Raw genomic sequence first — 71,408 nt, forward strand, 5'->3', positions numbered from 1 at the left:
GGCTCATGCCTGTAACGCCAGCACTTTGGGAGGCCGAGGCGGGAGGATCATCTGAGGGCAGGAGTTGGAGACCAGCCGGGCCAACATGGTGAAATCCCGTCTCTACTAAAACTACAAAAATTAGCCGGGCATGGTGGTACATACCTGTAATCCCAGCTACTCGGGAGGGTGACGCAAGATAATCCCTTGAACCTGGGAGGTGGAGGTTGTAGTGAGCCGAGATTGCATCACTGCACTCCAGCCTGGGTGACAGAGCAAGACTCTGTCTCAGAAAAAACAAAAACAAAAAGCTGGGTGCAGTGACTCACGCCTGTAATCCCAACACTTTGGGAGGCTGAGGCCGGCAGATCATCTGAAGTCAGGAATTCGAGACCAGCTTGTCCAACATGGTGAAACCCCATCTATACCAAAAAAAATACAAAAATTAGCTGGGTGTGGTGGCATACGCCTGTAATCCCAGCTACTCAGGAGGCTGAGGCAGGAGAATCACTTGAACCCAGGCAGCAGAGGTTGCAGTGAGCCGAGATTGTGCCATTGCACTCCAGCCTGGGTGACAACAGTAGTGATTTGTTTTTCTAAGACCAGCCGAGCGGGCACAAAAGAACCAGAGGGTAGGCAAGTGTAGGAGCAAAACTGCAAGTTTATTTTTGGTAACCTAAGGTGTGGGGGAGAAGTCTGTCGGCCTCCGGTGAAGGAGGCCAGCAGAGTCCCCCCGTGGGGCTCTCGGACGGAGTTCCCACAGTCCCGACATCCCGACAGGAGTGGGGCTGTGAGAAGGCCGCGTGGCTCACTGGCTGAGATAGGCTTTTCTAGGAGTGGGAGGGCACTAGGCGGGGCATGGGCGTGTCGGGGGGCGTTCCGCAGGTGCAACCAGGTAAATCTTGGTCTCTTCGGATTGACGTCACCTGGCGCATGCCCGGTTGGTCTGCACCCTCCCTGGGTGCTGGCTGCATTTTCACGCGCGTGGGAAGAGTTGGTGGTGAAGAAGAACCTGGAAGTGCACCATCCTGCCTCCGTTCGTCCAAACAGTCCAACCTTTTATTGATAATAGTGATAAAGGGGTGCCGTGGTCTGTCTGGCTACTTCCTGCTGTTAAGGGGCGTCATTAAGGTCGGGGCCCATGGTTGGTATTTGGACGTATGGATGAAGAATAAAATAAGGCACAGTATTAGTATAGGAATGAGGAATGGAAGCATTTGTTGGAATATGGGCAAAACCCAGAAGGATGGTCCCGGCATGGTTGGGGAGTATGAGATAGTTAAGAAAATTTAGTAAGTTTGAGGCAAGTGGGGGAAAGCCAAACTGATTTCCACTGATTGCTTTCGGTAGGGGCCCTTTTTAGCTGGGAATGAGGAACGAGTGCGCAAAGTAGTTGTTGGCCAGGCAGCAATTAAGGAGTGGAGTTTTTCGTGGAGTGGATGGCTTTCCCCTTATTCCTACTACAGAGATATTGGATGGAAGGCTAGGTCCAGAGAAGGACGGCAAAACAGAATAGGTAGGCTCGCTGTCGATTAAAAAGTTAATTGTCTTACCCACTACCAGGAGAGTTACCCGCGGCTTGGCAAGGGTGATGGGGGTCGCTGAGTCTCAGCACCTTCAGTTGTTGTCGTCGTCCAGATGTAGGAGCTGGAAGGAGCTCCCAGGATCCTGGGAAAGGGGGTCATGTGGAGACGCAGCACCTGTTCTCAGGGTGGGGCAATCAGACTTCCAGTGTCCTCCCTGCTGGCAAGCAGGGCAGGGGGTTGCTGGTGGATGAGGGTTAGGACATTCACTGGCCCAATGTCCTGATGCCTTGCACTTATAGCAAGGCTGCGTTGGGGCTCGAGGACCTCGCGGACACCTGTTGGCATAGTGTCCTGCCTTGCCGCACTTATAGCAGGCAGGCTCCTTTTGTAGCCTTGGAGTCTGTGGAGTATGTGCTCTCTGGCCTGGGGTTACGACTGGGCTGTAAAGCCGCTGCTAGGAGCTGTGCCTCAGCCGTCTCCTCTCTGGAGTTATGGACCTTAAAGGCTAATTTAACTAGGTCTTGTATTGGTGTCTGAGGACCATCCTCTACCTTTTGAAGTTTTTTACGAATGTCAGGAGCTGATTGAGAAATGAAATAAGACGTCAAAATAGTGGCCCCTGTGGGGGAGGCCGGATCTAACTGGGTATACTGGGTTAGAACCTCAGTCAGTTTAGGGTAGAGGTTAGGATAACCTGGAGGTCATGCCAAGTTAAGTCATAGGCCTGACAAAGGTATCTAAATTCCTTTATGTATATGGTAGGATTAGCTGAGAAATCACCTAAACGCTTCTCAATTTTGGAAAGATCGGCCAATGAAAAAGGGACATGTACTCTGACTACCCCCTCCGCCCCAGCCACCTCTCGCAAAGGTGCTAACACTGTAGGAGGGTGTGGGCAGAGATAGGGGACTCAAGACAGCCAGTTGGGGGCCTCGAAGGAGGCACGGGACCGAGTGGATTACTAGTAGATAAGGAGGAGGAAGGAGGAGTCTGGGCAGGAAGGGAGGGGGTGGAGAGAAGGAGGAGTATAGGGACGAGAGCTTAAGGCCCAAAAGCCTTGTATGTAATTAATTTCGGACCACTTGCCTAGCCGCTGGCAGAAATTGCTGAGGTCGATCATGCCACAGTGGAAAGGAAAATTAACCGCTTCCTCCTGAGGTCTTGTTCAAGCTGTAAGGTTTTTAAATTGGCTAGGAGGCACCCTAAGGGGGTGCTCTTTGGAAATTTGGACTGGGGGGGGGTTTCCTGTTTGTTTCCTCTTTCCTTACACAATGGACACAATGGAAATGGAAGTGGATCTCTGCCTGGCTTCAAAGTGTCCTTTGGAACCAGCAGAGACAGACTGGAGGCTCATGGAGCCAAAGTGGAGATTACCTTCAGGTGGACGTCTCCGTTCTGAACGGGTCTCCCGAGCCACTTGGTGGCTCAAAAGTGGGCCTCGGACCTGTGCAGGATTTCTGGCCGAGGGAGGTAAAGAGGAGACAAGGGCACTTACCCCAGAGAGGCCGTGAGAGTGAGGGAAGCGGGTCTCAGGTCCTGGTCCGTCTGCGGTGTGGAAGCAGGAGGAGGTTCCTCAATCCTTAGAGGCCTGAGGAGGGGTCTCCTCCCGGGTTTCAGCACCAACTGATTTGTTTTTCTAAGACCAGCCGAGCGGGCACAAAAGAACCAGCGGGTAGGCAAGTGTAGGAGCAAAACTGCAAGTTTATTTTTGGTAACCTAAGGTGTGGGGGAGAAGTCTGTCAGCCTCCGGCGAAGGAGGCCGGCAGAGTCCCCCCGTGGGGCTCTCGGACGGAGTTCCCACAGTCCCGACATCCCGACAGGAGTGGGGCTGTGAGAAGGCCGTGTGGCTCACTGGCCGAAATAGGCTTTTCTAGGAGTGGGAGGGCACTAGGCGGGGCATGGGCGTGTCGGGGGGGGCGTTCCACAGGTGCGACCAGGTAAATCTCGGTCTCTTCGGATTGACGTCACCTGGCGCATGCCCGGTTGGTCTGCACCCTCCCTGGGTGCTGGCTGCATTTTCACGCGCGCAGGAAGAGTTGGTGGTGGAGAAGAACCCGGAAGTGCACCATCCTGCCTCCGTTCGTCCAAACAAGTAGAACTCCATCTAAACAAACAAACAAACAAACAAAGTGTCAGCGTGCGCCGGAAGGATCCGAGACCACCATTTCTCTCTTTCCCTCTCTCTTTTTTTTTGAGACAGGGTCTTGCTCTGTTGCCCAGGCTGGAGTGCAGTGGCATGATCTCGGCTCACTGCAACCTCCGCCTCTCAGGTTCAAGCGATTCTCCCACCTCAGCCTCCCATGTAGCTGGGATCACAGGTGCACACCAACTCGCCTGACTAATTCTTACATATTTTTGGTAGACACGGGGTTTCGCCATGTTGGCCAGGCTGGTCTTGAACTCCTGGCCTCAAGTGATCTGCCCGTCTTGGCCTCCCAAAGTGCTAGGATTACAGGCATGAGCCACTGCACTCGGCCTCTGATTTCTTTTCTTAAAAATAGATACAGAGACAGGTTCTATGTTGCCCAGGTTGGTCTCGAACTCCTGGCCTCAAGCCATCCTCCCTCCTTGACCTTCCCAAGTGCTGGAATTACAGGCATGAGGTGCCACGCCTGGCTCCTATTCTGATTTCAAAGCACTAAGACCACAGCTGATTGCTGAATAAGGAGTGGGAGTATCAGCTACCTCAGTGGGGACAGCGGGCGGAGGGGGGGATAAGGGGGGTGCAGGGGAGAAGACAGGCTCCTGGGTCCTGTACCTTCCCATCCCCCAAGTTCCCCCCACCATCCACCTGTAGGCACCCCCTCTCCCCTGGAGTCTCTAACACAGAGCTGGCAGGTACAGCCGGGCCTGGGCTGCCAACCTGGCTTGCCTGGTTCCTTAGGCCCTGAGGTTGGGGACCAGCTCCTCCCCACTTCCAGCCTGGCCCTCCAAACCCAAACCAAGTCAAGGTCACGGTGCTGGGACAACAGACCTCCCCCTGAGCTCAACCTTACCTTGAAAGCCCTGTCTCTTCAGGTTCTCCTCCACCAGATGGTCCCTGGAATCCCTCTCTGGGGGCAGGGCAGGGGGAGAGAAGCCAAGTGAGGAAGCAGTTCCAGGGACCCAAGATGGCATCGTTAGGGGAAACCCAGTGCGGGGGTGTGGGGAGAATGCCAGGGCCAGGATGGGAGCAGGACAGAGGCAGCAAGAGGAGGGGCTGGTGGCAGAGGCCCCTGGGGCCCTCCCTTGCCCGCCCACACCACAGCCTGCAACCCTGTGCTGGGTACCTTGACTATCCACGATGGACTCTTGGACTCCCTCAGTGAGCAGCTCGGGCCTGGAAAACACAAGTGGGGCTATCACAGAGGTCCCTCCAAGCATCTGTGGGACTGCCCAGCCCTCCCCTCTGGGCCTCGGTCTGCATATCCCTGTAATGGACCCTCCTGGGTCCGCACAGTTCAGGCTTGGAGTCTCTGCCGCCCCACATGTGGAATCTAGGGGACTGCGCTGGGCTTGAAGGATCCAGCTGGGCATGAGACCTGCCCAGTCCTGAACACCTCTGTCTGATATCTCACTCCTGCTCCCGGGACATTGCACGATTGTCACTACCTGGGATTGGAGCAGGCGGCCTCAGGGGGCCTCCTGTGGAGCTGGTTTAAAGTGTAGAAACGAGGTCTAGTGCAGTAGCTCACACCTGTAATCCCAGCACTTTGAGAGGCCAAGGAGGATGGATCACTTGAGGTCAAGAGTCTGAGACCAGCCTGGCCAACAGGGTGAAACCTGTCTCTACTAAAAGTACAAAAATTAGCTGGGCATGATGGCAGGTGCCCATAATCCCAGCTACTTGGGAGGCTGAGGGAGGGGAATCGCTTGAACCCAGGAGGCAGAGGTTGCAGTGAGCTGAGATAGTGCCACTGCACTCCAGCCTGGGTGACAGAGTAAGACTGTCTCTCAAAATGAAAGAAAATAAAGGAAAGGAAAAGAAAAGAAAAGAAAAGAAAAGAAAAAAGAAAAGAGAAAAGAAAAGAAAAGGAGTAGAAACAGTCGGGGCCCACTACATAGCAAGAACTCTGAGCTTCTGGAAAGGTCTGAGATCTATGGCTCACATCTGAGAGCTGCTGTGTCACTGCAGTCGGGAGTGCCAGTGACCAAGCCCAACTTTGTATTCTACTAATGTCTTCAGCTCCACAGACTCCAGAAAGCCCTGCCAGACATGAGTCAATCTTCTTTATCACAGACCACTGCTTCTTAAGGCCCCATCTTCAGCACAACTTGTCCCCTTAGAGCAAGCCTGTTGGGGGGCTCGGGTTTGTGGTGGGTAGAGGACACTGGGAAAATCATGCTGGCCAGAGTGGGGCTGTCGGGAGATGGCAGGGTGGGCCATGCAGTGCAGAGGTAATGAGCTCTCTGGAGAGGTAATAGGCCCGGAGAGGTAATGAGCTCTCTGTCACAGGGGTAATTAAGCAGCAGAACCGAGTAGTCTCTTCCTGGGAGTGAGCCCAAAGGCCAAACTCTCAGGGAGGGCACCCCCTGGATCCCCAGTAGAAGAGGATTTGGTCCCCGCTCTGGCAGTGGGCATCTCTTAGGCTTCTGTACAGTGCCAGGAGCACAGCTGGGGTCACAGGGCCAGGCCTGGGAGGGGGAAGCATAGCCCTTGAACCACAGTCTCAGGTGCTAGAAAAGGCTTCAGATTGGCCGGGCATGGTGGCTTACAACTGTAATCCCAGCACTTTGGGAGGCCGAGGCGGGCGGATCACGAGGTCAGGAGATCAAGACCATCCTGGCTAACACGGTGAAACGCTGTCTCTCCTAAACACACAAAAAAATTAGCCAGGTGTGGTGGCGGGCGGCTGTAATCCCAGTGATTTGGGAGGCCTAGGCAGGAGAATCGCTGGAACCCAGGAGGCAGAGGTTGCAGTGAGCCGAGATGCCCCACTGCACTCCAGCCTGGGCAACAGAGTGAGTGAGACTCCGTCTCAAGGAAAAAAACCCAACTCGGGCGCTGTCCATCGGCTGCAGAGGCTGGGATTGGCGGTGGCTGCAGCGGCAGCGAAGGAGTCTGCGGTTGGCGCTGCCCCAGCGGGGACCCGGCGGCTCGCAGGCAACGGCCGAGGCGGGGCGGGCCGGGCGGGGACCGGTGGGCGGCGGCCGGGCGGGGGGATGACTCTGGAGTCCGTGATGGCGTGTTGCCTGAGCGATGAGGTGAAGGAGCGGATCAACGCCGAGATCCAGAAGCAGCTGCCGGGGACAAGTGCCACGCCCGGCGCCAGCTCAAGCTGCTGCTGCTCCGCAAGGGCGAGAGCGGGAAGAGCATCTTCATCAACCAGACGCGCATCGTCCAGGGCCCCGGCCACTCGGAGGAGGCCAAGCGCGGCTTCACCAAGCTCGTCTACCACAACATCTTCACCGCCATCCAGGCCACGATCCGTGCCAAGGAGTCGCTGAAGATCCTCCACACGGAGGAGCAGAACAAGGCCAGTGGCTCCTGATCCGAGAGGCGGACCTGGAGAAGGCGACCACCTTGGAGCACTGGTACGTCAGCGCCATCAGGACCCTGTGGGCGACCCCGGCATCCAGGAGTGCTGCGACCGCAGGCGCCAGTGTCAGCTCTCGGACCTGGCCAAGTACCGCCTGACGGACGCTGCCCACATGGCCACCTCGGGCCACCTGCCCAACCCGCAGGACGCGCTGCGGGGCCGCGTGCCCACCACCGGCATCTTTGGATCTGGAGAGCATCATCTTCAGGATGGTGGATGTGGGGGGACAGCGGTCGGCTCCAGGAAGCGGATCCACTGCTTTGGGAACCTGACGTCCATCCTGTTTCTCGTCGCCCTCGGTGAATACGACCAAGTTCTGGTGGAGTCGGACAAGGAGAACCCGATGGAGGAGAGCAAAGCCCTGTTCCGGACCATCGTCAACTATCCCTGGTTCCAGAACTCCGTCATCCTCTTCCTCAACAAGAAGGACCTGCTGGAGGACAGTATCCTGTACCCGCACCTGGTGGGCTCTGTCCCCGAGTTCGACGGGCCCCAGTGGGACGCCCAGGCGGCGTGGGAGTTCATCCTGAAGATGTTCGTGGACACGAACCCCGACGGCGACAAGATCATCTACACGAAGAACATCCGCTTCGTGTTCGCGGCCGTGAAGGGCACCACCCTGCAGCTCAAACTCAATGAGCACAACCCGGTCTGAAAGCGCCCAGGCCCAGGGAGACCGGACGGCGACAAGGGCCGGGACAAACCTTCCTTCACACCGAGCCCGCGGCTGCCGCCGGGTGGCGCTGCTGAGCCCGGGCCGGGGCCTTTGCCTGCGGAGAAGTTTTTTTGTTGTTGTTGTTTGTTTGTTTTTTAACATTTTTAACAAATGGTTTTTATTTCACAGTTATCAGGGGATGTATATCTCTCCGAACACTTCCCGCGCCTTCTCACCTTTTGTCAACGGGCAAAGGCAGCCTTTTTCAGGCCTTGACTTATGACTCGCTTTTTTCTAAAAAAAAAAAGAAAAAGAAAAAAACCAACGAAACATAAAACACACGAGTGCCCCGTGTCCCCAACGACTCTGGGCCTCACGGAGCCCCTTGCCAGCCAGCATGGGGGTCCCCACTCCAGCAGCCTCTGGCGACTGTCCTTCCAACCCCACGTGCTTTTTCTTTCTCTTTCCCGCTTCTTTTCTTCTACATCACCAAAGGCCTGGAGACTCCGGGACTGACATTTTTCCCCTTTTTTAAGTTATTGACGCCCAGCGCGCCTGGCCTCTTCACCACTCAATGCTGTGTTTTGCTCACTGGATTCCTGAAGAGGGGTTGGGGGACTCCCTCAGTCGCCCACCCTGGGAAGTGCCTAAACTTTTTTTTTTATTTGAGTAAAAAGAACGCCTGACCTCAAAGGTTGAAGAAACGCCCAGGGTCCTCTATTATGGCCAGGTACCCCATCCCTCTGCAGAGGCTGGGAAGGGTCCCTGGGCTGGAGTCATGGGGGCTCGGGGCTCCTTTAGATTGTGCCTCCAGGGGCAACATTGTCCGCTCCAGGCTGCCCAGGGGCTCCAGAGGGCTGCATGGTCACCTTGCCCCAGCTGGAGTGCACCCCACTGGAGCCCACGTGGACTTGGAGGCTAGAAGGATGGTCCCCTGTAATATTCAGAGAAAGGCCACTTGGATGGGGGCATTTCTTTTCGTTTTGTTCTGCTTTGTGTTGTCCCCAATTTGGAAACAGTGAGGGTGGAGTGGGGACTTTTACAGAATATTCTCAGGTGTGTACCCGAGAGGTAGAGAGAGGGACTTGTCCCGCAGCTCCGGCCTTGTACTAAGCACTTGTGCCCACCCCCGAGGAGCGGGAAGCCAGCACCGGCACTTTGGCCAGGGCCGCGTGGAAGGTGGCAGCAGGCACCGGCCCTGGCAGCTTCCAGGCCTGACTGGCCACTGCCACGGTCTGAGGGCGAGCCCGCCAGGCCACGGCTGTGCACTGAGCCACAGCCCGGGGGACCGCCTCCCGGGGCCCCTTTAGGCACTGACGCACCCAGACTGGTTCTCCCCCAGAGACTCGGAAGGTGGGGAATGAGGGGACTGTTTTTGGGGAGGTGGCTCTTTCGCCTGCTGTTGACTGACCACTGCAGCACTCTGTGGGTCTGGGCTTCGCACAGCTGTCCCCAGGATGGATCGCCCGTGCTGCCCTCGCCCACTGCAATTCTGGGACCCTGGACGGCTGCTTCTGGCCTTGACAGATTATAAAAGAAACAGCCCCAGTCGGGCGCGGTGGCTCAAGCCTGTAATCCTAGCACTTTGGGAGGCCGAGGCACGAGGTCAGGAGATCGAGACCATCCTGGCTAACCCGGTGAAACCCTGTCTCTACTAAAAAATACAAAAAACTAGCCGGGCGAGGTGGCAGGTGCCTGTAGTCCCAGCTACTCAGGAGGCTGAGGCAGGAGAATGGCGTAAACCCAGGAGGTGGAATTTGCAGTGAGCTAAGATCGCACCACTGCACTCCAGCCTGGGCGACAGAGCAGACTCCCATCTCAAAAAAAAAAAGAAAGAAAGAAACAGTCCCCAAATGAGACCACCCCGACCAGCATTTCCCACCTGCCACTGTCAGGCCTGCCCAGGTCTCCTTCTGCGCAGGGCTGTCTGCTGGCTTCTGGCCGGAGAAGAGGGGGAGCCCCGTGGAGGGGGCAGGCACATTTCTGGTGATCAGTCTCACTGGGAAACCAGGCAGCGCCCCCGCTCCCCTCGCCACTTTTCTGCTTTTCTCTCTCCCAGAAGCGTCCTTTTTTTGTGCCAAGTGTCTACTTAAGAGGGTTGGCGCCAGAAGTCCCCATGGTGAGTGCTGGGGCCTGGCGGTGCCCTGGGGGAGCAGATGGTGCCACCCCTGGCGGGGCCAGTGTATCCACTGCCAGCAGCAGACCCCTCTAGGGGGCCTGGACTTGTGGCATCTCTGAGGGCCCAGATCGCACAAGGGGACCTGAACCTGGCACAAGGGTGGAATCGCCCAGCGTGCAGACTGGGGCGCTAAGTATTAGCCCTTCCAGGGGAGGGGGCTGTGCCAAGCATCCCAGAGCCAGGCTGAGGCCACCAAAACGTCTTGGCCTGGGTCCTCTGGGTCCGAGTGCCTGATCCCTTGACCCCTCAAAAAAGCAGAGGTTGGTGTTACAGGCCTCGGGTAGGGGTGCCTGCCCCAGTAGAGTCCCAGGCAGTGGTTCTCATGCCAGTGACACCCTCAGGTCAGGGAAGGGGCAGCCGACTCCCACCCATGTCATGTGTGGGGCCACGTGTGGGGTGTGCGTTTTCACCTTGGTGAATCTCACCTGCCAATGCTTTCTCGTGAGTGCCGACCACCTTCTCTGACCATGTCACGCCCAGGCGGCAGCAGCCCCTGGCCACCACAAGACCCACGCCCTGGGTCCCCGGCTCTCCTAGAGGGGCATTCCCTTGCCAATGTCCCCCAGTGGTGGCAGCAGATCCTGCAGCTGGCCTGGCAGATGGGACCCACTGATACTTGTATATTACACTGTCCTGATTTCAGACAATTTCAACCTTATTTTAAAAAGAATATTCTATACAGTGCTGTTTTCAAAGCTTTTACCGTTTGAAATGCATGTGTGGTACACGTTGGGGGATGGGAGGAGGGGCTGAGGAGCGGCTCAGTGTCACCTCCCGTGGCCACTGGCCCTGACCCTTAATCCAGACACCGATGGAAGTTGACTTTTCATGTCTTTCTCCTGAAATGAACTCTGTTTTAAATGGGAACATACTTTGTTAAAAAAAAAAAGACCCCAAAACCCAAAAACAAAAACAAAAAACAAAATACCCTCTACAGAGTCACCAAAAATCCTAAAGCTAAAAACACTAACAATGCTGAAGATTTAGAGGATGTGCTGTAAGAGGAATCCATACAGCTCTAATGGGAGTTTACACTGGGGCCCCACTTTGGAAAACTGTTTGGTAGTGTGTTGGTGCTGGTGCTAACACACTCAGATCTCCCTATTTTATCTTTTTGAGACAGAGTCTTACTCCGTCACCCAGGCTGGAGTGTGGTGGTGAGATCTCGGCTCACTGCAACCTCCGCTTCCTGGGCTCAAGTGATTCTCCTGCCTCAGCCTCCCGAGTAGCTGGGATTAAAGGTGCCCACCACCACGCCTGGCTAATTTTGTATTTTTAGCACAGATGGGATTTCACTGTGTTGTCCAGGCCGGTCTCAAACTCCTGAGCTCAGGCAATCTGCTCACCTTGGCCTCCCAAAGTGCTAGGATTATAGGCATGAGCCACTGTGCCTGGCCAGTTCACTCTTTAGTAAAATTTTTATAGCAACTTCTCATTCCATAGTGATTTCAGTCACCCTCAGCAAATTCACTTACATTTATCAATATCTGAACTTTTGCAGGCGTTGTCATAGATAAGGAATTTGGCCAAATGGACTCTTGATTATTGCAGTAAAAATTCTGCTCAAATTAGGTAACAGGCATTTGAAGTTTTAAAATGATGTAAACTGTGTTGCAAAAATTTCGCTTCCAGGGATTTAAGAAATAGTCACGATTGTACAAATAAATGTGCTATAGGGGTGTTCATTTAATAAAATGTGTAAAACAGGGAAAACCTGTAAACAACCTAAGTGTCCTATAACAGAATTCATTAAATCAGTTATGATACACACATATGATGAAATGTATGCAGCCATTAAAAAATGTTATGAGGGGTTAAGTGCAGTGGCTCATGCCTGTAATCCCAGCACTTTGGGAGGCCGAGGTGGGTGATCACTTGAGGTCAAGAGTCTGAGAGTAGCCTAGCCAACATGGTGAAACCCTGTCTCTACTAAAAATACAAAAAATTAGCTCAACGTGGTGGCACATGCTTGCAATCCCAGCTACTTGGGAGGCTGAGGCAGGAGAATTGCTTCAACCCGTGAGGCAGAAGTTGCAGTGAGCGGAGATGACACCATTGCACTCTAGCCTGGGTGACAAGAACTAAGCTCCGTCTCAATTAAAAAAAAAAAAGGAAAGAATATTTGACATGACAGGTATTTTTTTATAATACATACATTAAGTGAAAGAGCAGATTACACCACAGTATATACAATGTGTTTATATTTTGAGAAAATATATATTTTGAATATTGGAATTACATACACCCAACTAGTAATGCTATCCATTGAGTCATGAAATTACAAGTGATTTTTTTTTTTTGCTTGTCCCTATTTTCCAATTTTTCTACAGTGACTGTACTTGCAATAATTAAACATAGTATGGTCATTTAAAATACGTCCACAAATTCTCTGATACTCTGTTCAAAAGGCGGAGCCCAGTTCCTATCCCCTTGAGTGTGGGCTGGGTTACATGATTCCCTTTTGACAGATGGGAAAAAGCAAAAGTGATGGCTTGCAACTTTGCAAACTACATCATAAAAGGTTCTGTGGCTTCCTCTTGCTCACTCTTTGATTACTCACTTGGGAAAGCCAGCTGTCACACCATGACACCTAAGCAGCCTGAAGAGAGGCTCATGTGACAGGAACTGAGGCCTCCAGTCAGCAGTCACATGAGTGACCCATCTTGGAAACAGGCTTTAGGTGACTGCAGTTTCAGTGGACAACTTGACTGCAATGTCATGAGATACCCTGAGCCCAAATGACCCAGCTCTGCCACTCCTGAATTCCTGACCCACAGAAATGGAGATCCTAAGTATTTCATTTATGTATTTGTGAGACAGAGTCTCACTCTGTCACCCAGGCTAGAGTGCGGTGGTGTGATCTTGGCTCACTGCAACCTCTCCCTCCTGGGCTCAAGCGATTCTCCTGCATCAGCCTCCTGAGTAGCTGGGACTACAGGCACCTGCCACTATACCTGGCTAATTTTTTATATTTTTTAGTAGAAATGGGGTTTCACCATGTTAGCCAGGATGGTCTGAATCTCCTGACCTCGTGATCTGCCCGCCTCAGCCTCCCAAAGTGCTGGGATTACAGGCATAAGCCACTGTGCCCCGCCAAAAGTTTTCATTTTTGGAAAAAAACATTAAAATATAGCGTGAGGCCAGGCTATATTACTCATTCCTGTAATCCCAGCACTTTCGGAAGCTGAAATGGATTGCCTGAGCCCAGGAGGTTGAGGCTGCAGTGAGCCATGTTTGTGTCACCGTACACCAGCAGCCTGGGCAACAGAAGAAGACCCTGTCTCAAAACAAAGAAACATGGTTTACCACAACCAACAGGAAAATTCTGGATAAAGCTATGTATGAAATATTTACTGCTGTGCTCAACAAGGTAGTGTAGAGGTCAAGGGCAAAATCCTGGGGTCAGGTCACCTAGTCTGCTGTCTAATTAGCTGTGTCATCTTTGGAAAGGTACTTGAACTCTCTGTGACTTAGAATTCGTTTTCTAAAATGTGGGCAGGGCGTGGTGGCTCATGCTTGTAGTCCCAGCACTTTGGGAGGCCGAAGCGGGTGGATCATCTGAGGTCAAGAGTTCGAGGCCAGCCTGGTCAACAAGGTAAAACCAGGTCTCTATTAAAAACACAAAAATTAGCTGGGCGTGGTAGTGCGCAAATGTAATCCCAGCTACTGGGGAGGCTAAGGTTGCAGAATTGCTTGAACCCAGGAGGCAGAGGTTGCAGTGAGCCGAGATCACGCCACTGCACTTCAGCCTGGATGACAGAGCAAGACTCTGTCTCAAAAACAAACAAACAAACAAAAAGTGGATAGTAGCATCTACCTCAAAGAATTGTTGTGGGATCAATAGTGCAGAGAACCTAGCAACTATAAAATTAAAAAAAGTTTCAGGACCCTCTATAAATTTATCATGCCAAGAGGGAAGTTACACCCTGACAGAGTCACATAGCATGTTTCTAACTTCTGCTTCTTAAATTATAATTTATTCCTTCCTTATTTTCATTCTGTAAATGACTATGAGAGACCAGAGACTAGTCCTACTCTCCTTCCAATCACTCATCTTTGTTACAGATTAACTGCCTCCTTTATTGTTCTGTACCTAACTCACACCAGATGGTACTAAAGACTCCATGACTTACATCTTCAGTGTAGACAGTAAAATACACCCTTCCCAGAAAAAAGACCACCTCATCTGGGCACCGTCGCTCATGCCTGTAATCCCAGTACTTTCGGAGGCAGAGGTGAGCAGACTGCTTAAGCCCGGGAATTTCAGACTGGCCTGGGCAATGTGGTGAAACCCTGTCTCCACAGAAAATACAAAAATTAGTCAGGTGTGTTGGTGCATGCCTGTAGTCCCAGCTACTAGGGATGCCGAGGTGGGAGGATCGCTTGAGCCAGGGAGGCTGAGGCTGTAATGAGTGGCGACTGCACCACTGCACTCCCGCCTGGGTGACAGAGTGAAAGAAAGACCACCTGGACCAATCAGACTGTTTTAAGTATGTATTAAGCCTTACACGGAGAGATGCTGAAATTCTGCTAAGCTTCCCTAAATTTTGTCTATGCAAGTGATCCCAAACTTCTAAGCCTTGGAACACTGTCTTCCACTCTTGGGTATCTGTGCTTCCCAGGTGACCCTCCTTAAACTCTCTGCATGAATAAACTCCCTTTAGATTCTGACCCTTTTGATTATTTGAGGTTGACACACTGTGCAATATACATCAGAATACCAAACATAAACCTTCAGAGCAGTCTGTGACATTCAGGTAGAAATCTTTTTTTTTCAGATAGAGTCTTGCTCTGTCACCCAGGCTATAGTGCAGTGGCATGATCTCCACTCACCACAACCTCGGCCTCCCAGGTTCAAACGATTCTCCTGCCTTAGCCTCCCACGTAGCTGGGACTAAAGGCGCCCAGCACCGTGCCCATCTAATTTTTGTATTTTTAGTAGAGATGGGGTTTTGCCATGTTTGCCAGGCTGGTCTCGAACTCCTGACTCAGGCGATCAACCACCTTGGTCTCCCAAAGTGCTGGGATTACAGGCATAAGCTACTGTGCCCGGCCAACATTTAGGTAGAAATCTTACACATATTCCTATCTTTGGTCTCTCCGCACTTATATTTCTGACCTCTTTACAGCTAAGAACAAATCATTTGTGAACTTGAAAAGAGTTACCATAGTAACTGCAAAAAAAAAAAAAAAAAAAAAACCAGAAGAGTTAAAATGCCACTCTTGCTGCTCTCTTTTAATTAATAAACCCTAAAAAGGCTACTCACTTGGACACTACTTAATTAACAATCAATTAGTAAGGAAAAGATACTGAAGCAGTAAACTTCAGTGACAGCGAAAAGTTCTGTTGACCAAACATGGATTCTCTCCTCCTAGAACCAAGTTACAATTGGAGTTACAGAAAATACTTTGAACAGGTCCTTCGGTAACCTGTAGGAAATCAGACAAAAACACAGATCAGTTACTTTCTTTTTCTTTTTTCTTTTTTTTGACACACTCACTGTCTCACTCTGTTAACCAGGCTGGAGTGCAGTGGCGAGATCATGGCACACTGCAGCCTCCACCTCCTGGGCTCAAGCGATCCTCCCGCCTCAGCCTTGCAAGTAGCGGGGACTACAAGCGCGCGCCACCATGCCCAGATAATTTTTTGTATTTTTGTAGAGACAGAATTTCACCATGTTGCCCAAGCTAGTCTGGAACTCCTGAGCTGAAGGGATCCGCCCACCTCGGCCTCCCAAAGTGCTGGGATTACAAGGCATGAGCCACTGCGCCCGGCCCGATCGCTTATATTTTTAAAAAGATGTTTTCTTGGTTTCCTAGCCCCTTGTACCCCCCTACAAAGTTCCAAAGGCTTTGATGTTGTTGCAACGGCAATCAGAGGTCAAGGCAGCTCCCTAATGCAGGGCAGCCTCAGATGGGGCCGATCCTGCGCGGCGCCCGGCGGCGGGGGACGCTGCCGGCGTCCCCGGGACCTGGCTGGGGGGAAGTGTTGGGAGGCGCACCTACACAGGCTCAGGTGACGCGAGTGTGCGGCAAGGGCTGCAGCCGGAGCTAGCGGGCTTGCGGTGGCCACTGAGGAGCTTCTTTCTGCCCGACCTTGTGCTTGTGCCCTCCAGGCGACAGCCGCTTGGTGCGCAGCGCCTGCTCGCTCAGCGTCAGGCCCTTGCTGCGCCCTACGCCGCAGGCTGGCAAGTCGCGCAGGTAGCAGTAGTACAGTCAGTGGTAAAGCTCCTCCTTGTAGGTTATTGGTGTCGGCGGCCAGGTAGGAGCCTGCGGGCCCTAACATGCAGCCTACGAACACTGACCCGCAGCCTGTGGCCACGCGTCTGCGCATGGGCGCTCCTGGAACACCCAACCGCCGGGCCTCGACTTCCGATTGGTTCCACAGGAGGGGCGGGCCTCTGTGACGTCACAGGGCCTCTGTGACGACGTGATAGCGCCGGCCTTCGGCGACGTCACAGTGACGTTACAGTGCCGGGAGCTGGGCGGTATTCTTCTCGGAGTGGACCCCGGTAAGCGCAAGCTTCCCCGCTGTCGGAGTGGACCCCCTAACCGCGAACTTTCCCGCCATGTTCTGTGTGTTGCTCGCTGGAAAAGGGTAGTTGACAAACTCCGACCCAGCACAGTGTTTCTGTGGGTCAAAAATAGAAAACTATGTCCGGACGCGGCCGAGGCGGAAGGAACCCGTCAGGCCAGGAGTTAAAGAGCAGCCTGGGCAACATGGCGCGACCCCTTCTCTGTAGTCACACCTCAGCTTCCCAGATACTTGAACCCGAAGGTTCAAGGCTGCAATGAGCTATGATCCCATCAGAGCACTGCATCCTGCCAGACTGAGGTAAACCGTGTCTAAAAAAATAAACCATCCAAGTGTGCAACAGGGAGGGACTGCTTAAAGAAAACATAGTTGTATGTTCAAATACTTTTAAAAAGTGCAAAATGTATAGGCTTAAATAAATAGGGCTGGCCCGGCTTGTTGGCTCGCGCCTGTGATTCCAACATTTTGTGTGCCCGAGGCATTCCGATCACTTGAAGTCAGGAACTCGAGACTGGCCTGGCCAACATGGTGAAACCCCATCTCTAGTAAAAATATAAAAATTAGGCCGGGCACCTTGCATCGTTTGAGGGGCTCTCACCTCCCTAAGGACCCGGCAATTGAACCCCTCGGACCTGAGGGTAAGAAGCCTTTGCTTAGTTCTTCCCAGGGTGATCGGCCCAGGAGTAAGCGAGGAGAGGCCAATAGGCAGGACCCGTGAGAAGGGCCCCCTCCTGGAGTTTGAGGCCCATTCCTTCCTGTCCCTGCGTCTCCTCTGTCCAGGACTCCTCGCTGCTCTGCCCCACTCCTGGTGTCATGGCCATGGGGGGCTGCTTTTGGGTACAGGCACCAGCAGCAACCCTGGGTACAAACTGGGCAGCTCACCAGGAGGGGATTAGAATAACATGGCAAAAAGCGAGGGGAAAAGCCGCGCTGGCACCGCTCCTCTCGAGCCCCTGACATCACTGGGTGCACTCCTCCCTCACCTCACTCAGGCATCGGCATGAGTTCCGTGGGAGCGCTGTCCTGCTCCCTTTGCTGCCTCTTTTTAGTCTTGTGGCTGCCATAACACTTTCCCTTCCCCAGCCCTGCCAACCTGGTGGGACATTGGGCTTCTGTCTCACAGGGTTCTGGGGACAGGTGTGTCCTGTATCATACCCGCAGCAAGAGCCTTTTTTTCTCCAGGGCCTGGGGAGCAGCCAGGCTTCGTGAGTTAAATGCAGATCTGAACCATACCAAGCTGGGATTGGGGTACACACTCTCCTCCTCTGAAAACTAGCTAGGAGTTCCAAGTTGGTGAGAGGGAGAGTGGGACAGGGTCAGACCAGACAAGTACTGATCACCTGGAAAAACCTGCCATCAAAGACCTTGAGGAGTGCTGGGTGTGGTGGCTCACGCCTGTAATCCCAGCACTTTGGGAGGCTGAGACAGGTGGATCACTTGAGGCCAGGAGTTTGAGTCCAGCCTGGACAACATGGCAAAACCCTGTCTCTACTAAAAGTACAAAAATTAGCTAGGTATGCTACACTCCTGTAATCCCAGCTACTCGGGAGGTTGAGGCAGGAGAATCGTTTGAACTGGGGAGGCAGAGGTTGAAGTGAGCAGAGATCGTGCCACTGCACTCCAGTCTGGGAGACAGAGTGAAACTGTGTCACAGATATGAGCCACTGCGCCTGGCTCCTTCAGGTGAGTTTTGAGGCTTCACTACAATACTAATTCCTCGTTGCTGCTGCAACAAATTACCACACACTTAGTGGCTTAAAACAGCACAGAGGTATTCCCTTACAGTTCTGAAGGCCAGAATTCTAAAGTCAGTCCCACCGAGTCAAGGTGGGAGCAGGGTTGGTGCCTTCCCAGGCTCTGTGGGAGAATCCGTTTCCTGGCCCTGGAGGCCGCCTGCTGTCCTCAGCTTGTGCTGCCTTTCTGGAATGACGCAAGTTTCCTGCTTTCATCACTACACCTCCCTCCGCTCTCCATCACCTGCTCTACTCTTATAAGGATCCAGGTGAGTACATAAACCCTGCGGGGACAAGCTGGCCGAAGACCCTTAACTTCATTCTATTGCAAAGCCCCTTTTGCTGTGTAAGGTCATGTTCACCGATTCCCGGAATTAGGATATGGGCATCTTGTGGGCATCAGCCTGCTACAGCTAGGCTGCAAAACTATTATACCCTCCTGGTGTTTCAATGATTGGGAGAAAAAGGGTTGGGATTTTTTGCTTTAGGGTCCCTGTTAAACTTGTATCTACAAAGTCTGGGGTCCCTCTTAACCTTGTGTTTTTGTTTTTTGAGACAGAGCGTTGCTGTGTCGTCCAGGCTGGTAGTGGCGCGGTCTCGGCCCACTGTAAAATCCGCCTCCTGAGTTCAAGCAATTCTCCTGCCTCAGCCTCCCAAGTAGCTGAGACTACAGGCGCTTGCCACCAGGCCTGGCTAAGTTTTGCATTTTTGGTAGAGAAGGGGGTGGGACTGGGGGATGGGGGAGGGGAGGGGGGTTTTTGCTATGTTGCCCTTAGCTCAAAGCCATCTACCCCGCTTCTGCTCCTGAAGTGCTAGGATTACGAGCCCGCACCACTGCAACTGTAAAATCTTATTTCCACACAGCTGAGAGAGTGTTTTAGAAAGTGTTTTAGGAAGTTTGCTAAAAGACCCTTGGAGACCTCCTCATTGTGGCCTCCCTGCTGTTGTGTTTAATTTGATTGATCTTTTCTGCCCTCCTGCTTTTCAGAAATTAAAAGGCTAAAAAGAGGTTCTAAACTTTAAAACTTCTCTTATAGTCTCCCATTAAAGTAATTCTAAGAACTACCAAAAAGGGAAAAAATTGTTTTGAAAGCAGTAAAATGATATGGTCTGTTAGGATGTAAAATATAGAAAATTAGTCATTATATGTTATTGCTGCTCTGACATAGGGATGTATTATTGAGAATCAACTTTTGGTCGATTTTCAGAAAAATGGAATAATCATATTGCTGATCTACGTAAACAAAGAATTGTTTGAAAGAAAATATGATATGTCTAAACTGGAAAAGTCCTATAATAGTGTGTTCATGAGTATTTACACAATGGAGTTTTTTTTTTTTTTTTTTTTTTGAGGCTGAGTCTCGCTCTGTCGCCCGGACTGGAGTGCAGTGGCTGGATCTCAGCTCACTGCAACCTCCGCCTCCTGGGTTTATGCCATTCTCCTGCCTCAGCCTCCCGAGTAGCTGGGACTACAGGCGCCCGCCACCTCGCCCGGCTAGTTTTTGTATTTTTAGTAGAGACGGGGTTTCACTGTGTTAGCCAGGATGGTCTCGATCTCCTGACCTCGTGATCCGCCCGTCTCGGCCTCCCAAAGTGCTGGGATTACAGGCTTGAGCCACCGAGCCCAGCGAGTTATTGTTTATCATGGGGTTACTGTGGACAAGCCCAGGGCTGCTGGTGAATCCTGCCATCCTTACATGTCTCTCCTTGTAAGGTACTTTGTAGTGTCTGTCTAAATATTAGCAACATTCTTTGTTTCTAGATTATTAGAAAGCTAAGGAAAAGTTGTATTTCTCTAATTATCAATTAGCATTTCTTTTAAACTTTCAGCATAGATATTTGGGATTTATTTACATATTTATTGCAAAGCCCTGGATCTTAGGGATTTACCCTATGTGTGTGTGTGTGTGTGTGTGTGTGTGTGTGTGTATATATATATATATTTTTTGAGATGGTGTCTTGCTCTGTCGCTGAGGCAGGAGTGCAGTGGCGCGATCTCAGCTCACTGCAACCTCCGTCTGCCAGGTTCAAGCAATTCTCTGCCTCAGCCTACTGAGCAGGTAGGATTACAGGCACCCACCACCATGCCCCACTAATTTTGTATTTTTAGGTGAGATGGGGTTTCACGATCTTGGCCAGGCTAGTCTTGAACTCTGCACATTGTGATCCACCCACCTTGACCTCACAAAGTGCTGGGATTATAGATGTGAGCCACTGCGCCTGGCCAAATATTTTTTTTTTTAAAGTAATTGCTTCTCTCAGTCTGCTTTGTTAAATTCGTTATTCAGCCAGGCATGGTGGCTCACGCCTATAATCCCAGCACTTTGGGAGGCTGAGGCAGGCGGATAACCTGAGGTGGGAGTTCGAGACCAGCCTGACCAACATGGAGAAATCCTGTCCCTACTGAAAACACAAAATTATCCGGGCATGGTGGCATGTAGTCCCAGCCTGTAGTCCCAGCTACTCAGGAGACCGAGGCAGGGCCTCGTTGTCTGGGCAAAAAGAGCAAAATTTTGTCTAAAAAAAAAATTCGGTATTCACCAAGATGCCCCTATTGTCTCTACTTTTATCTTGATGCATCACTGAGTTGATGTTAGATTTCAAATTTTTCTTTGCCCTTATACCATTCTATCTTAAAGCCACCTTTATATAATGATGAAAGAAATTCGCAATTTGTTATTATCATCTATCTCTCTGATGGTATATAGCAAATGCTCACCTAAAAATAGCAACAACCAGTGAAAAACATCACGTGTTTTGTTGTTTTTATTTGAATGACTATTTACTTTGCAATCTACTAGCAAGCTGTAGAATTGTATGATATGCAGAATTTTAACTGATGTACATTAAGTGACCATTTAACCATGATAAACCATATTGATGGTGTTTATGTTAATATACTTGAAACGAACAGTTTTTCTTCATCATGAGTTATATAACCTACCCCTCAATGAAAGTCTAGAATTAGAGTAAATTTGCTAATTAATTCAATAACTTTTCCATAATATTTTGAGTTATGTACTTAAGGTTCTTTTAGTGTTTCTTCCAGTTTTTAATAGCGTACACCTTTTTTGCCTTTGTTTTTTATTGGTTCATTTTAAAGCAAAAACCTTATAACATGTGCTATTTGGAAGCACTATAAACTAGTGATGAGATCATAGGCGCTGGGGACACAGCCTGGCCACATCTCTTCTCCTTTCTGAGCCTTAGTATCCTGTTTTGTGTTCATGAGAACTGAAGATCCATCCCGAAGATTTGATAAGATAGTAAAGTGCCTGACATAATACCGGGCTTATAAATACATAGAAAATACTTCCTTCATATGTTTTTATTGATTGATTGAAGCAGAATCTTACTCTGTCACCCAGGCTGGAGTGCAGTGGCACTATCTAGGCTCACTGCAACCTCTGCCTCCCAGGTTCAAGAAATTCTGCTGCCTCAGCCTCCCAAGTAGTTGGAATTACAGGCATGCACCAACACGCCCAGCTAATTTTTGTATTTTTAGTAGAGACAGAGTTTTGCATATAGGCCAGGCTAGTCTCAAATTCCTGACCTCAAGTGAGCCACCTGCCTCCAAAAGTGCTGGGATTACAGGTGTGAGCCACCACACCTGGCCTATATTTTTATTGTTAATTTAGTACTATTCTGAGTAAAAATAATTTACTATTACAGTTTAATAAATTGACTATGACAGTTTTATAAATGTCAGTGCTTTTTTATAAGGTGAAACATTATGTTGTGGGGCTTTTGTTGTGATGGTGATTTATTAGATTACTTTGTTTACAGACAATAATGTTCAGCTGTTGTGAAATTATAAAAACAATCTTCACATTTCATAATTTTAAAGCAGTATTAATGGTAATTACCTTAGGGAAAGATAGTTTTGTTGTGATATATAAGTATGATCCTGAAGTTTAGTGTACAGCAAAGGATATTACTAAGTCAACACTATTGTGTTATATGGTACACTTGAAACTTTAGTACAGATATCAATGTTTAGCAAATAGACATTAACACATAATGATAGCAAAAAATGGAGCTGTTCTGTTGGGAGACCATTGATTATGTTTGATTTTAATACTTCCCATGCTCCTGATGTTTTTTTTCTTCTTTGAGAGAGAGTCTTGCTCTGTCACCCAGGCTGGAGTGCAGTGGCACCATCTTTGTTGTCCAGGCTGGAGTGCAGTGGCATGATTACAGCTCACTGCAACCTTCGGCTCCTGGGTTCAAGGAATTCTCCTGTCTCAGCCCCCCGATTACCTGGGATTACAGGTGCATGCCACCATGCCTGGCTAATTTTTGTATTTCTAGAAGAGACGGGGTTTTACCATGTTGGCTAGGCTGGTCTCAAACTCTAAACTTTGTGATCCACCTGCCTTAGCCTCCTGAAGTGCTGGGATTACAGGTGTGAACCACCGCAACTGGCCCACAGCATGCTTTTTATTTAGCCAAAGAATCAAAGCATTGCTGAAGAATTGAAGATTAGAAGTGACATATTTTTTGCTAAGGGAGGTAACAGAGAAAGAAAAATATTCCTGGAGGTAGATGGTAGATCTTCAGTTTGGATTAGTCTGAACATGATGAAACCTGTAGAAACCTTCATTTCTCAAGACAAAGCTCAAATTCAAGGTTGTGATGAGTACATTCACCGCTTTTGTTAGTGGCATTTGTGACAGTGATTGCAGAAACTGAGAGTGTGAAGCCTGTATTATATAAAGAATGCGCAAATGCCATAGAAGACACTGCAAGGATTGGGTGCTGGAACAGTGCCAGACCTGCCATTGTCACGAGAGTGCAGCAGCTGTCACCAAAAGGAGAATCTCCACTCTTCCCGTCACTAGCATCACTTGATTTTGTCCCACTCATAAAAGATCTTGGAAGGAGTTAAAGGTGCTTAGTGGTTCCTCATTCCAACAGAACCTCACTTGGCCTGCACATGGAACATGCATTAGTCTTTGGACAGGACAATTCAATTCACAGACCACATGACAAAAGAATTTTGTGGCCATCAGACCTGTCTGCTTAAACCCACCATGGGTGCACTGTGTTCTCAGCTTGGTAAAAGGTAAATGTCACATGCAAGAAGGGAGTAGAGCCAGGAACATGGTGGGGCCTCAAACAGTGGGAGGTGGCACCTGGCTCTGTGAGGACGGTGTGAAGTCCTCCATGAGAGGAGCAGATGCCAGAAAAGGAGGTGAGGGTGGGCAGAAGAGGAGGCTGAGCAGCAAGTGAATAAATGCGCTCGACCTCAGAGGAGGAGAGTCCTGTGTCTTTATTGGTAATATTCAAATGTGGTTCATACTGATATTATTTTCTGTGGCTGAATGGTTGAACTACTCTGAAATACACAGGAAAAAGAGGGAAAAAAAAAAACCTCATACTAAATCCTTGAGATGTTATGTTTCCTTTTTTTTTTTGAGACGGAGTCTCACTCTGTCATCCAAACTGGAGTGCAGTGGCCGGATCTCAGCTCACTGCAAGCTCCGCCTCCCGGGTTCACGCCATTCTCCTGCCTCAGCCTCCCGAGTAGTTGGGACTACAGGCGCCCGCCACCTCGCCCGGCTAGTGTTTTGTATCTTTTTTTAGTAGAGACGGGGTTTCACCGTGTTAGCCAGGATGGTCTCGATCTCCTGACCTTGTGATCCGCCCATCTCGGCCTCCCAAAGTGCTGGGATTACAGGCTTGAGCCACCGCGCCCGGCTGCTATGTTTCCTTTTAAAGTAAAAGAAATGTTACAAGATTTTCTGAAATCAACCTTTAGCAATATTTTAAGACCTTCTCCAATATTTTCCACTGCCTTTGTCAGCAATCAGAGATGATCTCCACACTGAGGCAAATCTTCCACTCCCCTTACCCTTTTCCTTGTCTCTTTCTCTCCTTTCCTCATCCATTAACTCCAGTCGGCCTCCATTGTCTCCAGGTCAATTTTCATCCTCATCCGCAACTCCTCCACACAAGCCCTGAACACCTCTCCATGTAAGTGACATCCTATATGTCTTTATTTTTATTTTATTTTTATTTTTGATACAGTCTTGCTCTGTTGCCCAGGCTGGAGTGCAGTGGTGTGATCTTGGCTTACTGCAACCTCTGCCTTCTGGGTTCAAGCGATTCTCCTGCCTCAGCCTCCTGAGTAGCTGGGATTACAGGTGCCCACCACCACTCCTGGCTAATTTTTGTAGTTTTTGGTAGAGTCGGGGTTTTAACCATGTTGGCCAGGCTGGTCTTGAACTCCTGACCTCTGGTGATCCACCTGCCTCTGCCTCCCAAAGTGCTGGGATTACAGGTGTGAGCCACCGTGCCTGGTGCATGATTTACTATTTATAAGAACATGAGCTTACTACTTGTGTAACATTTATCCCTGTATTTTAGATGGGAGTTGCTGAGGTGGTATGAGATTTGGTGACTATATCTGGCCTCTCAGGGAAATGGCCAAGTTGTTCAGATTCTCAGCTGTATTATGTGAAGTTGTTTGTTGGCTTCACTGCTTAGTACTGTGAAATAAGTTATAAAGGAAAATTTTTTATTAAAAAAATAGATTCAGGCTGAGCACAGTGGCTCACGCGTGTAATCTTAGCTTTTTGGGAGGCCAAGGCACATGGATTGCCTGAGCTCAGGAGTTTGAGACCACCCTTGGCAAAATGGTGAAACCCCATCTCTACTAAAATACAAAAAAAAAAATTTAGCCGGGCATGGTGGTGGGTTCCTATAGTCCCAGCTACACAGGAGGCTGAGGCACGAGAATTGCTTGAACCCAGGAGATGGAGTTTGCAGTGAGCTGACATCGTGCCACTGCCAGCCAGGGTGACAGAGCGAGACTGTGTCTCTGGAAAAAAAAAAAAAAGAGATTCACTCAGGGGAGGGGGATCCATTGTTAGTAAAATATGTCTAATACCTGATGCTTTTTGGTCTCCTAATGACCTATGAAACTGCAGGTCTCTTGGCTTTGTAATATATTCAGTTCCACATTTATTCACTAAAGAATTGAAGACTTTTTATATCTTCATTATGTGCCAAGTACTGGGTGGGACAGTAGGTGTCAGAGATGAACAAATCCCTGACCCAGGATTTCACAGCGGATGTTGGAATTTAGTGCCATTTAGCTTCATTCGATTCTGCAGTAGTCCCAAGATTTTCCAAGATCATCCTGTCCTCCAGTGTCCTGTTGATTCAACTTCAGAATATATCCCAGAGTCTGTCCCTCATCATTCCTCACTGGTGCCACCCTGGACCCATCTGCCATCATCTCTCACCTGGATTATCTCAGTAGTCTCCTAACTGGTTTCCTTGTTTCCATGCTTGCCTCCTTCAGTCTACGCTCTTTTTTTTTTTTTTTTTGAGTTGGAGTCTTGTTCTGTCACCAAGGCTAGAGTGCAATGCTATGATCCCGGCTCTCTGCAACCTCCACCTCCCGGGTTCAAGCGATTCTCCTGCCTTAGCCTCCTTAGTAGCTGGGACTACAAGGCGCGAGCCACCATGCCCAACTAATTTTTTGTATTTTTAGTAGAGGCAGGGTTTCACCATGTTGGCTGGGCTGGTCATGAACTCCTGGCCTCGAGTGATCCGCCTGCTTCGGCCTCCCGAAGTGTTGGGATTACAGGCGTGAGCCACCGGGCCCAGCCAGTCTACTCTCAATACAACAGCTAGAACAGTCCTTTTACAGTGGAATTCAGATCATGTTTACTCCTCTGTTCAAACTCTGCGTGGCTTTCTGTTTCTACATGATCTGCCCCCCACTACCTGTCTGTCTGTGCTTCCTGCTACTCTCCTGCTCTTACTTCTCTGTATGAACACGGAGCTCATGGTGTTTCCTTTAACATGCCAGGCATGCTTGACCCCGTCCTGTCTCTGGGCCTTGCTGTTCCCTCTGCCTGGAACGTTCTTCCCCTGGCGTCTGCATGGCTCACTGTCTCACTGCTTAGGATTTCAGCTCAAAAATCACCTTATCAAGGGCCTCCAGGCCGCTTTGCATAAAATATATTCTCAACTCATATTTCCTACTTGATATTTGACTCCCCCTTCTCCTTCACTAAACTATAAACTCCATTAGGGATGGGATTTTGTCTGTTTTGTTCTGTTGTATCCCTAAATACCTAGAAGGTGCTCAGTAAATATTTGTTGGTTGGATGACTAAATCAGCCTATTATTGAATCAGTCAATGTCCTCTGTAGAAGGGACTTCTCATAGCTGGTGCATATCTGTATGATACCTATTGTAGGGAGGGACGTGGTCAGAATGGCTCTGTCTGTGTGGAATAGTTTTGCTTAGCATAATCCCAGCAGGCTCCCATTGGGGTTAAGCCACAGTTTTAGCCTTATTAAAATAACTTTTTAATCATAAAGTCAGAGGATGTAAAGATTGGAAGGGATCTGGGAGACTTTTCAGTTCACTTTTCTCATTATTGATGTGAGAATAACAGAGCCTAGAGAAAGTAAGTTAATTACTCACAATCGTAAAGCTGTACAGGTCAATCTGAAATTAGGCTTCTCATGTCAGATTCTGTATTCTTTCCTATGTGTGTTCCCCCTGCCTGGGACAGTTCATGGGCTTTCAGATTTGACAGTTTTCTCTCCAGTGTGTAAACAAGAGCTTTTATCTGGACATTCTAGGTTAGCATAGATCGACAATGACCCTGCAATGTGTGGAAAATCCCAAAGGTTGACCACTGTGAATGGGAACTACCCTAGATGTGTCAGGAGCACCACAGGCACACTCACTCCTCCATTTGCTGGAGCCATGTAGGGTGGAAAGGAAACCCAAATTAAAACCCTTTGCTAGTTCAGTTTTTTATTGCATGTCACAGTCCAATGTGTCTCCATTTAAATTCAGATTGATGAATGGTCATACCAGCTGTAGGCCCTTTGGGCCAGAAGTCTTGATCTCACCAACTGTTCATTTTTTTTGAGGGACTTCCTTCCTTCAGGCATTTGTGTGTAGCCAGTCTACTGTGAAGTTCAGAGGGGTGTAGAGCCCTCTCTTTTTGGGACGGCCTGTTCTCCCTGTGCAGCATGTCCTGAAGCTGGCCTGTCTCCATCCTAAGTATGTGAGGTGCTTTTATTAAGCAGGGTAAAGTGAGAGAGGACTCCTAAAGAGAGAAAAACTCCAGCATTTGCTGAAACATGTTAGTGAAATGATCAAGTTATAGTTGGGATGGCATGAAAAGGACTAAAATTTATTTAATTTCTTGCCATCTGGTTTGTGATATATGGTGCCCCAAATTGAGTTTAGAAGGAACTTTGGTCATAGGTCAAGAAGATGTTTTATATATATATATATATATAATTATATATAATAAAAATATATAAATTTTTTATTTCATTTTATTTATTTAATTTTTCTTTAGATGGAGTTTTGCTCTGTTGCCCAGGCTAGAGTACAGTGGCATGATCTCGGCTCACTGCAACCTCTGCCTCCGGGGTTCAATTGATTCTCCTCCCTCAGCCTCCCAAGCAGCTGGGATCACAGGTGCCTGCCACCACGCCTGGCTACTTTTTGTATTTTTAGTAGAGATGACGTTTCACCATGTTGGCCAGGCTGGTCTCTTACTCCTGACCTAAGATGATCTGCCCACGGTGTTGGGATTACAGGTGTGAGCCACTGCGCCTGGCCAAAGGTGTCATATTTTATTCTACTTCCTGTGGCTTCTCTTACAATACCAATCATGCATGAAGTCCATGGTTTTGCTGCATCTAGTTTTACTCAAGCAAAGGCTCTGGACTTTCTTAGTTTACACTAATGTATTCTAGTTTGCATCTGAAATGTACTCTGAGATTGCTGACTTCCAGATAGCCATTTTTGGGTCAAGGAAAGTTCAAGTCTCCTGAGTATAGTAGCCATACCACCTAGAGAGCTTCCTTTTGGTTTGCTTACAAAATGTATTTTAGCTTAGTTTTCTTACATTAGGTGGACAAAACAAGAAAGAGCAGAAGGCTGGGCACAGAGGCTCACGCCTGTAATCCCAGCACTTTGGGCGGCTGAGGCAGGTCAGCCGATCACCTGATCACCTGAGGTCAGGAGTTCGAGACCAGCCTGGCCAATATGGTGAAACCTCATCTCTGCTAAAAATACAAAAATCAGCCGGGTGTGATGGTGTGTACCTGTAATCCCAACTACTTGGGAGGCTGAGGCATGATAATCGCTTGATCCCAGGAGGCAGAGGTTGCAGTGAGCTGAGAGTGCACCACTGCACTCCAGCCTGGGTGATAAAGCAAGACTCGGTCTCAAAAAGAGAAGAAAAGTTTAGGGACACTCAGCAGAACTATAAGGCCTAGAATTGGAAAGTGGGAATTACTCTGTTCATAGATGATTTCTTTTCAAGATGGGCTAGTGGAGTTTCTAAACAGCAGCTGCATTCTCCTTTCACATCTTCAGGTTTTATGAGATTATCTTTTGCCCTCTGAGTGATCAGATCTGCCTCACAGTCACTTATGGGAGTCCTTGATCTCGACAAAATGGACCTTGAGTAGCTGAGTTCAAAGAACTGAGGTGGCAAGAGGGGATCTCCTCTTGGTTCTTATATATATATATATTTTTAATGAAAGAGCTAGAGAAGCAATCTCAAGGTCAGGATAACTCAGCCTGATGTTCTTCTCACTTGGCAGGGATTGTGCTGCATTCTGACATAGGTTCTGCCATCAAACACAGAATGCTCTGATCCTTACAGGCAGAGGCAGCTCTTCAGCCTATGAGGTAAGTAACCAGGGAATGGAATTCTCACCATTTTTATTGTCTATGCTAAGTTTTACTTTTAGATTTGGGCCTGGCTGGGCGCAGTGGCTCACACCTTTAATCCCAGCACTTTGGGAAGCCAAGGCGGGCAGATCACAAGGTCAGGAGATCAAGACCATCCTGGCTAACATGGTGAAACCCCATCTCTACTAAAAATACAAAATATTAGCCGGGCGTGGTGGCGGGTGCCTCTAGTCCCAGCTACTCGGGAGGCTGAAGCAGGAGAATAGTGTGAACTTGGGAGGCAGAGCTTGCAGTGAGCCAAGATCGTGCCACCGCACTCCAGCCTGGGCGACAAAGCAAGACTCTTGTCTCAAAAAAAAAAAAAAAAGGATTTTGGCCTGCTTCTTTTTTTTTTTGAAATGGAGTTTCACTCTTGTTGCCCAGGCTGGAGTGCAGTGGCACTATCTTGGCTCACTGTAACCTCTGCCTTCTGGGTTCAAGGGATTCTTATGCCTCAGCCTCCCGAGCAGCTGGAATTACAGGCATGCACCACCATGCCCAGCTAATTTTTGTATTTTGTAGTAGAGACAGGGTTTTACCATATTGGCCAGGCTGGTCTCAAACTCCTTACCTCAAGTGATCTGCCTGCCTTGGCCTCCCAAAGTGCTGGGATTACAGGTGTGAGCCACTGTTCTCAGCCTAAACTGCCCAATTTTAAGGGGACAATTGGGAAAACAATGTTTAAAAAGGTAATGAAGGTGTTGCCATGACTATGGTTAGCAATGTGAAGACCGTAGAAAATCTGTGTGAACCCCTGGGGGCTCATAGTCTACTACCTGGTCAAGAGCCTTAAAAAACTTGGATGTACGTGTTAGGACACTAGGTTCTGAAAGCTCCCAGGGTTGTATAAACTTCTATATTAGGTTCCATGATGCCCGATGGTAGTCCCACATTTCCACAGTAGACACGCTATTGCTGCTGCTTTCCTTATCATGAAAAGAGCAGAAGGTGCAGATAATACATGAAGCAGGAAGACAAAGGGGAGACACTGAACTTGTCACCTACCTTTGGGTGCCCCTCATGCTTCATGTTTCCCATTGAGCCTCACTTATCAGTGACACAGGGAATGGTTCCTTTGCTCTTTACTTTCCCTGTGGCTGCCTGGAGGTAGGGGAGGCAGATCGTGCCACTTGCCGACATTATGTTGCTGTGGATTAGTTGGAGGGACAGGAATTATGTTGCTGTGGATTAGTTGGAGGGACAGGAACAGGAAATTTTCCTGGCGGTGTTTGTGTCAGTGGGGCTCACAGGGGTACTTTTTTTTTTTTTTTTTGAGACGGAGTCTTGCTCTGTCGCCCAGGCTAGAGTGCAGTGGCTGGATCTCAGCTCACTGTAAGCTCCGCCTCCCGGGTTCACGCCATTCTCCTGCCTCAGCCTCCCGAGTAGCTGGAACTACGTTAGCTGGGACTACAGGTGCCCGCCACCTCGCCCGGCTAGTTTTTTGTATTTTTTAGTAGAGACGGGGTTTCACCGTGTTAGCCAGGATGGTCTTGATCTCCTGACCTTGTGATCCGCCCTTCTCGGCCTCCCAAAGTGCTGGGATTACAGGCTTGAGCCACCGCGCCCGGCCACAGGGGTACTTTTTAATCTTCTTACTGGCCTCTGTGATTCTGTGACCCTGGTTATTACATGTTTAGAAAGTGTCATCTTATTTGAAAGGGATTCTCTTATTTTCTATTTAAACATTGCCAAAAACTGTCACACTTTTTTTTTAATTGAAATACTTTTGTATTTTTTATTTTTTGGAGATAAGAGTCTTGCCCTTTCATATGAACATGAAGGAACCCCTACTGTGGGTCTTTAACTTAATAACATATCAATGAAGGGTCATGTCTGAATGAATTATAGACGTTTAGGACCTAAAAAAGGAAGGTCCCAGAAACTAGGCTTTGGTTTATTTCTACTACTACACTTGCTATTGAAACCAAGCAGGTGACTTCATTTCTCTTGGATTCAGCTTTCTCATGTGTCAGGATGGGAGAGGAAGGGCGGCATTGGGCCAAGTGTCACTCCACTATCTGTACTTCAAATCTGGCTGACACATGTGTGGCAAATACTTAGATTTGTTGACAGCGGTTTCCTGGATTGCTGTCTTGAACGATTCTGAACAGGCTCAGCAAGAAAGTGTGTTTCAGTTGATTGGGTGTGTCTGTCATGGAGAAGGAAGTAAGGAGTGGGGAGCACACAGCATTCCCGGGGCATTCCTGTCCATTGTCTCAATACCTGCTGCTGACGTTTCCTGTCCCTTATCAGGAATCCTGTCTACTGTGTGTCTGATGACTTGAACTTACTGAGTGCTGCTTCGTTGCATCATAGACACCACCTGTCTTTGAACAGCTACTCTGCCTCTTGAGAATGCAAAGGCTGCCAGGGGCCACTGCTGTATGGTATGGCCTTCGGTCATTTCTGCTTAGAACACAGAGGTCATTTTGGCTAATAACGTAACTCTCCTATTGAATGAAAGTGTTAAAATGTTCCTCCTAAAAATACTATTTTTTAGGCTTCTTCTTCAGATTTGCCCAATATCCTAAGCAAAATGCCTTCAATATGAAGTGAATATTGCTTGATGGTAGGTTTGCAGATACAAATAAAAGAAGGTCTATGTCAAATTTTATCTTCCACAGATTATTTTCTCTTACACTTTCAGCTCAAGCTCTTGGACTCATTGAGGCAGTAAAAGTACCATATCCTGTGTTTGAATCAAACCCCGAGTTCCTATATGTAGAAGGCTTGCCAGAGGGGATTCCCTTTTGAAGCCCTCCTGGTTTGGAGGTCCATGACTTGAAAGGATCGTCCATGAGAGTAATAAAATCAAGTTTGTTGTTAAAAAGTAAGTTTTAGGCCAGGCGTGGTGGCTTACGTCTGTAATCCCAGCACTTTGGGAGGCTGAGGCGGGCAGATCACCTGAGGTCCAGAGTGCGCGACCAGCCTGGCAAACATGGTGAAACCCCATATCTACTAAAAATACAAAGAATTAGCTGGGCGTGGTGGCAGGCACCTGTGATCCCAGCTACTCAGGAGGCTGAAGTAGGAGAATCACTTGAACCTGGGAGGCAGTGGCTGCAGTGAGCTGAGATCACAACACTGTACTCCAGCCTGGGTAACAGAGTGAGATCTGCTTCAACCACACAGCAACGATGAAAATGTAAGTTCTGTTTGCCACTGTAGTCATTTCTGGAATTGAAACAATAAAATGACATTTATACTAAAATGTTTTTCTAGCTAGAGGTGACAGGTATGGCTGTAAGTCCTTGATGGAAAAGCCTGACTCTGAGCTGCAGTCCTGGCACTCTCCATTGCCCCTGCCATTCCCCATCCCGTACTCAGTTGTCTTCATCAGTGAGAGAATAGTGACCACTGCCTCCACGGTGTTCAGACACACTGTGGTGGCTCGCACTATGCCTAAGTACTTGAATGAAGTTTAATCTGCTGGGTTTTATCTGCTCTGTTATTCCTGGGTCAATCTTGTTAGCAAGTAAATATTGATGATTGAGTACCCTTTTCTTTTTTTCTGGGACAGAGTTTCACTCTTGTTGCTCAGACTGGAGTACAATGGTACAATCTCAACTCACTGCAACCTCTGACTCCTGGGTTCAGGTGATTCTCCTGCCTCAGCCTCCCAAGTAACTAGGATTACAGGCATGCACCACCATGCCTGGCTAATTTTTGTATTTTTCGTAGAGACGGTGTTTCACCAAGTTGGTCAGGCTGGTCTCAAACTCCTGACCTCAGGTGACCCTGAGGTCATATCACAACCGTTTTACTGGCTGTGAGGCCACCATTGTACTGGCTACTGTAACATTTCTTGGTTTTCTTTCTAGACCTGAACTAGTTATTTCCTGCTCGCCTCCTGGAATGGCTAATAAACAGTAAAGGTAAGAGATTACCTGTATTTCATATTATATTTCACTGCATTAAGACATTCTTTCTCAGCATTCCTTAAATCACACAGAATCATTGACCACTCTCTTTGGGGGACTTGCAGTTAGTTTCTTGGCTTTTTAAGATATTTTATTTAATGGACCTCTTTTTCTTTCTTTTTCTTTAAAAAAATTTTTATTGGAAGTGTCACATTTGCAATCCCACTTCATTCATGTTTCCATGGCTTTGTTGAGCCCCCTGTGGAGGATTACACTACAAGTTTAATTCTGCAGGTTCCTTTGAAAAGAGCCAAACTGAATGAATTTTAATACTCTGCTCTTATAAAGCATCTCCTTCTGTATTTTTTCTGCAATATACTAAAGTAATTCTGTGCTTATTTTACAGCTTTGCAGTTTCTGGGAAGACCATGAAGCCCTGAGAGTAATGAAAAGTTTCCTGAAATTGAAGTCACTGTGGAAGGTAAGGGCCAGTTCTTGGCATGTTTCTGTTGATTCTCCAGTTTAATAGTTATGTCAGTTCACTAGCTACATGTTTATACAGATTAAGGTAACCAAACTAGTTTCAAGTGTGAACAGCTGCCTGTGATAAAGCTAAATTTCTGAATGTCTTTCATTGAAATTTTGAAAATTATTAACAGGAAATAAATAACATGGATCACATCATAAACTGCACTCAAGAGAATCCCTAAAATGCTTTTACTTTATTATAACAAATAAGGGTGCAGAGGGTCACGTGGAGTGTTTCTTCATCTTTTGTCTTCTTTGTTTTTTCTATTCTTTTTAGGAAAGAAAGTTGAGGAGTGGTTTAAAAAGTAGTGCCTGGAATGAAAATATTTCCTACAACACCCTCTAATGTACTTCTTTCTCTCTATGCCCACGGGGTCTGTAGGGTTCTCATCTTTTCATGTTCACATTATTAAAATACTTCATACAATACCAAAGACAGTTCCCAGCCAACCATCAAATATGGGTGTTTCTTCCATCTTCTCATAAATGCAAAAGGAAATAACTGCATTAGGATCATTGTTTTTTATTTGGAGATGAAAGTCTCGCTCTGTCACCCAAGCTGGAGTGCAGTGGCATGATCTTGGCTCACTGCAGCCTCAGCCTCCCGGGTTCAAGCAATTCTCCTGCCTCAGCCTCCCAAGTAGCTGGGACTACAGGCACACACCGCCATGTCTGGCTAATTTTTTGCATTTTAGTAGAGATGGGGTTTCACCATGTTGCCCAAGCTAGTCTCAAACTCCTGAGCTCAGGCAGTCTGCCCGCCTCGGCCTCCCAAAGTGCTAGGATTACAGGTGTGAGCTGCTGCACCCAGCCTAGGATCTTTTTTTTATGTCCTAGGTGTCGATTTTTTAAATAAGAGTTTGCAGTATTGGTGTTTAGTGCTGCAGTAATTTCCATTTAATCATCTGGCATACTCAGAGAGAGGATACCAGATACTGAGCGTATACCTCACAGAGAGGATACCAGATGACTGAGAGTATACCTCACACAGAGTATACCAGATGACTAAATGGGGACTAGAGCGAGTATTTAAACTCTTCTTTCATGATCCTATTAAAGGAAAGCTTACTTAATAACATAAATTCTTGGTTATGAATTAGATGTTTCTCTTATGAAAGCTTGTAGGCATCTTTGAGCAACTTAATACCTGATTATTTCTGTTCAAAAATGCCAAGAATAAAAATACATTCAAATCTTTACTTTTCTTCTTTTGGAAAAGATCAAAGGATCAGAGATCTGTCCTCTACACGAGGTGCCATCCTTTCCTGAAGGAGCTCCTTGTAAAGTGTGTGAGGTGTTCCTTTTGGTAAAAAGACACACTGTGCGAACAAAGAGACCTGAGCCTGAACCTATGAAGATTTGAACAAGGTGAACATTGAGACTATGTAAAGGAGAGGTTAATTCCAAGGTGACAGGAGCTTTATGGAGAAGTTTGTGATTTCTACACTTCCAGTCCCCTTCTAACTCTAGTATAAAGTTACATTGTATACGCTGGTGCCCTAATCTCAGTCTGTGGATATTAGATATTAAGACTGGGGAGAAAATAAAACAACCAGTTAATGTGCACTATTTTTACAGGCACGGTCAGTAGCATATAAGAAACAGCATGTTTCTCAAAAGTAAATTAGTTCATAGTAGTCAGTTGGCACATTTGGCAGGTACTTCTATGAGCTTTTTTTTTTTGGTATCTTTAAACTCTTCATTCATTGATCCTGTTAACCCAAAGCTTATTTAATAACATAAGCTTTTGGTTATCAGTTAGATGTTAGGAAAAGCAGATAAATGAACAGCTAATATAATGAGTTAAAAGGATTGAGGCTGTAGGAATAATGTTACGAGGAATAACTTGAGGATTGTTTGCTACTGCAGCCAGCTGTGATTTTCCAAATAGGGAGATGCCTGTTTTTCTCACATAAAAGTAATTGTGCAGGTAGGCTGAGGCTGACATGGGTTCAGTAGCTCAAAGATGGTAAGACTGGCTTCCCTGTGCTTTTCTTTACTCTCCTTTCTGGTGCATGATGACTGAGAGAGCTCCTGTCATCATGTCTGCATCCAAATAGGACACATGTAAGTAAAGAAAACGCAGCATGAGCCCTGCCTACACCCATGGTCAGGAAAAGCAAGAGGTGTTTTTTGAATCCTAGAAGAATTTTGCATAAGTCTCTTGGTTTTAAAAACGATGAATTTTAAAATAATAAAGTAAAATAAAGCACAAACTCTGAGGCCAAAGTGATAGGATTTAAATCTGTGCTCTGCCACGTAGAAAAGTTACTTAAACACTCGCCATCAGAGAAATGCAAATCAAAACCACAATGAGATACCATCTCACACCAGTTAGAATGGCAATCATTAAAACATCAGGAAAGAACAGGTGCTGGAGAGGATGTGGGGAAATAGGAACACTTTTACACTGTTGGTGGGACTGTAAACTGGTTCGACCATTGTGGAAAACAGTGTGGCAATTCCTCAAGGATCTAGAACTAGAAATACCATTCAACCCAGCCATCCCATTACTGGGGATATACCCAAAGGATTATAAGTCATGCTGCTATAAAGACACATGCACATGTGTGTTTATTGCGGCTCTATTCACAATAGCAAAGACTTGGAATCAACCATCAGTGACAGACTGGATTAAGAAAATGTGGCACGTACACACCATGGAATATTATGCAGCCATAAAAAAGGATGAGTTCGTGTCCTTTGTAGGGACATGGATACAGCTGGAAACCATCATTCTCAGCAAACTATCGCAAGAACATAAAACCAAATGCCACATGTTCTCACTCATAGGTGGGAATTGAACAATGAGATCACTTGGACACAGGAAGGGGAGCATCACACACCAGGTTCTATTTTGGGGAGGGGGTGGGGGGAGGGATAGCATTAGGAGATATACCTAATGTAAATGATGAGTTAATGGGTGCAGCACACCAACATGGCACATGTATACATATGTAATAAACCTGCACATTGTGCACATGTACCCTAGAACTTAAAGTATAATTAAAAAAAAAAAAAGAAAAGTTACTTAAATTCTCTGTTCTTTTGGTTGCACACCTGTAAAATGGGAGGAAGAAAATAATATTTGACTCATGGTTTTTAAAATTTGAGATGTTATTTCTTTAATAAACAGCTGCTATCATTTTAGACCACTTGCTATTTAGACACTTAGGAATTTTTCATTAGAAGGCATGTCAAGAAAGACACTGGGCATTTGTAATGGATTTAACATTCATCATTTGAATGCCTGATGGACTCTCAGAGCTGTGATTTTACTAATGAATTTTTCAGAAGTCCCTTAGCTAGCAATGAGCCTAACCAGCCTCCTACTCTCACCATTCAGTGCTCTTTTGTTCTTATCTGTTTCTCTACAAACTTGGTTACTCTCACAAAGTGATAAAAACTTGCATTTCTTTTCTTTCCTTTTTAGAGACAGGGTCTTGCTCTGTCACTCAGGCTGCAATGCAGTGGTATGATCATGGCTCGCTGTAGCTTCAAACCCCTGGGCTCAAGCAATACTCCCGCCTCTGCCTCCCAAGTAACTGGGACTACAGACGTACACCACCATGCAAAGCTAAATTTTTTATTTTTTTGTTGTAGAGATGGGATCGTGCTATGTTGCCCAGGATGATCTCAAACTCCTGTCCTCAAGTGATCCTCCTGTCTCAGCCTCCCAAAGTGCTGGGATTATAGGTAGCCGTGGGCCACCTGTGTCCAGCCCGTTATTTTCTTTCTTTTAAATAACAACTTAATTGAAATGTAGTTCACATACGATGCAGTTTATTTATCAAAGTATGCAATTCAGTGGTTTTTAGAATATTCATGGAGCTGTGATCTATCATCACAATCCATTTTAGAAACTTTCATTACCCTGTAGAGAAATCTACTGTTCTTAGCCACTAGCTAGTGGCTTACACCCCCCATGCTCCTGTGTTCCCCACAGGAAACCACTGATCTATTTTTGTCTCTATAGATTTGCCTAATCTAGGCCTTCTATATAAATAGGATTGTGCAATATGTGATCATTTGTGGCTGGCTTTTTCTTTTCCTCTTAGCACAATGTTTTCAGAGTTCCTTCTATTTCGTTCCTTCTATGGCTGAATAATACTCCATGGTAGAGACACACCACATTTTGTTTATTCATCAGTTGATGAACATTTGGGTTGTTTCCATGTATTGGCCATTATGAATAATGCTGCTATGAAGATTCATGTACAAGTTTTTGTGTGGACATATATTTTTATTTCTCTGGGATATGTACTTAGGAGATAAATTGTTGCATTCTATGATACTGTACATTTAGCCTTTTGAGAAACTGTTTTCCAAAGTGGTTACACCAGTCAGGTGTAGTGACTCACACCTGTAATCCCAGCTACATAAGAGGCTGAGGTGGGAGGATCACTTGAGCCTACAAGAGACATCAGCTTGGGCAAGACAGCAAGACCCTGTCTCAGTTTTTGAAAAATCAAATTAAAACGCAAAGAAGACAGGTGCGGTGGCTCACGCCTGTAATCCCAGCACTTTGAAAGGCTAAGGTGGGTGGATAACTTGAGGTCAGGAATTCAAAACCAGCCTGGCTGGGCATGGTGGCAGATACCTGTAATCCCAGCTACTCGGGAGGTTGAGGCAGGGGAATTTTTTGAACCCAGGAGGTGGAGGTTGCAGTGAGCCAGGATCACACCACTGCACTCCAGCCAGGGCAACAGAGGGAGACTCTGTCACACAAAAGTAAAAATATAAATAAATAAAATAAAATGACAACAAAAGAAACACCCAAAGTAGTTAAACCATTTTGTGTTCCCACCAGAAATGTGGGTTCCAATTTCTCCACATTTTCATCAACATTTCTTTTTTTGAGACAGGATCTCGCTCTGTCACTTAGGCAGGAGTGCAGTGGTGTGAACACAGCTCACTGCAGCCTCGAACCCGTAGACACTCGTGATCCTTTTATTTCAGCCTCTTGAGAAGTTGGGACTACAGTCAAACTCCACCACACTCAGCTAATTTCTTTAATTTTTAGTAGAGACAGGGTTTCACTATGTTGCCCAGGCTGGTTTCTAACTCCTGGACCCAAATGATCCAGCTGTCTTGGCCTCCCACACTGCTGGGATTATAGGTGTGAACCACCATGCCTGGTCCTCTTTCTCTTTTCTCTCTTCCCTTTCTTTGTTGATAGAGGGAGATATGTCATGTACCAGCTATCCATCCAATGACTGCCCATCAGTTCTATCACTTCACTGCTTGATCTGCAAACATAGATGTGGGTTCCTTAAATGCTTCCTCTGTCAGCTAGTACATGATTAAATGTTGTCAGTACATGGTTCTAGAGGGACCTTGTAAGAGACTTTTCTTTCTGGTTGTGGTGTGCGAATCTCCACAGGCACTGAGTTTCTTCAGTACCGGGCTCCTGCCCTGCACGGTGCTCAGCAGCACCCAGTGACCAACAGTTTCTCTGCACCTGCCTGGGTGGTTTTGTAGTGAGACAACTGTTTGTTAATATCTTAATCTAGCATCATAGAGGATGGATTTTCAGCAAATTCCAGAGGACAGATTGCTAGCATGTTCCACCGTGTGGTAATGCAGCAATTCTGCTATTGAATTACCCACGACTGTGCCCTCTCCAAGGGGGGCTGGATCTCAGCCCTAGTGGGGAGTCTTTTCCTTGATCTCAGTGTTGGGACAGTAGGGACAGTTACTGCCTGTTTTATCAGCTGGTCCTATACTTTTTTTTTTTTTTTTTTTTTTTTTTGAGACAGGGTCTCCCTCTGTTTCCCAGGCTAAAGTGCAGTGGCAAAATCATGGTTCACTGCAGCCTTGACCGTCCGGGCTCAAGCAATCCTCCCACCTCAGCCTCCCAAGTAGCTAGAACTACAGGTATGTGCCACCACACCCAGGTTTTTTGTTGTTGTTAGTTTGTTTGTTTGGGTAGAGACAGGGTCTCACTGTGTTTCCCAGTCTGGTCTCAAACTCCTGGCCTCAAAGAATCCTCCTGCCTTGGCTTCCCAAATTGCTGAAATTGTAAACATGTGCCACCATGCCTGACCTCTGCTAGTCCTGTATCCTCTAGAGTTCTCTTTACTTTTTGGTAGCCAATCTCTCATTATGCTGTTGCCCTGTTATAATTAATAATTTTTTATTTTAAATTTAACACTTTAAACTTTTGAGTAGTTTATGTCTCCTGTTTGGACTCTGACAAATACAGAATTGATGTTAGGAAGGGTCCCGGGAGATAGACTCACACAGATGGGATTTGGGCATAGGTTTGGTTATCCAAGGGGCAGTGCTGAGTTCCTTGCCACGGGACATGGGATGCTGGTGAGTTCCAGGAAGTGACCTCACAATGACTCAAGCTACCACTTACTGTTGATTGTGATGAAATGCCAGCTGAGGCACACGCCTTGGGAGCTAAGTGGCTGCTGCACTTGATCACTATGAAGACTGGTGTGGGAAGGGTCCTTTTGGATGCACTTGAGCAGGGGCCCCGAATCCCTGGGTCACAGGCCTGTATTGGGCCACACAGCAGGAGGTGAGCAGTGGGTGGGCGAGTACAGCTTCATCTGTATTTACGGCCGCTCCCCGCATTACCACCTGATCTCTGTCTCCTGTCAGATCAGCAGCAACTTTAGATTATCATGTGAGCACAAACCCTATTGTGAACTGTGCATGCGAGGGATCTACCTTGCTCTGTCCTTATGAGAATCTAATGCCTGATAATCTATCACTATCTCCTATCACCCCCAGATGGGACCGTCTAGTTGCAGAAAAACAAGCTCAGGACTCCCACTGATTCTACATTATGGTAAGTTATATAATTATTTTGTTTTACGTTACAATGTAGTAATAATAGAAATAAAGTGCACAATAAATGTAACGTGCTTGATATATCCCAGAATTGACCTTTGCTGCCCCCAGTCTATGGAAAAACTGTCTTCCACAAAACTGGTCCCTGGTCCCTGGTCCCCCCAAAATTGGGGACCGCTGCACTTGAGCACTTACAGAGAGAAAAACAAAAAGCTCAAGTTTTTACCTTTCAGCATAAGTCATGGTCTAAGATCCAGAGAGCTTCCATGATAGACCAAACACAATTCCTTATTTCTTATATCCACAGGGCTGATATTATTGGAAATCAAACACAAACTTAAATGTGTGGGTTGCTGAATTACAATGACAGTTGAATTCACTGTGTCACCAAGGTTCTCTTGAGAATGTTACGGTACTAATAAGTGAAGAATGGGATCTTTTTCTTGTTTTCCTTTGTTTTTTGTTTTCTTTTTTTGAGACAGTCTCCCTGTCTTGCCCAGGCTGGAGCACAGTAGGGTGATCTCAGCTCACTGCAGTCTCAACCTCCCGGACTCAAGCTATCCTCTTGCCTCAGCCTCTGGGGTAGCTGGGACCACAGGTACGAGCCACCATGCCCATGCCCAGCTAATTTTTGAGTTTTGTAGAGATGTGGTTTCATCACACTGCTCTGGCTGGTCTCAAACTCCTGGGCTCAAGCCATCTGCCCACCTTGGACTTCTCAAGTTTCGAGATTACAGGCAGGAGCCACTGTGCCTGGCCCTCTTCTCTTTTACACTGGTTTATTGTGAAGGCCTCCAGTTGTCTTCCTGACTTCTAGGCTTGCTCACTTCGGCCTGTTCACTGAAGCCAGAGGAATTCTCCTAAAAGGCAAATTTGGGTCAAATTAGTTCTTAATTAAAACCTGCTGGTGACTGCCCATTGCCTTTAAGACAGAGTCCAAACTAATTTGGCCACAGGACCTGGTAAGAGCTGGTCTCTGCTCACCTTCCCAGTTTTATCGTGCACCACCCTCCCCATATGCCTACCCTCCAGCCACACGGAATGTCAGTTTCCTTAGGGGACTTTACTGGTCCTTCAGGAAACCCTCTCCCTACCCCCATCATCACTCTTTCACTCTCATCATTGCTCATCTTTAGCCTCAGCCGAGATGTCTCACCCCACTCTCTATGATGCAACAAGAAGCCCCTTGGGAGCGTTTCAGTCCCACTCTGAACTTCTGTCATTGTGCTCATCATAGTCTAGTAAGTGTTGGCCTATGATTCCTAGATTAGTCCATTTTGCGTTGCTATAAGGAAATACCTCAGGCTGGGTAGTTTATAAAGAAAAAAGATTTATTTGGCTCACAGTCCTGCAGACTATACAAGTAACATGGTGCCAGGCCGGGCACAGTGGCCCACACCTGTCATCCCAGCACTTTGGGACGCTGAGACAGGAGGATTGCTTGAGCCCAGAAGTTTGAAACCAGCCTGGGAAACATGGTGAGATCTTGTCTCTGCTAAAGATAAAACAAATAGCCAGGTATGATGGTGCACTGATGCATGCCTGTGGTTTCAGCTACTTGAAAGACTAAGGTAAAAAGACCTCTTTAGCCCAGGAGGTCAGGGTTGCAGTGAGCCATAATTACACCACTGCTCTCTAGCCTGAGTGTCAGAGTGAGATCCTGTCTCAGAAAAAAAAAGCATAGTACCAGCATCCACTGGTGAGGACCTCAGGAGGCTTCCTCTCATGGCGGAAGGTGAAGGAGGAGCCGGCATGTCACTTGTTGAGAAGAAGGAGCAAGGGAGAGAGGAGGAGGTGCCAGGCTCTTTAAACAATCGGCTGTCACGTGAACTAGTAGAGGGAGAACTCACTCATTACCATGGGGAGGGCACCAAGCCATTCATGAGGGATCTGCCCCCATGACCCACACACTCCCACCAGGCACTACCTCCAATATTAGGGATTTAATTTCAGTATGAGATTTGGAGGAGACAAGCATTCAAACTCTATCAATTTCCTGCTACCCTGTAAGCTCTGCAAGGGCGGAAATTGTTTTTTTGTTTTTCGTTTTTTTTGAGACGGAGTTTCACTCTTGTTGCCCAGGCTGGAGTGCAGTGCCACGACCTCAGCTCACTGCAACCTCTGCCTCCTGGATTCAAGCGATTCTTCTGCCTCAGCCTTCCAAGTAGCTGTAACTGGGATTACAGGCATGTACAACCATGACCCGCTGATTTTGGTACTTTTAGTAGAGACAGGGTTTCACCATGTTCATCAGGCTGGTCTGGAACTCCTGACTTCAGATGATCCACCAGCCTCAGCTTCCCAAAGTGCTAGGATTACAGGCGTGAGCCACCGTGCCCGGCCAAGGGCAGAAACTCTTATACCTTGTTCACTGCTGTTTCCTGGGCACCTGTTATACTGCCTGGTATATAGTAGGAGCTCCAGAAATTTCTTAGGGCCTGATGTGTTGGCTCAAGCCTGTAATCCCAGCTCGTTGGGAGGTGGGGGCCAGAGGATTGCTTGTGCCTAGGAGTTCAAGGCCAGCCTGGGCAACATAGTGAGACCCTGTCTCTAGAAAAAATAAGAAACTTGCCAGGAACGGTGGCTCACACCTGTAATCCCAGCACTTTGGGAGACCAAGGTGGGCGGATCACCTGAGGTCAGGAGTTCGAGACCAGCCTGGTGAACAGGGTAAAACCCCATCTCTACTAGAAATATAAAAATTAGTTGGGCATGGTGGCACACACCTGTAATCCCAGCTACTTGGGAGGCTGAGGAAAGAGAATCACTTGAACCCAGGAGGCAGAAGTTGCAGTGAGCCTTGATTATGCCACTGCACTCTAGCCTGGGCAATAGAGCCAGGCTCTGTCTGAAAAAAAAAGAAAAAATAATAAATTTAGCTGGGTGCGATGTTACATGGCTGTAATCCCAACTACTTGGGAGGCTAAGGTGGGAGGATCACTTGAGCCCGGATGATGGAAGCTGCAGTGAGCCATAATCATCCTGCTGTACTTCAGCCTGTTTGACAGAGGGGGACTCCGTCTCAAAAAAAGTGAAAAAAAAAAAAAAAAAGATAAGGAAATATTCATTGGGAAAATAAGAAAAAGAGTGAACAAGCAAAGTGTCAGGAGAGTACTGTGAATGTGGGTCATGTCAGTAGAGTGTGGGACTTGGGCAGGAGCAGCTGGACTTGAAGAGCAGGTTGGTGGAGACCAGGTCATTCTTCATAAGCAGTTTGCCCTGTAGCATGTAGATCACATATCCCACACTGGCTGCTGGCGACTGAACTGGGCTTCCTGTTTCTGTGTTTGGTTTGACCATCACAGTGTTGAAGAATTATTGAAGTGCAGTTTGCAAGGTTTGAAAACCTTGCAGTATGTGCAATTCCCCCTGGTCTCCCACATTACTCTGGCCTCGTTCCCTCATGTAGGTTGCCTGACCTGCTGAGACCTGTGTTTGCTATCCCTGCAGATCAGTGGGTAGGAGGTGATTTAAGAAGGAAGATTTAATATATGAGTTATAGAAAGATAAATAGACTGGGCACAGTGGCTAAAGCCTATAATCCTAGCACTTTGGGAGGCCAAGGCGGGAGGATTAGTTTGACCCAGGAGTTCAAGAGCAGTCTGGGCCACATAGTGAGACCCCGTCTCTACAAAAAAATTAAGAATTAGCTAGGCATGGTGGCATTCACCTGTAATCCCAGCTACTCGGAGGCTGAAGTGGGAGGATAGCTCGAGCCCAGGAGTTGAAAGCTACAGTAAGTGGTGCTCTTGACACTGCATTCCAGTCTGAGTGACAGAGCAAAACCCTATCTCAGAAAAAAAAAAACAAAAAAACAAAAAAACAAGAAAGAAATAGATCCAGCATTGGTGGGAGTATGCTTTTAAATTTTTTTTTCTTTCTTTTTTTTTTTTGAGACGGAGTCTCACTCTGTCGCCCAGGCTGGAGTGCAGTGGTCGGATCTCGGCTCACTGCAAGTTCTGCCTCCTGGGTTTACGCCATTCTCCTGCCTCAGCCTCCTGAGTAGCTGGGACTACAGACGTCCACCACCTCGCCCAGGTAGTTTTTTGTATTTTTTAGTAGAGACGGGGTTTCACCTTGTTAGCCAGGATGGCCTCGATCTCCTGACCTCCCAAGGTGCTGGGATTACAGGCTTGAGCCACCGCGCCCGGCCTAAATTTTTTTTTCTTTAAGTTTTTTATATTCTAGCAGGCTGGTCCATTCTCTCCTCTTTAATTTCTCAAACATAAAGCGCCCTGCCATAATCTCAAGTTGGATCTGCAGTAGGTCACCATTAACTCAGCAGCCTGCTATGTTGTGAATCCTCATGCCAGGAACTGTGCGGGATACAAAATGTAAGAGAAGGCTGGAGTAGAGCATCTCTGGGGGAAACGAGAGCCAGAGATAACAGTGGTGCCCCATGGAGACATCCAGCTGGTGTTTGGTAGTGCCTTGTGGAAAGGCTGTACTTTGGTAAGGTCTCCACATCTGCAATGTGGCCTTCAATATTGTATGTCCCCAAACTAGGTTTTTACATTCCCTGCATAGGTCAGGGTTGTAGGGAGTGAATCCTCCTAGCAGAACTCCCTGGTTTTTAAGGCAGGTGTTCCAGTTATTAATTGACAAGAGGCATATTTTTCCTCTTGTAACCTGATGATTTGGACTCCCTTTCCATATAAATGTTCTTGGAAAACTAAGCAGAGGATGAGGGAAAGGCTGTGAACAAGCTTGCTGGTCCCTCCCTGTCCTAAAAAAGAGCATACCTCTGTGTAACCAGAAGACTTTTCACTAGTCAAAGCTGGGCAGACCGGGACGAGGGTGTGTGTGCGTGTGTTGAGGCAGGGTCTCTGTCACCCAGGCTGGAGTGCAGTGGTGAGATCAGAGCTCACTGTAGCTTCCACTTCTGCAGCTTCCACTTTGATCCTCCCACTTCAGCCTGCAGTGTAGCTGGGACTATAGGAATGTGCCAACGCACCCAGCTCGTTTTCTAATTTTTTGTAGAGATGAGGTTTCACTGTGTTGCCCAGGCTGGATTTGAACTCCTAGCCTCACAGGATCCTCCTGCCTTAGTCTCCCGATGGACTGGGATTATAGGTATGAGCCACCTCACCTGACCTGCGGTGAGTTTTCAACAATGTGATTCCTCTTTTACAGAACCACCTAAGCTGAAGATTCCCTTGAGAACAAGGGCAAGCCTGTGGTTTCATTGCCTTTCTTCCATTTGTGGTTCTTGCCAAGTGGAATTTAAGTGACCTCTTATCAAGATGGATAAACCCAAGTTTCCCAGTGCTGGAATACAGAAAATGGATGGACAAATAAGTTCCACTCAGCACCCATAGCCCAGACATGGGGACCTCAATACACCTGGGCCCCAGACATCACCTTTCACTGTGAGTAGCTCAGAGATGACACTTTTGGTTGTTAAATGCCCACTGGCAATATTTTATATAACAGCAAGGGAAGGAATAAATAGTCACCAAAACATTTTCTGCTCCCAATTCCAACATTACTTGGATGAGATGATTATTTTGTGAAGAATTTTCATATAGCACAGTCCTGGCCAAATCTTCAAGTGAACAGAAAAATTCTATTAAAAAGTCAATCTTCTATCTCACTCTGTTGCCCAGACTGGAGTGCAGTGGTGCAATTGTGGCTCACTGCAGCCACAACTTCCTGGGCACAAGCAGTCCTCAGCCTCCCAAAGTGCTGGAATTATAAGCAGACAGCCACCATGCCTGAAAGCTCGACAGTTTACATCAAGTGTAATAAGAATGCTCATGTCCTGTGACTCACAGTAATCTCACTTTTGGAAATACCATCTTTGGATATAATTCAACCTAAACAAAAGTTCATATGCACACAGTGAAAATCCGGGTGTAATTTTGTTTCTCTTTTTTATTTTAAAAAAGGAATGCTTCACAATTTGCATGTCTTTCTTGCACAGAGGCCATGCCCATCTCTCTATTGTTCCAACTCTAGTACATGTGCTACCAAAGCAAGCATGAGTAATTTAAGAGAGTGGTTACGTGGAATAAGGAAGAGTTATGGGGAATTTAAAAATCTGTGGTATTTATAGGCACCTAGTAACAGCTCAGTAAATATTAGCTGCTACTTTTATTATTTTTATGGTAATTCCACTCAATTAAAAACTGTCATTAAAAATTACCATTGTCATGGAACATAATGTATCCTACAGTATAACTGTAAAAACAGATACAATTTGTCCCTTGGTATATGGGGGGGATTAGTTCCAGCTCCCCCATTTCTGTGTACACCAAAATCCACCCATACTCACTGCAGCCTAGAATTTTCAGGTTCAAGGGATCTTCCCACGCCAGACTCCAAAGTAGCTGGAACTACAGGTGTGCACCACCACCACACCTGGCTGATGTTTTTCTTTTGTTTTGTAGACACAGGGTCTCACTACCTTGCCCAGGCTGGTCTCCAACCCCTGTCCTCAAGCGATCCTCCTGCCTAGGCTTCCCAAATTGCTGGGATTACAGGCATGAGCCACCATGCCTGGCCTCTGCTAGTTCTGTATTCTCTAGAGTTGTCTTTAGTTTGTGCTAGTGTGTCACTCATTACACTGATCCTCTGTTATAATTAATACTTTTTATATTAAATCTACAATTTTTTTTAATTTTTTTTTTTGGTACTGGGTCGCACTCGATCACCCGGGCTAAAGTGCAGTGGCATGATCTCTGCTCACTGCTACCTCCGAATTTCCCGGGCTCAAGCAATTCTCCTTCCTCAGCCTCCCAAGTAGCTAGGATTACAGGTATGTGCCACCACGCCTGGCTAATTTTTGTGTTTTTTTGTAGAGACGGTGTTTGGCCATGTTTTCCAGGCTGGTCTCAAACTCCTGAGCTCAAAGCGATCACCTGCCTTGGCCTCCCAAAGTGCTGGGATTACAGGCGTGAGCCACTGTGCCCATTTTAGTTTAAACCTCTGAGTGGTTTACATCTCCTGATTCGACTCCTAGAAATACAGAATTGTTGCCTGGAAGGATACCAGGAGATAGACTCACACAGATTGGATTTGGGCATAGGTTTGGTTATCCAAGGAGTGGTGCTGAGCTCCTTGCCAGTGGGACATGGGATGCTGGTGATTTCTAGGAAGTGATCTCATAATGACTCAGGCTACCACTTACTGTTGATTGTGATGAAATGCCAGCCAAAGCATATGCCATGCAAGCTAAGGGGTGCTATACACTTGACCACTGCAGCAGTATAGATGAGTCTGAAGAATGGTATGGGATGGGTACTTTCGAATGCAGTCGAGCAGCGTCTCCAACCACAGGGCCACAGAGCCGGAGGTGAGCAGCAGGCGAGTGAGGGGAAACTTCATCTGTATTTATAGCCCCTCCCATCGCTCACATGACCACCTGAGCACCATGGCCTGTCAGATCAGCGGCAGCATTAGATTCTCATAGGAGCACGAACCCTGTTGTGAACTGTGCATGCGAGGGATCTAGGCTGCGTGCTCCTTATGAGAATCTAGTGCCTGTTTCTCCCATCGCCCCAGATGGACCTTCTAGTTGCAGGAAAATAAGTTGAGAGATCCCACTGATTGTACATTATCATGAGTTGTAGAATTATTTCATTGTATATTACAATGCAATAATAATAGAAATAAAGTGCACAATATAGGTAATGCACTTCAATCATCCTGAAATCATTTCCTCCACCCCTAGTCTGTGGAAAAAATTGCCTTTCACAAATTCACTGTTTTCTGTGTGGAGACAGGGTCTTAATATGTTACCCAGGCTGATCTCAAACTGCTGGCCTTGAGTGATCCACCCCCTCAGCCTCCCAAAGTGTTGAGATTATAGGCGTAAGCCACCACGCTCAACCAAGACTGAGTTTCTTAAACCAAATAAAAATTAGGTGAGATTACTTGAACCCAGGAGGTCGAGGCTGCAGTGAGCCCTGATTGCACCACTGCACTCTAGCCTAGGTAACAGAATGAGACTCTGCCTCAAAAAATAAAATACATAAAATAAAATAAAATAAGTGAATTAGACCAGGCACGATGGCTCATGCCTGTAATCCCAGCACTTTGGGAGGCTGAGGCAGGCAGATCACAAGGTCAGGAGATTGAGACCATCCTGGGTAACACGATGAAACCCCTTCTGTACTAAAAGTACAAAAAATTAACCAGGCGTGGTGGCGGGTACCTGTAGTCCCAGCTACTCAGGAGGCTGAGGCAGGAGAATGGCGTGAACCTGGGAAATTTGGAGCTTGCAGTGAGCTGAGATCGCGCCACTGCACTCCAGCCTGGGTGACAGAGAAAGACTCCATCTCAAACAAACAAACAAAATATTAACTCTTGATGAAGTTCCCAGTAATTCTTTCCTTCCTGTTTCCCATAAACCTTTGATTTTTGTTTGCTTTTCACATACCATTTAAAACGTTTAAGAACTTGTGTCTGTTTATATCATCCCCCCCCCACTTTTTTTTTAAAGAATGTCTTTTTGTCATTTCCAGCTGGATCTACCATGAAAGACTTCAGAGTCCAGGAAGAGAGACTGACTGGGCAGCATGTTATTTAGGTACAAAAAGACTTGGATTATGACTCAAAAATGGTCAAATAACAGTACATGCATCAAATGCAATGGGAAGCTCTTCCACAGGGTGAGAGAAGCTTCCAGTTAAGGTGACATTGAAGCCGGGTCCTGAAAGATGAGGAACAGTTGTATGAGAGTGGGAAGGGAAGGGGGAGGCGGAGGGATGGGGAATGGGCTGGGATGGGATGGAGTGAGCTGCCCAGGCAGGGAAACCAGCACTGTAAAGACCTGGACAATGAAGATGGCACATTTTGTTCAGGGAATGGTGAATTAAGTGTGGTGGGAATGCTTTGGAGACACAGTAATTTGCTTGTATGGAATTTTGCCTGAGAGAACTCATTACGATTTCTAATCTGTTGATGTTGTCATGCATCACTGTCCTTGTCAGATAGTTTGGAATAGGTATAATGATCACACTAACACCAAGCATAGTATTTTATTAGTTCTCGCAAAATCACAGGTAGGTGCCACAGTTATCCCCATTTTATGAATGAAGTGATGAAGACTTAGGGATAATGAGTGATTTGCTCAGGCTCACCTGGATATTAAGACTGAGTCAAATGTCGGGTCTGGTCTGACTTTAATGCTTGCTTTGTTCATGAGCACCACGTGTTGCCTCTCCTATGCAGTTAAGCAGGTAGACAGGTGAAAGAAAAGCCCGTGTTTGTCTCTCCTCATACATTTCTGACTGAATGTGTGTGTGGAGTTTCTACACCAAATTCTCCAATGCTCTGGATATTAACTGGATATCCCACAATTTTATTCTGACACTACCTGGAGTTGGCACAGACCCCACAGATGAGGGGCTCAGTCCCACGAGACCACCCTCATTTCAGATGCCAATGGCAAGTCCTAGGTTGTCACCTGCACTTTTGACCAACCTGTCACAAATCAGGGGTTCCCATGATCGCCTTCTTGGGTTTAATCATTTGCTAGAACAGCTTACAGAACTCACAAAAACAGTTTATTTTCTTTTTTTCTGAGAGACAGGGTCTCATTTTGTTGCCCAGGCTGGTGAGCAGTGGTGCAGTCATAGCTCACTGCAGCCTCGACTGCCTGGGCTCAAGTGGTCCTCCCACCTCAGCCTCCCTAGTAGCTGAGACTACACACCTGCACCACTATATCTGGCTAATTTATTTTTTGTAGAGTTGGGGTCTTGTTATGTTGCACAGGTTGGCCACAAATTCCTGGGACCAAGCGATCCTCCCACCTCAGCCTCTTTGAAGTGCTGGGATTACAGATGTGAGCCACCACATCGGGCCAGTTCATTTCCTATTACTGGTTCATTGTAAAGGATGCATCGCAGAAACAGCCAATGAAAGAGATATACATGCCAGATGCAGTGGCTCACGCTGTAATCCCAGCACTTGGGAGGCCGAGGTGGGAGGATTGCTTAAACTCAGGGGTTTGAGACCAGCCTGGGCAACATGGTGAAACCCTGTCTCTGTAAAAAAATTTTTAAAAAGCTGAGCACAGTGGCTCAAGCCTGCAATCCTAGCACTTTGGGAGGCCAAGGTGGATGAATCACAAGGTCAGGAGTTCGAGACCAGTCTGACCAACATGGTGAAACCCCGTCTACTAAAAATGCAAAAATTAGCCAGGCGTGGTGGCGCGCACCTGTAATTCCAGCTACTCAGGAGGTTGAGGCAGGAGAATCGCTTGAACCCGGGGGTGGAGGTTGCAGTGAGCTGAGATCACATCACTGCACTTTAGCCTGGGTGACAGAACTAGACTCTGTCTCAATAAATAAATAAATAACCGAGTGCGGTGGTGTGCACCTGTAGTTCTGTAGCAGGACGAGCTGCAGACAAAACCTCTCAGACACTGAGTTGTAGAAGGAAGGACTTTATTCAGCTGGGAGCATCGGCAAGCTACTGCCTTAAACTCTGAGCTCCCTGAGTGCACAATTTCTGTCCCTTTTAAGGGCTCACAGCACTAAAGATTTCACATGAAAGGGTCATGATTGATTTGAGCAAGCAGGGGCTACCTGACAGGGGCTGCATGCACTGGTGGTCAGAGAGAAACAGAACAGGGCAGGGAGTTTCACAATGTTTTTCTACACAATGTCTGGAATCTATGAATAACATTGGTTTCTAAGTTATGAGTTGATTTTTAACTACTTGGTTTAGGCCAGGCAGGCCCAAGCCTGGTTTTGGGCCTGGCGCCAGGCTGCCTGTCTTTGGTTTTACTTCCTTGTTTTTTCTTAAAACAGGTACTGAGTATAAAACAATATGAGAGGGTCTCTCTTTCCTCAGTTCCAGTTACTACAGAACTAGACTCCATCTCACTAAATAAATAAATAACCGAGTGCACAGTGGTGTGCACCTGTAGTTCCAGTTACTAGGGAAGCTGAGGTGGGAGGATGTTTTGATCTGGGGACTGGGGAGGCTTAGGTTGCAGTGAGCTAAGATTGTGCCACTGCACTCCAGCCTGTGCCACTGCACTCTAGCCTGGATAAAAGAGCCAGACCCTTTCTCCAAAAAAAAAAAAAAAAAAAAAAAAAAAAAGATGTCCAGGGCAAGGTAAGTGGGGAGGGGCACAGAGCTCACATGCACTATTGAACATGCTACACTCCCAGCATCTCCTGTGTTCAGCAACCGGGAAGCTCTGCAATCCTGTTGTTCAGGGTATTTATGGAGGCTTTATTATGCAAGCACGATTGATAAAATCCTTGGCTATTGGTGATTAAGTCGATCTCCAGTCCCACTTCCCTCCTGGAGTTAAGCAGGTGAGGCTGAAAGTTCCAAGCCTCTAATCATGTGGTTGCTTCCTCTGGCAGTCAGCCCTCCTCCTGAAGAAATCTAGGAGCTTGCAGCCACCCATTCATCTCAACAACATCCCCAAATGCATTCTTATCATTCTGGAGATTCCAGAGTTCTTAGAGGCTCTTGTGTTAGAAACCTGGGACCAAGACCAAATATTAAAACAAAAGATGCTCCTATCACCTCTATCACTGAGGTCTTTATAAGGACTTTAGAAACTCTGTACCAGGAACCAGGGACAGAGACCAAATATATTTTTATTTTCTTCTCTTGAGACAAAATCTCCCTGTGTCATCCAGGCTGGAGTGCAGTGATGTGATCATAGCTCACTATAGCTTTGACCTCCTGAGCTCAAGTGATCCTCCCACCTCAGCCTCCCAAGTAGCTGGGACTACACATGCATGTCACCCATGCCCAGCTGATTTTTGTAGAGATGAAATTTAGTTATGTCGCCCAGGCTGATCTGAAAGTCCTGGGCTAAAGCGATCATCTTACGTCAGCCTCTCAACTAGCTGGGAGTACAGGCACATACCACTATGTCTGGCTGATACTTATTTTTATTTTTTTTGTAGAGGTGGGGTCTCACTATGTTGTCCAGGCTAGTTTCAAACTCTGGGCCTCAAGTTTTCCTCCTGCTTTGACCTCCCCAAGTGTTGGAATTATGTGTGGAAGCCACCATGCCCAGCAATTACAAGGATTTTTTTTTTTTTTTTTTTGAGACGGAGTTTCGCTCTTGTTGCCCAGGCTGGAGTGCAACGGTGCGATCTTGGCTTACCGCAGCCTCCGCCTCCTGGGTTCAAGCAATTCTCCTGCCTCAGCCTCCAGAGTAGCTGGGAATACAGGCATGCGCCACTACGCCTGGCTAATTTTTGTGTTTTTAGTAGAGACGGGGTTTCTTTTTGTTGGTCAGGCTGGTCTTGAACTCCTGACCTCAGGTGAATCACAAGGCTCTTTATAAAAGAAAGAGGGTAGGAGAGTCAGAATTGGAGCAGGAGATGTGGTGATGGAAGCCGAGGTCAGAGAGGGAGATTTGAAGATGCTTCACTTCTGGCTTTGAAGATGGAGTCAGGGACCATGATCCAAGAAATGGGGTGGCTTCTAGAAGCTGGAAAAGCCAAGAGAACACAATAGAGCATCCAGAAGGAATGCAGCCCTGCTGAACACCTTGACTTTAGCCTTAATAGACCTAGTTTGGGCTCCTGGCCCCCAGAATCGTAAGATGGTTGATTAGTGGTGTTTTTAGCCACTAAATGTAGGAAAGTTTGTTGCAGCCACAAGAAGAAATGAACATGAAGCCAGGCATGGTGGCTCATGCCTGTAATCTCAGCACTTTAGGAATCCAGGCAGGAGGATCACTTGAAGCCAGGAGTTCAAGACCAGCCTGGGCAACATAGTGAGACCCTATCTCTATAAAAAAATTTAAAAAATGGCTGGGCGTGGTGGCTCGCATCTGTAATTTTAGCACTTTGGGAGGCTGAGGCAGGCAGATCACCTGAGGTCAGGAGTTTGAAACCAGCCTGGCCAACATGGCAAAACCCCATATCTGCTGAAAATACAAAAATTAGCCAGGTATGGTGGCACGCGCCTGTAATCCCAGCTACTAGGAAGGCTGAGGCAGGAGACATCCTTGAAACTGGGAGGTGGAGGTTGTAGTGAGTCAGGATTGCACCACTGCACTCCAGTCAGGGCAAGAAGAGTGGAACTCCATCTTCAAATAAAATAAAATAATAAAAGAAATCAGCCAGGCATGACGACATGCCCCTGTAGTCCCAGCTATTAGGGAGGCTGAGGTGGGAGGATTGCTTGAGCCTGGGATTTGGAGGTGGCAGTGAGCTATGATTGTACCACTGCACTCCAGCCTTGGTGGCAGAGTGAGATCTTGTCTCCACAAAAAAAAAAAAAAAAAAAAGAAAAAAAGAAAAGAATAAATGAGCATGGGGACAGATGGCAATGTTAAATAGAATGGTCAGGGGTGGCCTCCTAAGTGAAAATTAAGCCAAGACTTGAAGGAGGGGAAGGAGCTGAGCTGGCCGAGGTGCTGAGGGAAGAGGATTGTAGGCAGAAACAACGGAATAAAGTGTCTGAGGTGTGTCTGAGGCTCTGGAAGGAGGTCAGTGGAGCAGAAGAAGAGAGGGAGAGAATTAGGGCAGGAGGCCAGGGAGTTGCTGGGCTGAGATCAGCACAGATCGTGTAAGCCCTGGGAGGTTATTGCTGGGGCTTTGGCTTTTACTCTGACTGAGATGGGAACTGCGGGAGGGTTCTGAGCAGAGAGGCGACATGGTCTCTCTCCCGATTTAAAAACTGCCCAAGGTAATTTATAGATTCAATGCCATCCCCATCAAGCTACCAATGAGTTTCTTCACCGAATTGGAAAAAACTGCTTTAAAGTTCATATGGAACCAAAAAAGAGCCCGTATTGCCAAGACAATCCTAAGTCAAAAGGACAAAGCCGGAGGCGTCACGCTACCTGACTTCAAACTATACTACAAGGCTACAGTAACCAAAACAGCATGGTACTGGTACCAAAACAGAGATATAGACCAATGGAACAGAACGGAGCCTTCAGAAATAATGCCACACATCTACAACCATCTGATATTTGACAAACCTGAGAAAAACAAGAAATGGGGAAAGGATTCCCTATTTAATAAATGGTGCTGGGAAAATTGGCTAGCCATAAGTAGAAAGCTGAAACTGGATCCTTTCCTTACTCCTTATACGAAGATTAATTCAAGATGGATTAGAGACTTAAATGTTAGACCTAATACCATAAAAACCCTAGAAGAAAATCTAGGTAGTACCATTCAGGACATAGGCACGGGCAAGGACTTCATGTCTAAAACACCAAAAGCAACGGCAGCAAAAGCCAAAATTGACAAATGGGATCTCATTAAACTAAAGAGCTTCTGCACAGCAAAAGAAACTACCATCAGAGTGAACAGGCAACCTACAGAATGGGAGAAAATTTTTGCAATCTACTCATCTGACAAAGGGCTCATTTCCAGAATCTACAAAGAACTCAAACAAATATACAAGAAAAAAACAAACAACCCCATCCAAAAGTGGGGAAAGGATATGAACAGACATTTCTCAAAAGAAGACATTCATACAGCCAACAGACACATGAAAAAATGCTCATCATCACTGGCCATCAGAGAAATGCAAATCAAAACCACAATGAGATACCATCTCACACCAGTTAGAATGGCAATCATTAAAAAATCAGGAAACAATAGGTGTTGGAGAGGATGTGGAGAAATAGGAACACTTTTACACTGTTGGTGGGATTGTAAACTAGTTCAACCATTATGGAAAACAGTATGGCGATTCCTCAAGGACCTAGAACTAGATGTACCATATGACCCAGCCATCCCACTACTGGGTATATACCCAAAGGATTATAAATTATGCTACTACAAAGACACATGCACACGTATGTTTATTGCGGCACTATTCACAATAGCAAAGACTTGGAATCAACCCAAATGTCCATCAGTGACAGACTGGATTAAGAAAATGTGGCACATATACACCATGGAATACTATGCAGCCATAAAAAAGGATGAGTTTGCATCCTTTGTAGAGACATGGATGCAGCTGGAAACCATCATTCTTAGCAAATTATCACAAGAAGAGAAAACCAAACACCGCATGTTCTCACTCATAGGTGGGAACTGAACAATGAGCTCACTTGGACTCGGGAAGGGGAACATCACACACTGGGGCCTATCATGGGGAGGGGGGAGGGGGGAGGGATTGCATTGGGGAGTTATACCTGATATAAATGATGAATTGATGGGTGCTGACGAGTTGATGGGTGCAGCACACCAACATGGCACATGTATACATATGTAACCTGCACGTTATGCACATGTACCCTAGAACTTAAAGTATAATAAAAAAATATAAAAAAAAAAAAAAGAAAGATACGTCGACAATGGACTGGGTTAAGAAATATGCTTGTGGGTATACATACTAAACATGGAAAATTAAAATAAAATACTAAAAATAGTTAATGTTTTAAACATAAAAAAAAAAAATAAAAAATAAAAGCATTCTCTGGCTGCTGAGTTGAGAAAGACTGTGGGAAGATTTGGGTAAAAGCGTGGGGGCCAAGCTGCAGCAACATCCAGGCGAGAGATGATAGTGGTCCTGACCAGGGTCATAGTGGTGGTGAGAGATAGTCAGAGGAGAGAAGCAGGGGAGGAGGCCAGGGAGTTGCTGGGTGGGGATCTTCAATACATGTTGAAGACACAACAGGATTTCCTGACAGACTGGATGTGGAGTGTGAGAGAAGGCAGGGGTCAAAGTTGAGATAGATACTTACTGAATTATTAAGTAATTAAAAAAAAAAAAAAAAAACTACTGCCTTTCCCAGTCCTATTAAGTATGGGATGCTAGATTAAAGAAATCTCTTTAGGCTCATTGCAGTGGCTCATGCCTGTAGTCCCAGCTGTTTGGGAGGCAGAGATGGGAGTATCTTTTAAGGGCAGGAGTTTGAGACCAGCCTGGGCAACGTAGCAAGACCTCCTCTCTATAAAAATATTTTTCAAAATTTAATAAAATGAAATAAATGTAGGTAGGTATGGTGATGTGTACTTATAGTCCCAGCTACTCAGGAGGCTGAAGTGGGCAGATCTCTTGAGGTCAGGCGTTTGAGGCCAGCTTGGGCAACGGAACAAGACCCCTCACTCTACAAAAAATTTAAAAAATAGCCAGGTGTGGTGGCACTCAACTGTGGTACCAGCCAGTGGGGAGCTGAGGCAGGAAGATGGCTTGAGCCCAGAAGGTCGAGGCTGCAGTGAGCTATAAGTGCACACACAACTGCATTCCAGTCTGGGCGGCAGAGCAGGACCCTGTCTCACAATACAAATAGAATACAAATAAAATATGTGAAATCACAAGTTAGAGCCTTTTGGCGCTGTAGCCCTTGCAACCCCGGAGCCGTGCAGTGGGGTTTGCATCTCTGGGAATGAGGAGACCCTTGCCCAGTGTTGTTGCCTGACTAATCAGTGTTTTAAAAAATATATTAATCTGTTGGGAGGCCGAGGTGGGCGGATCATGAGGTCAGGAGATCTAGACCATCCTGGCTAACACGGTGAAACCTTATCTCTAATAAAAATACAAAAAAATTATCTGGGCATGGCAGTGGGTGTCTGTAGTCCCAGCTCCTGGGGAAGCTGAGGCAGGAGAATGGCGTGAACCTGGGAGACGGAACTTGCAGTGAGCAGAGATTGCGCCACTGCACTCCAGCTTGGGGGACAGAGCGAGACTCCATCTCAAAAAAAAAAAAAAAAAAATATATATATATATACACACACACACACACACACACACATTAATACATATATATATATTAATTGGTTTGGGCGCAATGGCTCACGCCTGTAATCTCAGCACTTTGGGAGACCGAGGTCAGGATTTCAAGACCAGCCTGGCCAACATGGTGAAACCACATCTCTATTAAAAATACACAAAAATGAGCCAGGCATGGTGGTGGGCGCCAGTAATCCCAGCTACTTGGGAGGCTGAGCCAGGAGAATTGCTTGAACCCAGGTGGTGGAGGTTGCAGTGAGTCAAGATTGTGCCACTTCACTCCAGCATGGGTGAAAGTCAGACTTTGTTTCCAAAAAAAAAAAAAAACAAAAAACAAAAAACAGTATTACTTACGTCAACATGTACTGGTTTTATTATTCATATGTAATGAATATATCTATTTTAAAAATTTGTCCTGCATTATAACAACATGAAATGGTTTTATTAATATGTAATGAATAATATTTTCAAAATTTTGTCTTATTTTCTAATTTTAATATAATTATTTATATAAAGAAAAAGTCTTAAAAGATCTTCAATATAGTTAAAAAATGTGAAGGGATGCTAGACCCCAAAACATTGAAAACATGTAGTTTAGACGTATTCAGAGTAAGCTACATACAACTTGCTACTTTACCTATTTTCTTTCTTTTTTTGTTGTTTTTTGTTTTAGGAGATGGGGGTCTCCTCTGCAACCCAGCTGGAGTACAGCGGTGCAATCACAGCTCACTGCAGCCTTGAACTCCGGGGCTAAGGCTCCTCCTGCCTCAGCCTCCTGAGTAGCTGGGACTGTAGGTATACATGATGATACCTGGCTAATTTTTAAATTGTTTTGTAGACATGGGGTCTCACTTTGTTGGCCAGGCTGGTGTCAAACTCCTGGCCTCGAGTGACCCTTCCATCCTAGAGGTATGAGCCACCACAACAAGCACTTGTTCAAATTTCTAAAAAAATTAAAAATTTCTAAAGTAAGGCTGTGGGATGATGGCTGGAAGATCAAAGTAGAAAAACAGAAGAATAAGTTCTAATGACTTACACATATTCTTTTGACAGCAAGAAGAACTTTTAGTAGATGTATTCCTTACAAACAAACAGAAAGCAAATACAGTGTTATACAGGAACTTAAACACACAGTGTACAATATTCCCACTTTGCTGATGTCAGTTGTGGAAATTCTTCGTGGTTTACTTCACTATCGCTATCAGTATTTTGCTTCTCTCATCATTTTTATCAACTTCCTCATCTGCTAACTTCTCTCCAAGGTATGTCATATGGTGACATACTGCTGCTGCACGAACATGGCCAGTGTCATCCTATTAAACACGTAGAATCCTTCCCTAACCCTCTGTCTCTGTGTTTTGCATTTTTCTTACCTTTACTGTCAGAAACTCCAGAAAGTCAACCATACTAATTGATCACCAATTGCTTCATTAATCTATACTTTGCTTATATGGAATTTTGCCCAACAGACGTCATTACAATTTCTAACCTTTTTTTTTTTTTCTGAGACAGGGTCTTGCTCTGTTGTCCAGGCTGGAGTGGCAGTGGTGCTATCACAACTGACTGCATCCTCGACCTTTCAGGCTCAAGTATGCCTCCCACCTCAGCCTTTCAAGTGACTGAGACTGTACGTGCTTGCCATGATGCCCAAGTAATATTTGGACTTTTCCTATACGTGGGTTCCAAAGGGCTGACTGCAAAACGTGAGTATGCATGGATTTTGGTATATGCAGAAATGGGGGGGCTGGAACGAATCCTCTCTGTAAACCAAGGGACAACTGTATGTTTTTACAGTTATGCTGTAGGACACATATTGTTCCACAGCCTTGAAAATGATAATTTTTAATGACAAATAATTTTGAATTTAGTGATATAATATAATAAAAGTAGCAGGTGGACAGGTGTGGTGGCTCACACTGGTAATCACAACACTTTGGGAGGCTGAGGCAGGAGGATGGCTTCAGGCCAAGAGTTTGAGACAGGCCTCAGAAACCAAGGGAGTCACCATCCCTACAGAAATACACATGAATTAGCCTAGTGTGGTGGCATGTTCCTGTAGTCCCAGCTACTTGGGAGGCTGCTGTGGGAGGATCACTTGAGCCCAGGGAGGTTGAGACTGCAGTGAGTCATGATCAGGCCTCTGCACTCCAGCCTGGGTGACAGAGTGAGACCCTGTCTTAAAACAACAAAAAAGTAGCAGCTAACATGAACTGACCAGGTGCCTGTAAATACCATAGATAGTTTAATTTCTTATAACTGTTTCTTATTTCGCTTAACCACTCTGTCTTCAGTTACTCCCGGATTTTCACTGTTTGTGCAGATGACCTTTTGTTTAGATTCAGTTGTCTCCCAAGGTATTCCCAGAAGTGAGATTACTGTGAGTCATGGTGAATGGACATTCTCATTGCCCTTGATGTAAATTGACAAGGTTTTGGGTGCCTCCCAGGTATAATCCCAGCACTTTGGGCGGTTGAGGCAGGAGGACTGCTTGATGTCAGGACTTGGAGGAGAGTGTGGTGAGACAGTGTCTCTATTATTAAAAAAAAATTGTCGGCCAAGCGCGGTGGCTCACGCCTGTAATCCCAACACTTTGGGAGGCTGAGGTGGGTGGATCACCTGAGGTCTGGAGTTTGAGACCAGCCTGACCAACATGGAGAAACCCCATCGCTACTAAAAATACAAAAATACACACCTGTGATCCCAGCTACTCAGAGGCTGAGGCGGGAGAATCACTTGAACCTAGGAGGTGGAAGTTACGGTGAGCCAAGATCGCACCATTGCACTCCAGCCTGGGCAACAAGAGTGAAACTCCATCTCAAAAAAAAAAAAAAAAAATTGCAAAGCTTTACCCTGAAAGGCTTATATACAATTTAAACACCCCTCACTGTATAAGAAAGTGCCCATTTCACTGCACCTTTGCCAGCACAGGGTATTATAATTTAATAGGTTATCTTTTGTTTGATGATTTTAAATGGATAAAAGCCCTCATATTACTTTATTTGTCACATTTCAACATCATACCTTATTAGCCCTATTTCTTTTCTGCCTGTAAATGGTTGTTGTTGTTGTTTTGTTCCTTGAGAACAGGGTCTTGCTCTGTCACCCAGGCTTGACTGTAGTGCCATAATCATGACTCACTGCAGCCTTGACCTCACAGGCTCAAACTACCCTCCCACTTCAGCTTCCCGAGTAGCTGGGACTGTAAGTGTGCACCACCACACCCAGCTAATTTTTTTCTTTTTTTGGATAGAGACAGGGTCTCACTGTGTTGCCCAGGCTGGTCTCTAGCTCCTGGCCTCAAGCAGTCCTACTGTGTTGGCTTCTTAAATTGCTGGAATTTCAGGCATGAGCCACCATGCCTGACCAGGGCTAGTCCTGTATTCTCTAGAGTTCTCTTTACTTTGTGTTAGCCAATCTGTCATACTGTTTCCCTGTTATAATGAATAATTCTCTGTATTAAATTCTAGCACTTTGGACTTTTGAGTGGTTTATGTGTCCTGATTGGACCCTGACTACTACAGAGTTGCTACTAGGAAGGGTCCCAGGAGACAGACCCACACAGATGGCATTTGGGCATAGGTTTGGTTATCCAAGGGACTGTGCGGAGCTCCTTGCCATGGGAAATGGGATGCTGGTGATTTCCGGGAAGTGACCTCACAATGACTCAAGCTACCACTTACTGTTGATTATGATGAAATGCCAGCTGAGGCACATGCCTTGGGAGCTAAGTGGCTGCTGCACGTGACCACTATGAAGACTGTTGTGGGAAGGGTCCTTTTGGATGTACTTGAGCAGGGGCCCCCAACGCCTGAGCCACGGAGCTGTAAGGAGCCATACAGCAGGTGAATAGTGTTAAGGGAAGCTGCATCTTTATTTACAGCCACTCCCCATTGCTCACATTCCCCTGAGCTCCACCTTCTCTCAGATCAGCAGCAGCATTAGATTCCCATAAGAGCAAGCACCCCATTGTGAACTGTGCATGTGAGGGATCTACGTTGTGCTGTCCCTGTGAGAATCTAATGCCTGATGATCTGTCACTTTCTCCAATATCATCTTCAAGTGAGCCACTCCTGGCCCAGTTCCTGTCTCCTGTTGGCCTATGCAGGCCAAGCTTCTGCCTCATGACCGCCTCTCCAGGTCGAGCTCCTCCTCCTGGCTCCATCTACAGGCCCAACACTTGCCTCAGATAAACTCTTCTGCCCAGCTCCTGTCTAGCTCACGGCGGCCATTGTAGGCCTGAAAATTCCTCAATTCAAACTCTCTAGGCCCACTTTCTGCTTCCCACTGGCCTGGACACACCCAGCTCCAGACTTCTTAAAGTCAACTTTGCCAGGCCCACCTTTGGCCTCCCAGCAGCCTTGACAGGCCCTGCTCTTGCCTCATGGCAGCTTCCCAACGCCAGGTTTCTGCTTGCATTGTGGTAGCCTTGATGGACCCAGCTCTTGCCTTAACAGCAGCCTCCCCACACCGAGTTTCTGCCTGTGTCACGGCAGGCTCCGACAGGCCCAGCTCCTGCCTCCCAGTGGCCTCTTGAGGCTCATCTCATGCCTCAAGGCGGCCACCCCAGGTGAAACTCCTGCCTTTTGGCAGCCTCTAGAGGCCCAGCTCATTCCTCAAAATGGCCTTTCTACGACCAGCTTTTCCCTTTGGTGATGTCTCCAGGCCCAGAAATTCCTCAGTTTAGCCTCTCAAGGTGGAGTTGCTGCCTCCCTATACCCTCTCCAGGCCCAGTTTTTCCTCCCGGCTGTGTCTACAGTCCCAACTCCTGACTCACAACAACCTATTTTGGCTCAGCTCCTGCCCAGCACCTGGCAGCCTTTGTAGGCCTAAAGCTTCTTCAAGTCAAGATTTCCAGACCCAGATCATGCCTCACAGTGGCCTTGACAGGCCCAGCTACTGCCTGATGATAGCCACTCCAGGCCCAGGCCTTGCCTTTCCCCAGTTCCCCAGGCCCAGCTCTTGCCTCACAGCAGCTTCCCCACGACAGCCTCGACAGACCCAGCTCCTGCCTTACACTGGACTATTTAGGACAAGCTCATACATCTTGCAGCCTCTCCGGGCCAAGCTCCTGCCTCACACTGGCCTCTATAGGCCCAGGTGTTCAATTGCACTGGCCTGTTTAAGCCCATCTCATGCCTCTCCTGGACTCTGCAGGCCACGATCGGGCCTCACACAGGATTCTATGGGCCAGGTCATCCCTCTCACTGGCGTGTTTAAGATCAGGTCATGCCTCTCCACAGGCCGAGATCCTGCCTATTGTAGGCCCCTTCAGGCTGAGCTGCTGCTTCAAAGTGGACCCTCCAGGCCTAGCTGTTGCCTGACCATGGCCTCCGCAGGTCAAGTGCTTACCTTTTCTCAGCCTCTACAGGCCAAGCTATTGCCTCCTGATAATGGATTCTGCAGGCTCAAATCGTCCTGAAGTCATCCTCGCCAGGCCCAGTGCATTTGTGTTGGGGGCCCCAACAACCACGGCCTCTGCCTCACAGTGGAGCCTCCAGGCCCAGCTCTTGCCTCAGCGTGGCCACCTCAGGCCAAGCTCCTGCCTTTTGGCGGCCTCTCCAGGCCCGGCTTTTGCCTCGGCATCCTCTCCAGGCCCAGAACTGTTTCTAGTCGGCCTCTCCAGGCCTGGCTCTCCCTCCCGGCCTTGTCTGCTGGCTCACCTCCGGCCACATGACAACCACATTTGGCCCAGCTCCTGGCAGCCTTTGTAGACCCCAGGCTTCTCTACGTCAGGCCTTCCAGGCCCACCTTCAGCTTCCTGGCGGCCTGGAGAGACCCAGCTCCTGCCTGACAAGGGCCTCTCCAGGCCCAGCTCTTGCCTCACGTCGGCCTCCCCAGGCCACGTTTGTGCCTGCCTCGCAGCAGCCTCGACAGGCCCAGCTCCTGCCTGCGAGGTCCTTTTTAGGCTCATCTCATGCCTCACCATGGTCTCCCCAGGCCACCCTCCTGCTTTTCGGCAGCCTCTGCAGACCCGGCTCCTGTGTCCCAATGGCCTCTTTAGGCCCAGCTCATGCCTCACCGTGGCCTCTTTAGGCCCAGCTTTTCCCTTCTGGCAGCCTCTCCAGACCCAGAACTTCCTCAAGTTGGCCTCCCCCAGCCCAGTTGCTTGCTGCCTCCCAGCCTCCTCTCCAGGCCCAGCTCTTTTCTCGCGGCTGCGCCTGCAGGCTCAATTCCTACCTCCAAACAGCCTCCTTTGACTCGACTCCTGCCCAGCTCCTGGCAGCCTTCGTAGGCCCGAAACCTCCTCCAGTTCAGCTGTCCAGGCCCACCTCTAACCTCGCAGCAGCCTTTCCAGGCCCAGCTCTTGCCTCCTGGCAGCCTTCCCCGGCCACACTCCTGCCGGCCTCTCTATAGTCTCAAGTCGGCCTCTACAGGCCTAGCCTTTGCCTTTCTTACGGTGGCCTCTCCAGGAGTAGTTCTTCCTTCTGGCTGCGTCTACATGCCCAACTCCTGCCTCAAAACAACCTCTTTGGACTCAGCTCCCACCCAGCTCCTGCCAGCCTTTGTAGGCCCAAAACTTTTTCCAGTCAAGCCCTTTAGTCCCACCTTCTGCCTCCCGGTGGCCTGTACAGACCCAGCTCTCGCTTAAGAACAGCCTCTGCACATCCTGCCCTTGCCTACCAGAGGCCTCTCCAGGTCCAACTCATGCCTCATGGCTATTTTCCCCAGACCTTGGTCTTGACTTTTGGCTGCCTCTTCAGGCCCAGAACTTGCTCAAATCAGCCTCTCCAGTCCCAGCTGCTGCCTCCCGGCCTCGTCTTTGGTCCCAGCTGTTCCTCTGGCTGCATCTGTAGGCCCAGTTCCTGCCTCACAACAAACTCTTTGGCCTCAGCTGTTGCCCAGCTCCTAGAGTCCTTTGTAGGCCTGAAACTTTTTCAAGTTAAGCTGTCTAGGCCCACAGTCTGCCTCGTGGCAGCCTGAACTGGCCCAGCTCCTGCCTGACAATGGCCTCTCCAGGCCCACCTGTTTCCTTGCAGAGGCCTTTCCAGCCCCAGCTCTTTCATCATGGTGGCCGGAACCAGCCATGTTTCTTCCTGCCTCCCGGCAGCCTCAACAGGCCCAGCTAATGCCTCACGCTAGCATCTCTAGGCCCAGCTGCTGTCTCACACTGGCCTCACCAGGCCCATCTCCTGCCTCACGACTGCCTCCCATAATCCAGCTCCTGTCTCACTGTGGTCTCTCTTACACCAGCTCCTTCCTCACGATGGCCTCGTCTGGCCCATCTTCTGCCTCACAGTGGCCACTCAAGGCCCATCTTCTGCCTCATGGTGGCCTCTTCTGGTTTTGCTCTTGCCTCACAGTTGCCTCTTCCAGATCCAGCTTTAAGTCTTTGATGGTCAACAGCATCAAGGAGCTTAAAGCTTCCCTGGACTCTCATTTGTTCACAGCAGAGTGCCTTAGCAAAAGCCGTCTCTTTTTTTAACCTTGAGAGTGGATTTCTAACAAATCGATAGTAAATTCTGCCTGTGTGGTTTCACAGTGATTTCTGTTTTATTTAGTGTCTCATGGCTTTTCTTGTCTTCTGGGGGTAAGGATGGGAATGAACCTTGGGCCCTTTGTATTTGCCCTGGACATGGTAGCTTCTCACTTCGTGTCTTCTTTTTGTATATTTTTTACAGTTTGTTTTTTTTTTTCTTTTTTTCCTTAGGGTCTTGCTCTGTCACCCAGGCTGGAGTGTAGTCATGTGATTATGGCTTACTGCAGCCTTGGCCTTTTGGCCTCAAGTGATCCTCCCAACTCAGCATCTTGAGTAGCTGAGACTACAGGCACATGCCAATATGCCTGGCTAATTCCTGTTTTTTTTCTGAGAGGTTGGTTCTCACTAGGTTGCCCAGGCTGGTCTCAAATTTTGGACACAAGCAGTCCTTTTGCCTGGGCCTTCCAAAGTGCTGAGATTACAAGCATGAGCCACCATGCCTGGCCTGCCATTTGCTTGTCATGAACTATTAAGAATTTACTTTTTGATTAATATACTATGACTATATACATTTATGTATATATAGATACATTAAATTTTTCTTTGATACCAATTTTTTCCTTTTTTTTTTTTTGAGGCAAGGTACTGCTTTGTCATGCAGGATGGAGTGCAGTGGTGTGATCTCAGCTCACTGCAAACTCTGCTTTTTTGAGTTGTGATCCTCCCACCTCAGTTTCCTGAGTAGATGGGACCCCAGGTATAAGCTGCAATGCCCAGGTAATTTTTACATTTGTTATACAGAGGAAGTCTCACCATGTTTCCCAGACTGGTTTCAAACTCCTGGGCTCAAGCGATCCTCCCACATCAGCTTCCCACAGTGCTGGGATTACAGGTGGGAGCCACACCTGGCCTGCCTTTTTCTTTTCATGGATCATTAAGAATTTACTTTAAGCCGGGCACGGTGGCTCACGCTTGTAATCCCAGCACTCTAAGAGGACAAGGTGGGTGGATCACGAGGTCAGGAGTTCAAGACCAGCCTGGCCAAGATGGTGAAACCCTGTATCTACTAAAAATACCAAAATTAGCCACGTGTGGTGTAATCCCAGCTGTTCAGGAGGCTGAGGCAGGAGAATCGCTTGAACATGGGGGGCGGAGGTGGCAGTGAACCAAGATCGTGCCACTGCACTCCAGCCTGGGCGACAGAGTGAGACTCTATCCAGAAGAAAGAAAAAAGAAGAATTTGCTTTTTGATTAGTGTACTGTGTATATATATATATATATGTATATGTGTGTTATCTATTCATATGTGAATATATGTGTGTATATATTTTCATAGCATACATACACACATATACATTGTGAAAAGAGATACTCGAATAAAAAGCTTCTTCCAGGTTTTGAAACCACCCTTAGCACAAACACAAAAGAAATACAAAGTATCATTATTAATGACCATGGGCCAAGATGACCATGAGTCAATAGTACTTTGCACCTCAACCACCTTCCAGCAGAACATCTCAAAGGGCTGGATATATCTGAACATCACACCCTTTTGCATACACTAGGATGCTTTGTAATTATTAAGACCTCTGTGTGACCCTTGTCAGCTTGAAATCAAACTGTTCCTCAAATCATGGAGATATTGAGTAACAGCTTTGGTCAGGAAATGGGTATTGCATTTGGTTCGTCATGGTAAGTTCCTGGCCTAGGCAGATTAAATATTGCAGAAGTGTGCTTGTGTGTGTGTGTGTGTGTGTGTGTGTGTGTGAACATTCTTGCGCACAGATGTGGGGATGGAAGTAGTGGGGTTGAATTTGATGAAACCAGCAGTGGGCAGGCTTCTGGGAAGAGGGAACTTGTTTTGGCAGCAGCTGTGTAACTCTAGAATTAACAAATGCTTGTAAGCCTCAGTTTTCTCTCCTGAAAAATAAAGATTATAATTCCTGCCTTGATATGTGGATTAGGTGATTCACTATATGCAAAATATCTAGTATGTAATAGGTGCTGAACTAATACTACTTTCTGTAGCTCATTATCACTGCTTAATTTTAAAAAGTTTACTGCTTTTATAAAAATTATTTGTAATTATTCATAAAATCTAAGTCCTATAGAAAAGTACAAAGCAGGCCGGCTGCTATAGCTCACACCTGTAATCCCAGCACTTTGTGAAGGCAGGGCAGGAGGATTGCTCAAGGCCAGGAGTTTGAGACCAGCATGAGCAACATAGCAAGATCCCATCTCTAAAAAATTAAAAACTGGTTATGGTAACGCACACCTATAGTCCCAGCGACTCGGGAGGCTGAGGCAGGTAGATCACTAAAACCCAGGAGTTTGAGACTGCAGCCTGGGCAACAGAGTGAAACCTTGTCAGAGAGAGAGAGGAGAGAGAGAAAAGAAAACTACAAAGAAGCAAGTAACAAATCAAGAAATTTTCAACCACCAAGAAATAACTCTCAACATGAGGTGGTATGGCCAGGCGTGATAGCTCATGCTTGTAATTTTAGCACTTTGGGAGGCCAAGGCAGGTGGCTTACTTGAAGTCAGGAGTTCGAGACCAGCCTGGCAAACATGATGAAACCCCGTCTCTACTAAAAATACAAAAATTAGCTGGGCGTGGTGGGCGCCTGTAATCCCAACCACTCGAGAGGCTGAGGCACGAGACTCGCTTGAGCCTGGGAGGCGGAGGTTACAGTGAGCCAAGATCACACCATTCCACTCTAGCCTGGAAAACAGAGAGAGACTCTGTCTCAAAAAAAAAAAAAAAAAAAAAAAAAAGGCAGTAATTAATTCATACCTCTTTTTCTGCAAATAGGTACTTACCTAAGTAGATAGATTAATGGATTAAAAATAACTGCTGGGCGCTATGGCTCATGCCTGTAATCCCAGCACTTTGGGAGGGTGAAGCAGGCGGATCACGAGGTCCGGAGATGGAGACAATCCTGGCCAACACGGTGAAACCCTGTCTCTACTGAAAATACAAAAATTAGCTGGGTGTGGTGGCGGGCACCTGTAATCCCAGCTACTTGGGAGGGTGAGGCAGGAGAATCGCTTGAACCTGGGAGGTGGAGGTTGCAGTGAGTGAGATCGCACCACTGCACTTCAGCCTAGCAACAGTGCGAGACTCCATCTCTAAATAAATAAATAAATAAATAATGAATAACTTTATGTATTTTATATGTGTTTTAGTTTAAATATATATAACTTTCATTTTGCTTGATACAACAGAAGCTGAAGAAACTAAGGTGAGAGAATTTCTGGACTTCAGATAAATGCCTATGTGCAAGTGATATATTTTTATTCAACATTCATTAAAATGAAAAAAGATAAAAGTATCATGATTCTTTTTAACCTGCAGTTTCTATTTTCACCCACAGTGGCTGTATTTTTGGAAATGGTCTATATTTGAGGGTTTCTGTTTAATGGGTTTCTACTTGGATGACCATTCTTTTTTTTTTATATATGTATGTATGTATGTATGTATTTGAGATGGAGTCTCCCTCTGTCACCCAGGCTGGAGTGCAGTGGCGTGATCTTGGCTCACTGTAATCTCCACCTCCTGGGTTCACGCCATTTTCCTGCCTCAGCCTCCCTAGTAGCTGGGACTACAGGCGCCCGCCACCACGCCCTGCTAATTTTTTGTATTTTTAGTAGAGACAGGGTTTCACCGTGTTAGCCAGGATGGTCTTGATCTCCTGACCTCATGATCCGCCCACCTGGGCTTCCCAAAGTTCTGGGATTATAGGCGTGAGCCACCACACCTGGCCTTTGGATGACCATTCTTTTTTATTTTTTAATTATTTTTTTGAGAGAGAGAGTCTTGCTCTGTCGCCCACATTGGAGTGCAGTGGTGCGATCTCGGCTAACTGCAATCTCTGCCTCCCAGGTTCAAACAATTCTGCTGCCTCAGCCTCCTGAGTAGCTGGGATTACAGGCGCACACTACTACGCCCAGCTAATTTTTATATTTTTGGTAGAGACAGGATTTCACCATCTTGGCCAGGCTGGTCTCAAACTTCTGACCATAAGTGATCCTCCCGCCTCAGCCTCTCAAAGTGCTGAGATTACAGGCATGAGTCACCGCGCCTGGCATGGGAGAATATTCTTGATTCATTTTCCTTTTCTTCAGTTCTTTAAGTTCTGACTCTATTGTCATCTGGCTCTAGCTGGGGCTATGGGAAGGTCTGAGGCTGGCTAGCGGTTCTTCTCACATGTTACGTTATATTTTCCTACTCAAAGGCCAGTAGAGTACTTTCTTTATCATTGAAATTCAACAGCTTAGCCAGGGTCGGCCCTAGGCCAATCATTCTGCATTAGTTCATCCAGGTACACAGTGTGTCCTTTGACTACTGACTATGTACTTCTCAATCTCCGCATGCAATCATTCTTTTTCTTCCTCCCTCCCTCCCTCCCTTCATTCTTCTCTCTTTCTTCTTTTTCTTTCTCTTTGCTTTCTTTTTTCCTTTTCTTTCTTGCCTTCCTTAGTTTATTCCTTTTTTTCTTTTCTTTCTCCCTTCCTCCTTCCCTCCCTCCCTCTCTCTCTCCGTCCCTCCCTCCCTCCCTTGCTCCCTCCTTTCCCTCCCTCCCTCCATTCCTACGTTTCTTCTTTCTTTCAAGACAAGGTTTTGCTCTATCACCCAGGCTCTAGAACGCAGTGGTGTCATCATACCTCACTGCAGCCTCAAACTCCTGGGCTCAAAGGATCTTCCCGCCTCAGCCTCCCGAGTAGCTGGGACTACAGGCGTGCACCACCACACCTGGCTAATTTTTGTTACATTTGTAGAGATGGGGTCTTGCTATGTTGCCCAGGCTTGTCTTGGGCTCCTGGTCAAGCTAGCCTCCCACCTCAGCCTCTGAAAGCACTGGGATTATAGGCGTGAGCCCCTGTGCCCAGCCCTGTTTCATTTTTTTAGGTTGTCTAACTCAGGGTCACCCATCGACAACCCAGTGTTACACTACTGTCTCTAATTTCCATAATCATTTTCTTCAGTTGCTTTATTGTAGTTCTTTTATCATCTGATTCACTTTGATTATATCAAGCATTTTCTATGTGTTGAACCTTTTTTTTTTTTTTTTTTTTTTTGAGATGGAGTCTCTCTCTCTCTCTCCCAGGCTGGAGTGCAGTGGTGTAATCTCAGCTCACTGCAACCTCTGCCTCTCAAGTTCAAGCGATTCTCCTGCCTCAGCCTCCCGAGTAGCTGGGATTACAGGTGAACACCATCACGCCCGGCTAATTTTCGTATTTTTAGTAGAGACAGGGTTTCATTATGGTTGTCAGGCTGGTCTCAAACTCCTGACCTCAAGTGATCCTTCTGCCTCGGCCTCCCAAGGTGCTAGGATTACAGATTACAGGCATTAGCCACTGCGCCCAGCTGCCACATTTTCTTTATTATTTTTTCCATTGATGGAAGGAAACTTAGGTTGATTCTATCCCTTCACTGTTGCGAATAGTTGTCTGCAGTTTTTTTTACACTTGTCATCAAGCGATATAATCTAGTTTCAGGCCGGGTGCGGTGGCTCACGCCTGTAATTTAGGAGGCTGAGGCAGGTGGATCACACAGGAGATCGAGACCATCCTGGCCAACATGGTGAAATCCTGTCTCTACTAAACATACAAAAAGTAGCCAGGCATGGTGGCTTGTGTCTGTAATCCCAGCTACTCAGGAGGCTGAGGCAGCAGAATCACTTGAACCCGGGAGGTGGAGGTTGCAGTGAGCTGGAATCGGACCACTGCACTCCAGCCTGGGCAACAGAGCAAGATTCCATCTCAAAAAAAAAAAATATATATATAGTTTATCTTCTACTGAATGTGAATTTAGTCCCCTGCTTCTATAAGTAGAATACAGTGGAAGTGTTGCTCGTGGTCTGCCAAAGTTAGATCATAAAAGATGACACTGTTTCCACTTGGCTCTCCTTCCTGGGATAGGTGCACTTAGAACCCTTTCACCATTTTGTGAGAAAGCCCAGGCCATGTACAGAGGTGATGTGTGGGGGTTCCACCGGATAGCCCCAGCTGAGGCCCTAGCTAAGAGCCCAAATTAACCAGGAGATATTTGAGCAAGGAAACCTTTGAGACTATTCCAACTGCATACTGTTTGAAGGCAACCACATAAGACATACAGAGGCAGAACTGCCTAGGTGAGTCTAGTCAGCCTCCAGTATTGTGAGAAGACGAATAAGCATCGTTGCAACTTTATACCATTAAGCTTGGAGTGGTTTGTTATACAGCAATAGATAACTGATACACAAAGTGATCTTCCAATATGAGTATTATGTCAATTCTCCACTTGACAGCATTTAATGAGTTAGAATTGAGTGTAAAAGTCAAAATCCAGGCCGCGTGTAGTGGCTCACGCCTGTAATCCCAGCACTTTGGGAGGCCGAGGCAGGTGGATCACGAGGTCAGGAGTTCAAGACCAGCCTGGCCAAGATGGTGAAATCCTGTCTCTACTAAAACTACAAAAATTACCTGGGTGTGGTGGCGGGCACCTGTGATCCCAGCTACTGGGGAGGCTGAGGCAGGAGGATTGCTTGAACCTGGGAGATGGAGGTTGTGGTAAGCCAAGATGGCACCACTGCACTCCAGCCCAGGCAACAGAGTGAGACTTCATCTCAAAAAAAAAAAAAACAAAACCAAATGACGAGTTGATGGGTACTGACGAGTTGAGGGTGCTGACGAGTTAATGGGTGCAGCACACCAACATGGCACAAGTATACATATGTAACAAACCTGCACGTTATGCACATGTACCCTAGAACTTAAAGTATAATAATAATAAAAAACAAACAAACAAACAAACCAATCCTGAATCCATCTGACAAGGGATTAGTAACCAGAGTATATAAGGAGCTCAGGTGGAAAAAAAAATCAATACAAAAAAAATCTATCTGATTTTAAAATGGGCAAAAGATCGGAATAGACACTTCTGAAAACATAAAAATGGCAAAGGCATATGAAAAGGTGCTCAACATCACTGATCATCAGGGAAATGCAAATCAGAACTACAGTGAGCTATCATCCCACCCCCGTTAAAATGGCTTAGATCCAAAGCAGGTGATACCAAATGCTATTGAGGATGTGGAGAAAACGGAGCCCTGGTACACTGTTGGTGGGAATGTAAACTAGTAAACTACTATGGAGAATGTTTTGAGGGTCCTCAAAAAACTAAAAATAGAGCTACTTTATGACCCAGTAATCTTACTGCTGGGTATGTAACCAAAAGAAAGAAAATCAGTATATCAAAGAAATATCTGCATTTTTATATTTATTGCAACACTATTCACAATAGCCAAGATTTGGAAGCAAACTAAGTGTCCACCAACAGG

At 47.0% G+C, this 71,408-nt stretch overlaps 1 protein-coding gene, 1 long non-coding RNA gene and 2 pseudogenes across 2 annotated transcripts; 2 read left to right on the top strand and 2 right to left on the bottom strand.

Annotated features, from left to right (window-relative positions):
* The first annotated feature begins 6,647 nt into the window (after positions 1-6,647).
* On the top strand, positions 6,648-7,679 carry LOC113219653 (annotated as a pseudogene).
* A 7,394-nt stretch (positions 7,680-15,073) lies between these two features.
* Positions 15,074-16,204, bottom strand: LOC111530462. The gene is made up of 2 exons (XM_023197676.2): positions 15,861-16,204; positions 15,074-15,288 (listed from the first exon to the last, which is right to left on the bottom strand). Exons 1-2 carry the CDS (start codon positions 16,190-16,192, stop codon positions 15,231-15,233), a joined length of 390 nt encoding a protein of 129 aa, XP_023053444.2. The 5' UTR covers positions 16,193-16,204; the 3' UTR covers positions 15,074-15,230.
* Positions 16,205-28,684: 12,480 nt separating this feature from the next.
* LOC113219654 lies at positions 28,685-40,039 on the top strand. Its single transcript, XR_003306618.1, has 4 exons — positions 28,685-28,812; positions 32,676-32,729; positions 33,121-33,195; positions 39,987-40,039. It is a non-coding gene; the product is annotated as an uncharacterized LOC113219654 (long non-coding RNA).
* Positions 40,040-45,925: 5,886 nt separating this feature from the next.
* Positions 45,926-46,024, bottom strand: LOC113219659 (annotated as a pseudogene).
* Between the last annotated feature and the right edge of the window lie 25,384 nt (positions 46,025-71,408).

Source organism: Piliocolobus tephrosceles, unplaced genomic scaffold (genome assembly GCF_002776525.5).
Source record: "Piliocolobus tephrosceles isolate RC106 unplaced genomic scaffold, ASM277652v3 unscaffolded_75, whole genome shotgun sequence".
Taxonomy (NCBI): domain Eukaryota; kingdom Metazoa; phylum Chordata; class Mammalia; order Primates; family Cercopithecidae; genus Piliocolobus; species Piliocolobus tephrosceles.

What these genes read in the sequence shown, in the direction of transcription:
- LOC111530462 (XM_023197676.2), bottom strand. Translation starts at nt 16,192, where the DNA reads ATGCGCAGACGCGTGGCCACAGGCTGCGGGTCAGTGTTCGTAGGCTGC. An exon ending in CGTCACCTGAGCCTGTGTAG is followed by an intron (nt 15,289 to 15,860) that starts GTGCGCCTCCCA and finishes GATTTCCTACAG; the next exon opens with GTTACCGAAGGACCTGTTCA.